Source organism: Sapajus apella, unplaced genomic scaffold, assembly GCF_009761245.1.
Source record: "Sapajus apella isolate SASKATOON/1434 unplaced genomic scaffold, GSC_monkey_1.0 scaffold16, whole genome shotgun sequence".
NCBI lineage: Eukaryota > Metazoa > Chordata > Mammalia > Primates > Cebidae > Sapajus > Sapajus apella.
Window position 1 is genome coordinate 20470348 of NW_022436956.1, and position 72089 is coordinate 20542436.

Sequence of the window (72089 nt, forward strand, 5' to 3'; positions counted from 1 at the left end):
GTTGAATCCATTTCCTAGCTGTAACAAGTTCTGTGCAGAATCTTTAAGATTTTCTAAAAATAAGATAATGTCACCTGTGAACAGAGAGAATTTACTTCTGCTTTTCCAGGTGTATGTCTTTTATCTCTTTTTTTTGTTGTTCTTGTTTTAATTGCTCTGGCTGGAAATTTCAGTACTATGTTGAATAGCAGCCAGGATGGGCATCTTTGCTTTGTTCCTGATCTTAAAGGAAAATTAGTTGTTCCTAGTTGCATATGGTGTTAATTGTGGGCTTTTCATATATGGCGTTTATTATGTTGAGATAGTTTCCCTCTATTCATAGTTTATTGAATGTTTTTATCATGAAAGGATGTTGAATTTTGTCAAATGCTCTTCCTGCATCAATTGAGATGATCATGTGGTTCTTGTTCCTCATTTTGTTAATGTGGCACATTATATTGATTGATTTTCATATGTTGAGCCATCATTGTTCAGGTATAATTGCCATTTGGTCATGGTATATGATGCTTTTAATGTGCTATGGAATTCTGTTTGCTATTATTCCTTATCTTTTAGGGTCTTTGCATCTATGCTTCTCATGGATATTGGCCTGTAATTGTCTTTTCTTGTCTTTGTCTTGGTATCAGGGTAATGCTTGCCTCATAGAATGAGTTTGGGAGAATTCCTTCCTCTTATTTTTTGGGAGAGTTTGAGGACTGGTGTTAATTCTTTAAATGTTTAATAGAATTCTCCACTGAAGCCATCTGGGCCTAGGCTTTTTATTGTTATTGTTATTATTGAAAGGTTTTTGATAACTGTTTCAATGTCCTCTCAGTTATAGGTCCATTCAAATGTTTTATTTCTTTATGATTCAGACTTCATAGGTTATATGTTTCTATGAATTTATCAATTTCTTCTAGGTTATACAATTTGTTAGTGTACAATTGTTCATAGTAGTCTCTTGTAATCTTTTTTTTATTTCTGTGGCATCCATTGTAATGTCTCGTTGCCCATATATAAATTTAATTTTTTAAGTCTTCTCTCTTTTCTTAGTCTAGCTATGAGTTTGTTACACTTTTGATCTTTTTGAAAAGCCAACTCTTAGTTTTGTTGATCTTTTCTGTGATTTATGCTTTACTTTATTTCCCTTATCTCTGCTCTAATCTTTATTATTCCCTTCCTTCTCCTGACTTTGGGCTTTGTTTGTTCTTTTTCTAGTTCCTTGAAGTGCAGTGTTAGGTTGTTAATTTGTAAACTGTTTTTTTCATGTAAGCATTTATTGCTCTGAACTTTCCTGTTAGTGCCACTCTCACTGCATCCCATATGTTTGAATGTGTTGTGTTTTTGTTTTCACCTGTCTCCAGCTATTTCCTAAATCCCCTTGTGTGTTCTTCTTTGACCCGTAGGCTGTTTAAGAGTGCAATGTTTAATTTCTAAATATTTATGGATTTTGCTATTTTCCTTCTGCTATTGATTTCTAGTTTTGTTTCATTCCATTGTGCATAAATGGGTTTTTGAAAGAGGTCTGATAATACCAACAGAGAATGTTTCTATGATTTCAAATGGCTTGCTCAAGTCTTATATATTAGCAATATAGTCAATATCTGCAATAACCTGAAGCTATCACTTTAAGCCAAAACATTATGAAACATTTAGATACCAAGACTTCTTTAAAAAACAAGCAAGAAGTAAATGGCTTAAAAGTCAGGGATTTTAGTGTAAGGTGTCAGGAAGGAGTCCAGATGGATTAAAGACTTAAACATAGGACCTAACACCATAAAAACCCTAGAAGAAAATCTAAGCAAAACCATTCAGGACACAGGCATAGGCAAGGTCTTCATGACTAAAACACCAAAAGCATTGGCAACAAAATCCAAATTAGACAAATGGGACCTAAATAAATTCCAGAGCTTCTGTACAGCAAAAGAAACAATCATTAGAGTGAACCAGCAACCAACAGAATGGGAAAAAATTTTGCAATCTACCCATCTGACAAAGGGCTAATATCCAGAATCTACAAAGAACTAAAATAGATTTACAATAAAAAAACAAACAAACCCATCCAAAAGTAAGTGAAGGATATGAACAGATACTTATCAAAAGAAGACATTTATGTGAGCAACAAACATATGAAAAAATGTTCATCATCACTGACTATGAGAGAAATGCAAATCAAAACCACATTGAGATACCACCTCACGCCAGTTAGAATGGCAATCATTAAAATATCTGGAGACAACAGATACTGGAGAGGATGTGGAGAAATAGGAACACTTTTACACTGTTGGTGGGAGTGTAAACTAGTTCAACCATTGTGGAAGACAGTGTGGTGATTCCTGAAGGACCTAGAAATAGAAATTCCATTTGGCCCAGCAATCCCATTACTGGGTATATACCCAAAGGATTGTATATCGTTCTACTCTAAAGACACATGTATAAGTATGTTCATTGTGGCACTGTTTACAATAGCAAAGACCTGGAACCAACCCAAATGCCCATCAATGATAGATTGGACAAGGAAAACGTGGCACATATACACCATGGAACACTATGCAGCCATAAAAAATGATGAGTTCGTGTCATGTCCTTTGTAGGGACATGGATGAATCTGGAAACCATAATTCTCCGTAAACTGACACAAGAACAGAAAATCAAACACCGCATGTTCTCATTCACAGGCAGGTGTTGAACAATGAGAACACAGGGACACAGGGAGGGGAGTATCACAAACTGGGGTCTGTTTGGGGGGACCAAGGGAGGGACAGCAGGGGGGTCAGGAGGTTGGGGAGGGATAACATGGGGAGCAATGCCAGATGTAGGTGACAGGGGGATGGAGGCAGCAAACCACATTGCCATGTGTGTACCTATGCAACAGTCCTGCATAATCTGCACATGTACTCGAGAACCTAAAGTACAAAAAAAAAAAACTCAGGGACTTGACACTTACCAACATTTGGTGATTTTTTTTTTACTCACCATAAAAAATTATAATGTATCATGGAATTTACTTTTAAACATACAACCAAGTATAATGACAAAACATTAAAAAATACTCTCTAGAGAAAAATGCAAGCAAATATTATGCTATCTGTACAGTACCACTAGCTCCAAGTGGCTGTTGAACCCTTGAAATGTGAATAGTGCAACTAAGAAACTAATTTTTAAATTTAATTTAAATTTAAATAGCCATATGCAACTAATGGCTATTGTGTTGTACAGAGCAATTCTAGAACAAGAGAAATAATAAACCCTCTTTCATAGGGGCTGATTTATCACATTTAAATTAAAGCATTCAATTTGTTGAGGTGAGAGATCGGGTAGAAGACACATTGCAGAGTGAGTTGTAGAGTGATATAGACAACCTTCAGTGCATGTGAAGAGTGAAGTAAGAAAACTAGTAACTATATTGTATCAGAACTAGGTTGAAGGAATTTGAGGTGGCCTTGGTGGGAAAATGATGATTCATTTAAGCAATTAACAGTGCAATGTTTGGAAGAATAATTAAATTTACTTTGAAAGTTTTCTAAAGGAGGAATTAGAATCAATAAGTAACTTGATACAAGGAAGAAATTTCTAACGTGCTAAGGAGTCTAGTGCTAAGCTGTGTGACCCAGACTTTCTACTGGTGTTACAGCATTATAATTTCACTTTCTCTAACTAAGAAACACAGTCCTAACGGGGGAGTATCCTTGATAACAATATTCCCTAATATACTCTTGAGACCTAGAGTATATTAATAGAAAGAGTGTGTATCTTTATAATGAGAGGAAGATTTAGAGACAAAATTTGTCATTTGAGGCTCTCTGGAGGGGGTCCCACATCATATTTTATGATGTCCAAGAATCAGGGTTCTGGGGTCTGTACATTAACATAATGCTAAGTTGGTTTCTCTCAATGAACCTGTGGGTTTTGGATTGCGATCCATGATTTTTACTGGAATCTAGAGAACAACTGGTTACTAAATTCCAAATAATTTTCCTAAGCAAGAAGACTGCTATTATGGTTCTACTAAGTTTTCCTGTATACATGACATTTTCTCTAAACTTGAATCATTTCTCTAAACTTGAATCTATGCATTCCTGGGCTGCACATGTTTTCAAATTATGGATGATGATCATTTGCTATTCAGTCATCATGCTCAGCATTGGAGACATGCCTTTAAATTTGATTTCCTCTTCCTAGTAGCACTATTCACAGTAGCCAAAAGGGGGCATCAACCCAAATGTCAATCAACAAATTAATGGATAAACAAAATGTGGTACATACATACAATGGAATATTATTCAGCCTTAAAAAGGAAGGAAAATTCTGACAAATGCTACAACATAGATGAACCTTAAAAACATTATGCTAAGTGAAATTAGCCAGACAGAAAAGGACAAATACTACATGTTCTGACTTATATGAGCTACCTAATATAGTCAAATTCAGGACAGAAAATACAATGGTGGTTGCTATGGGTCAAGGACAGGAGTGAATGGGGAGTTATTATTTAATTGGTTCCAAGTTTCTTTTTGAAATGTTAAAAATGTGCCAGAGGTGGATCATGATGATGGTTTCACAATACTGTAAATAACCTATTACCACTGAATTGTACACTTAAAAATTGTTTATAGCTGGGTGTAGTGGTGCACGCCAGTGATCCTAACTACATAGGAGGCTGAGTCAGGAGAATCGCTTGAACCTGGGAGGTAGAGATTGCACTGAGCTGAGATAACGCCACTGTACTCCAGTCTTGGTGACAGAGTGAGATTGTCTTGAAAACTTAAAATAAAATAAGGCACGGTGGCTCACACCTGTAATCCTAGCACTGTGGGAGGCTGAGGTGGGCAGATCACCTGAGGTCAGAAGTTCAAGACCAGCCTGGCCAACATAGTGAAACCCACCTCTACTAAAAAATACAAAAATTAGCCAGGCATGGTGGCAGGAGCTGGTAATCCCAGCTACTTGGGAGGCTGAGGCAGGAGAATCATTTGAACCTGGGAGGCAGAGGCTGCAGTGAGTCGAGATCATGTCATTGCACTCCAGTCTGGGTAACAAGATTGAAACACTATCTCAAAAATACAATATAATAAAATAATAAAAATGGCTTAAATAGTAAATTTTATGCTATATAACTATAATGAAACTTTTTCAAATTTAGTTTCCTCAAAACTTGTATTGCATTAAACTATCTTTGCTATATATGTAAGATCATCTATAGAAAGTGGCAAGTGCTATTTTTATATTTTTCCTCTAACAAATGTAGTTTAAGAACATGCCAATCTGATTCTGAATCACGTAATCAGGCGGATGGGCATTATTAGTGCAATATGCAATTGTCATGTCCCAGGCATCAATAATGCCCACATTAAGATTCACAAAAATATCCCTTATGATAAGATTCTGAATATAGCCATGAAAGTCACTAAACATCTCTGCATTTTGATGTAACTCTCTGGTGTTTTCAGTTTTAAGTATCACCTTGGTCTCTGGGCTTCGCAAGAATAGACGTTCAATGGCCTTTTGAATATTGATGGCCCTACGGATGAAAATGTTGATGGGAAAGGGTCTAAAGTGCTGGCCGAGGGTAATGACAATGGCCGTGTTTTGGTCTCCTGCTACCCGGTCAATTTCCCGCGGGATATAGTTTTCATCTTTCACTGAGAATAGCTTTTTGGTAACAAATGGATGTCCATGTTTTTTCCACTGAATCAAAATATGTCTTTCAACATCCAGAAGAACATGTGTCTTAAAGATCCCAGCTCCATGATGATCAAAATATTTTAAGGCTGATGGAAGACAAATCAATAAATCTTTTAACAAAAGGAAAATGATATAACTTTCAACTGCACACAACACGTATAAAATTCAAACCAAGATCACTTCTAACTACAATTCATTGCTGCCTATATAGGGTTGATAATTTTACCAGGTGCATTACAATCTTAACAAAATCTTGAAATTTTTATGAGAATATATGATGAGGAAGAAAAATATTAACACTTGTGAATGAAAAGATAAAAATTAAATTTTTAATAAAATCCTGAAGGCAAAAGTTTGGCAAATTAAATAAAATAATAAAATAAATATTAGAAAAAAAAAGAAAATAATTTTAATTATTATTTCAAAACCTTCAAAAGTAAAATATTATTTCAAAATATAAATTAAATACATACTTTTCACAGCTTTTGTAAGTAGTAAATCCACTGACGCAGTGTTGAATCTCCCATGAGATAAATAAGTTTTCTTTCCAAGCAGTCATTTATATTTTTTGTTTCATTGAACTTGATCTGTTTACAAAATGCTGTAATCCACATTTTTTTCAAAGTATAACCACTGGGGAAAGGAGTCTTCATTCCAATCTGGCAGTTCTTTTTTATGTTCTCGCTCTCTGGAGATACAAATTTCCAGAGTAAGTAACTTTTATTACCACAAATCATTTTGGAAACATGTTCTTCATTCTTGCCTTCGTTTTCCTCTTTTTCCTCCACCTTTCTCCTCAGCACTATTTTGCCCTCCTCTCTTCCACAAATATTTATTTAGTAAGATCACGTTAAAAGGATGAATTAAAAGTTGTCACTGAATAGTTTTCCTTGGAGTGGGGATCAGTTGACTCGTGCATTTGCAATGTCTCCCTGGGCTCCACCTTGTCCCCAGAGCCACTCTGCTGTGGAACAGCCAGCCAGAGTCAGGAGGCAATGTGTGACCGTGAAATAGCAGGACACAGTGGCCCCGACAAATATTACACCAATGACATTGGCCTCGCTGAACTGTAAATCTCATCTTCCTCAAACTACATCTCCAGGAAAAGAAGCTTGAACGTGTTTATGAAATGAGTGTCACACATTGTTTATTTTGTGTGTCCCAGAATCATCTTCTCTGGCTAATAATTTTTTTAAATCCTCAAATCTTAGTTGTGTCTAGAACTGAATGTAATATTCTCACTGTGAGTTCACTAACACAGAAAAGGGTAGGATCGTGACCTCCCTCTTCTGAACACTCCTCTATTCAAATAGCCTAAACTGTATTTACTGACTCCTTTTGAGGTTTTCCCCCAGGCAAGTTTCTGAGACCACTTTTATATTCACCACTTAATATGCACATCTTCTTTGTCATCTACCTGCATTGTTGGGGTAAGGCGTATATATTTAGGGACTTATATTTATTCATATTGAATTACATCAGATTTGTAATTGGCTTCAAAAATTACAGTCTGGTACTTATCTTCCAAGAAACTACCTGGCTTTACTAGAAATTACTGTCCAGCCAAGAGGGAAACAAAAGAGGTGTTATGAGCATTCAAGTTGCCTCAAGAGTCTAAGAACTTTCTTCAGTGTAAAAGTTGGGTGTGAATGACAGTTGCCCTAGCAGAGAAGGGATCTGTCTTCTTCATAGATTGTGAGCTTTAAATCTGGGTTCATGATTTATTTGTATTTATGTTTTCCACAGGATCTAGCAAAGTTCTTTGTACACAGTAGGTCCTCAGTAAACATTTGCTGAATGCATGAAAAGGGGTAATGAGTAAATGTTATACCTCATTGATTGTTATAATGGAAGTCCTTTGCTTTACTTTAATTTTGAAATTCACTCTATTTCCAATGTAGCAGAAACATCACATCTATGAATGAAATGGTTTTGTGTTGACAATTAAAGTTCGTGTTATTAAACTGAGAAAAAAATTCACAAAAATGTCTAGTTCATAGAACTTTACGTAAGATGGCTTGGCTAAATGAGAAATTAGAAACCACCAAAGAAATGTCCTAACTCTGAATCTGTGCAGCTCATCTGAGACATTTTCACATAGCACCAGCACCTGATCATTGGCTCTGGAGGAATAAATCTCAAATTTAAATACAAATAGCCTGTACATTTTGGGAAGGTACCACTGAAATTAATGGTTTCCCTAGCCTTTTATATCTGACTTGGGGTGAAAATTGGTTTAAATTGACATGAAAATAATTTTCAAGAATAAAATCCCTTCTCTAAAACCCAAGGAGGTTGATATAATTTGTCCCAGGAAATGAGAGATCAAATGGTTAATGTGGAATAAATATCTCTAAGTAAGCACGTCCTTAAAGTGAATAAATTGTGATCATGGCAGGCAACAACACTCCAGACTTACTGTTACATGGTACGACTTCAATGGGGGTAAAGTTCTTCATCATTTCAACTCCCATGTTGGACCTGCAAGAAATGGAAAAATAAATTAGCTTAATGTCTACCCAGATAATAAAGTAAGAATCACTGGTTTAGATGGGTTAAACCACTCTTGTCCAAATGCCTTTTCTCCATTATTTTGATATATTTAAGATATCCTGGGGAAGTAAGTGGGTCAGGATCCTGGAAAGCTCTTCCTTTGCCAATGGCAGGTAATCTAGAGATCCAAAGAAAGTCACTCACCCTCCATGTGCAATCTATCAAATCTATCTAATATCTATCTATCTATATCTCTATATATATATATATATTTATCTATATATCTATCTATATATGCTTCTTTTAATTTTACCTTCTAAATGGCTCTCTACCACAAACCATCCTCTCCACCTTTTCCATCTGTAGTAATTCAGGCCCTCATCAACGTTTTCCTAGGCCAGTGCTTCTCAAACTTCAGTGTTCATCAGAATTACCTGCAGTACTTACTACAGCTCCAACTGCTGAGACTCACCCCCAGAATTTCTGATTCAATAGTTCTGGGGCAAATTCTCAAGAATTTCGTCTTCTATAATAATAAGCTCTTGGGCAAACCCAAAGTCAGTGGTTCAGGGACATTACTTTGAGAATCCTGTTCTAGATTATCATAATACTATCATTCTGCCCTTTTGGTTTATCCCACCTAAATAGAACCTCCATGCTACCTGTTTTATTTCCCCTACATAAAATGTTTCCATGACTTTCTGCCATCAATGTGCAGGAAAACCTCCCTAACTACCACAAAAACCTCCTGTCCGATGAAGGATGAAGCTGTCTATGTCACCAGATTCATCTTCATCTACTCTTCACCTTCATGAGTTCCCAGGAGTCTATTTTTCATAGTCTGTTATCTCCCTCAGGTAGGAATCAAGTCAATATTATTCACTATAACATTTCAAGTGCCCAGCACAGTGAGCTTCACCTCAAGGTATCAGTCCCAATGACTATAGTGACTATATCTGGCCAAGCTGAATTCATTCTATCAGAATGAAATCCATCTGGGGGGAGGTATGCCCTTTCAGAGCCAGAGCCACAGAAACCTTCAAGAGGGATAGAGAAAGTACTTTCTAAGATTGAAAAGAATTTCCTGAGTCTCAGGAAATGAGTTTTTGAGTCAAGCGAGGATAATATCCCCTTCATCAAGAAGGCCAGAGAACTGAAGAACTGAGTGATCAGGGTGGCTAGATGTGATGGCTGCATGGAGTGGTGGAGTCATGGGAGACAGTACTAGGGCCCACTGACTTCAGAATAAGGCCAACTGAGAATCCAGTTCTGACTCTGCAACTCAACTGGATATGTGACTTTGGCCAACGTATTTAATATGCCTAAATTTCCTCATCTATAAAATGAGCATAATAATAGTCACTCCAGAGTCTTTTATGGAGGATTAATGTTGTAATATAAAGGAGGCATCTAAATATACGTTGACATATAGTAGGTGCTCAACAAATCATTGCAGTTATTATTATTGAGGATCCCATCAGACCTATTTTTGGCACAAGACTAAGGTTTGTCTCTAAGAAATTGGAGCCTGACCAAACCTCTATTCTCCCATACCAGTCTCAGGTAAGGCTGAGGATAACAACAGAGATCAAGACCTGGCTACCTTGTAAATTTGGTTACCAAAGAAAGTTTGATGCTACATTAAAATTAGGATTAAAACTACGTATTAATGGTATAAAGAAATTCATCTTAATGTCTCCTGTTTTTGTAATTGTGTATGTGCATTAAATTTTAAAAAGGGGTCTATAATTAATTAGACCACAATAGTAACTAACAGAATTGTGAACAATTGTGTTACCTATGTGATGTCTTCTCCTATGGTAACCCCTCATTTATTTTTTTATCATGATTATCCATAAAACTCTCAAAAAGCAAAAGACTTTTTTTTTAATTTGAAGAAATAAATATCTTAGGAAGCAACATTTCTGATTCTGCAGCCAGGGTTGGGAGAGAGAACTGAAGTGGGAAAATGTATTTCCAGTCGTCCCTCAGTATATGCGGGAGATTGGTTCCAGAACCCCCACCGCATCTATGAAAATCAGCATATGAAAAGCTCAAGTCCTGCATTCAGCCCCACAGAGCCCAAGTATGTGAAAAGTCATCTCTCCATAGATGTAGGTTTTTGCCTCCTGTGAATATTATATTTTTGAACCACATTTGGTTGAAAAATCTTTGGATATAAGTGGATTTGTGCAGTTCAAATCTGGGTTGTTCAAGGGTCGACTGTACCATGTTACAAATGAAACAGAAACTGGCTTAGTCCTTGTACTGGTGAGCAGGAAAGATGTCGAAGAACTGGGCTTGGGTCTAGGAAGGGGCCCTAGAGCTTAGCAATAGAATGGTCCATGAGACTTCTTGGATATGTAATCAGCTGTTCCTTGCATATGCACTACATCAACTGTAAGGAGACGGAAATCTCTCTTTCCATGCAGTGGGGGGAGAAGAACTTGATAGCTTGAATAGAGCAGGGGATCTGGGACGGACTTATATCTACTGGGAAATAAAGCAGGTTACTATCATGATTACCGTCATGAGCACAACACCCTTGAGAAGCATGATTAAGATCCAAAATATGTGCCTGTCTGCCAGACTAGGAACTTTGGATTTCCTGAAACACAGTCAGGAACTGTGCAAGGATGGTACCTCCAACTCGGGCTTCATTGAGGACTACCTCAAGAGGGTCCAGCTGTAGCCAACATGGAATATAGAATCAGGCACTGGTGGCCCCTGCCCTTAGACCTAAGACATGGTTCTGAGACCTTCAAGGCAGGAAGATCTTTATGTTTCTATGATCATTTTTCCTTTGCTTCATAAACATTTATTTTTAAAATCCCAGCTTCTTTTAGCTGAGCCATAGGGGATAAAGAGATTTTTCCATACCTTGATCAGGAAAATGTAAAGAAGTGAAGGTGATGTAGGAGTGAAAGGGAGAGCCTGTAGTGAGGTAGGGCCAGTTGTACCCAGCCCTCTGTGTCATCATAATGCTTACATTGGATTTGAACTCGAATTTCCAAGATATTGTGCTATCCTGGAAATATGCCCTTTTGAACACATATAAGAAAACTAAAGCATTTCTATAGCAGCAGTTCCCAAACTGTGGAACGAAAATCTCTTTAAATGATCCATAAAATAAGTGGTCTATTGTTGGGATACACTCAGGGTGGCTGGCAAAATATTAAGGAAAATATTAGGGAAATGATAAGATATAGTCTCAAACCATTTGCAAGGCTGAAAGGTTTTCATAACTTGTAATAATGGAACAGGCTGAAGGTGGCCATTAGGAATATTAGGTCATAGGGTAAAGATTAGGGATAAGAGAAGCTTCCCCAGTTAAGTCTGTTTACCCTACATTCCTTTGTCTCTACTCAACTAGCTTGTTTACTCATGTAAACTTTGTGCCCTATGGGCCTCTGGAGCGGAGGTCAACCAGGGAAATTACCCATTAATGGCATTTGCTCTGGGCCCCAGAACCAAACCTTTTATCATTCGTAAAACCACTCTTTTAACTACCCAAAGCATGTTGACTTAGAAACTGTTATTAAATCTATGCTGAATAAATGTGAGGAGAAACAGCTAGTGGGGGCTTGGGTAGCTGCAATTGCCCTCTGAAAGCAGCTGATGACCTCCCTAGCCCACTCGTTCACTGTATTCTGTGTTTGAGTATATTTATTCATCCATCATGGAGTCAGGGTTTGCAGGACAGGACCCCCCACCAGGTGTGATAAACATCTCAGGTGGTTACTCTGACATGACCATCATCATAGCCTGTAGCCAAATAAATTTGGGAAATGCTCTATGCTATAGTCTTGCTTGAAGGGATACATATTAAAGTTTCTGAGAAGTCCTGCTGCAACGAAAGTACTCTAATTATTTCTCCAGATTGTATTATTTCACTTATATTTTTATTCAACAAATAGTTATTCAGAACTTTCTCAGTGTCAGGCGTTGTGCTAGGCCTGTGAGACAAAATACTGGCCCTCGATGACTTCCTGACAGACACAGATGACTTCTAAGGCCCTGCCTACCTATCTCATCTTCTCTATTCCTCACGTCCTGCATTCCAGCCTCACTGCACTCCACCCCCACCATGGTTCCTGGAACATTCCAACATACTCTTGCCTCAGGTCCTATTCCTTCTCTTGAGAATGATATTTCCCGAAAATTCACATAGCTTACTCCCTCACTTCACTCAGGTTGCTGCTCAAAACAGGCCTTACCTGATCACCATTTTAAAACATCATCAGTCATCACATTTGAAACCCTTACTCTTATGACTTTCTAATATAAATCTGTTTATTTACTTTTTGTCCTTCTATCCCACTGGAATGTTCATTCCCAACACCTAGTGCTGTGTCTGGACTACAGAAGGTACTGACTACTTATAAATTAAAAGAATGGGCTGGGCATGAAGGCTCATGCCTAAAATCCCAGCATTTTGGGAGGCTGAGGTGGGCAGATCACCTGAGCTCAGGAGTTCAAGACTAGTCTGGTCAACATGGTGAAACCTCATCTCTACTAAAGATACAAAAATTAGCCAGGCATGGTGGCAGGTGCCTGTGATCCCAGCTACTCGAGAGGCTGAGGCAGGAGAATTGCTAGTACCCAGGAGGTGGAGATTGCAGTGAGCTGAGATCACACCACTGCATTCCAGCTTGGGTGACAGAGACTTGGTCTCAAAAACAAAAAAGTAAATGAATGGTGAAAAGTAGTTAAAACGTAATGCTCTGCGGAGCTTACAACTTAACAGAGGATATTAAATAGAAATTGGAAAATTAATAATGTAATAAGAATTACATTAGGGAAGAACAAAATGCTACGGGAAGAATATAGGACTAGTACTTCACCCAGGGATGTGGGATGTTTCCTGGAGGAAATGATATCCAAACCAAAGCCTGCGAAATGCCAAAGGTGAGAGGACGTGGTCCATTTGTGAAATAAAAGGAGTTCCATTGACCGACAGAGAGCAAGGCTGCATGAAGGTGGGACAAGAGGCTGCCAAAGGAGGAAAGTCCTTGTAAACAGATTAAAGAGCTTAAATTTCACCCTTAGAGCCATGGGATCATCTTACAGCTTTTAAGTAGGAAATAGTAAAAGACATAACTGCATTTCAAAAACATTAGCCTAGGTGCAGTGTGGAGAATGGATTTGAAGAAACAAGACTGAGGGCAGAGAAATCAGCTCTAGAGATTGTTGCAGTGATCTGAGATACAATGACAGCTTATGCAAGGAAAGAGGCAATAGCAGTAGACAGAAATGGCTGGGTTCAAGACTTAGCTGGGAGGTATAATATCTAGAACGTAATGATTCACTGGATGTAAAGGGTAAAGCTGGACTGAACAATGATATCATTCACTTTTTTTATTGCATAGCATCTATTAATACACTATAGGATTTGTATTCCATGGAACACATTATAGAAAACATAGGTCTATAAAAAATTACTGAACCTGGAAGTATTGCACACCATGGAGAACTATAGGTCTATATTAAGTGCTTATATGCCTGTCAGCAAATAGTTCTAGAGGTGACTTGTATGGGCCCCTGTGAACACACTACAAGCTGAACTGACTCAGAGGACCTAATTATAATTTAGTCAACATAATTGACATGATACAAAAACTTGATTAGGCAAAACTACTAGGCAGGGTCTCGTTGGATACCTCTTTTTATCTATTATTGTATTTGAAAGCCTCTTTACCTGTGGAAAAGGCTCCATTCTTCCTTGCTAAGATAGGAAATATTTCTTGTCCTAGTGGTCATATGGGTCAGAGCCTCACAGGGCATATGTTGAGGCCTCACACAGTAGAAGGCTTCTTGGTCTCTGTCATCCAAGTACTGGCACAGTTCAGCATTTGTGTTTAGGGTCAGGCCACATTCAGTGAAAACATTGGAGGTTCTGTTGGCAAACAGGCCAATAAAGATGACCCTATCACAGCCTTGGTTCCTTGCCCTCCAGAGAGCTGATGCCCCTTCACTGGGGTGGATGAGCAGCAGAGACAGGGAGACCTGGCCCTCCCAGAACAGACTGAAGCTGATCAGGTAGGTGCCATTGTTGAAGTCAGTCACCTTTCCTGAAGCACCTGCCATCAGAGTTGGGGAGGAGATCCTGGCCCTCAGGAAATCTCCGCCATATTGCTTCCTGCGTCCCAAGTGGTCCCTCACCTCCAGCAGGATGTCCAGCTGGTCCCCTCTGCAGTACGTGTCTCGAGGGTTGAGGATGGTGGCTGTGCTGTGTGTGGCGCTGGTGGTGGTGTTCACATGGGTGAAAGGTCTGGGTGGGATCTGCTGGTCTAGTTTCTCCATGATTTCCTTTATTCTCAGTTCAGTCTTTTTTGGTGAAACTGCTGGACACAATGGTGCTTCAGAGCGTGACAGTTTTTTGAAGATGTTCCCTTGGTTCAGGGTAATATGGTTTTCCAAGCTGAACAAGAACTGAAATATTGAAAGGTAAAATAATATATTATCAGCAAATAATAGGGCTTGCTTTTCAATATAAATTACTATGGCTTATTTTACATCTTTCAGTGTGATAAATTAAATATCAAAAATCAATACTAATTGGTTTTTGGTTATGGAATCATCATAATTGGTTTCAAATCATCAAAATTGGTTTCCATATAGTGTGACTTCCTCTCCTGCCAGGAGATGGCTTCCTTTAGGAGTCACTGGCTTAAAAATTAACTAGATATAATAAATATGTATTATTTTATGGTTCAATTTTAGAGTTTTTCCTTTTGCTATCCCCTCACTTGACTTTTCTTTTTAAAAATCATATTATCATTTTCTGTATCAACAAGGCAGACAACAGAGGATGATGTGGTACGTTTCATGTGCAGTGGGAAAGAATGTATATTCCACTGTTGTTGGAGAAAGTGTTTTATGAATGTCAATCAGATTTAGTTGAAGGGTTGTGTTCACTAGTTCTTCTATATTTTTGCTGACCATATTAGTTTCATGGGGCTGACATCACAAATCATCACAAATTTAGTGACTTAAAACAACCTAAATTTATTCTCTTATAGTTCTGGAGGACAGAAGTCTGAGATCAAGGTGTCAACAGGGTGAGTTCCTTATGGAGGCTTTGAGGAAGAATATATTCTATATGTTTCTCCTAACTTCTGGTGGTTGCCAGTAATCCTTGGTATTCCTTGGCTTGCAGATATTTTACTTCAATCTCTGCCTCCATTTTTATGTAACCTTCCCCACTGTGTTTATTTTTCCCTCTTCTTCTCTTAAAAGGATGTAGGATCCCCCTTAATCCAGGATGATCACATCTTGAGCCCCTTAACTTATTTACATCATCAAAGAGTCTTTTTCTAAATATAGTGGCACTTCCTTATCCATGGTTTTAGTTACCCACGGTCGAACATGGTCCAAAAATAGATAAGTACAGTACAATAAAATATTTTAAGAGAGAGAAAGAGACAGAGAGAGAAACTGCATTTATATAACTTTTATTACAGTATGTTGTTACAATTGTTCTATTTTAGTTATTTTTGTTCATCTCTTACTGTGGCTAATTTATAAATTAAACTTTATCATAGGTATATATGTATAAGAAAAAACAGCACTTACACCATATAGGGTTTGGTACTGTCTGCGGTTTCAGGTATGCACTGCGGTCTTGGAACATATATTCAGTAGATTTAAGGGGGACTACTGTAGGTCATGTTCAGGGGTTTCAGGTAGACTAATTTTTAGGGGGCCATCATTCAACCCACTAAACTGACTTTCTCTCTACATATTTTATCAATTACTCAGAACAATGTTAATGTTGTTGACTATGATTCTGAATTTTCCTTTCTTTTTATTTATATATGCTTTTCTTCAAATATTTTGCAGCTCTGCTATTAGATGTACATACATGTATTGGTTGTTACGTATTTTGGGTGAATCGTCACCTTTATCATTACATAATGATCTCATTTGTTCTTGGTAATTTTCCTGGTTCTGAAATCTACTTTGTCTGATATTAGTAAATTCATACAAGCATTATTTTGTTTAGGATTTGCATGGTATATCTATGTTTGTCATTTTACTTTTAATATACCTATATCTTTATATTTAAGACGGATGCTAGCTTATGGTTGATTTCTTTTCTTTTTTTTTTTTTTATATGGAGTCTCACTCTGTCACCTAGGCTGAATTGCAGTGGCATGATCAGGGTTCACTGGATCCTTGACCTCCCAGGCTTAGGTGATCCACCCATCTCAGCCTCCCAGGTAGCATGAGCCACCAGCACCTGGCTATTTTTTGTGTCTTTTGTACAATTGGGGTTTCACCATGTTGTCCAGGTGAGTCTTAAACTCCTGAGTTCAAGCAATCTGCCAGCCTCAGCCTCCCAAAGTGCTAGGATTACTGATATGAGCCACTGTGCCCAGTTTGATTTCTTCTTTTTTGTACATTCTGACAGTCACTGTTTTATCATTAATGTGTTTGGACTATTTATATTTAGTGTTCTTATTAATATGCTTTAAGTCTACCATTTTAATAATTGTTTGCTCTTTGTTCTCTCCTTTTTTTAGTCCTGATGCCACCATTTTTAAATGTCTCAGAACTCTCTGTTTTCCTTAACAAGGAGAACAAGGGGAACTATGTCACCAGAGCCTAACCAAGTTGGGTTTTACCAAAACCTGATCAACCTGGGGTAAGGAAAATACCCAAACCCAGCTGCCCTCTGGCTTTCTTATCTCACCTAAGGATTGATGTGGGTATAGGAAAACAGGAGGCTGACAAACACGAAGGTCACAGTCTTAGGGCACAAGCTCACTAAAATACTGAGACTAAATCGCAGCACTACAGAAAGCTTCCCCTCCTGCACATCTTACAACCAATTCAATAGGAATCCTGCATAGAAAAAGAGGATTATATTGAAAAGCACTGCAAGCCTCAGACTCTATTTAAAAAGAGGTCTCTAGAAACACCCCAGGATAAAGCCTGTAGGAGAAACATAAACATGGGCATTGGAGGAAATTGTAGCCTCTGACGCAATATCTACAGTAAACAGTAAACACAGTCTAACTCCTAACCACATAAACATAAAAGCTCAGCTCCAGTTTACCAACTACATCATGTCCAGATTTCAATAAAAATTACAAGGCACGCAGAAGAAAAATAAGTGCCATCTAAAGGGACAATGCAATCATCGGAACCAAACTTAGTTATAGTAGCGATTTTGAAATTATCAGGCCAGGAATTAAAATAACTATGATAGAGGCATTAATACTTAGGGCTCTAACAAAAAATATACACAACAAGAGAAAAAGATGGGTAATGTATGTAGAGACATGGCAACTCTAAGAAACAATCAAAACAAAATGCTAGAAATCAAAATCACTGTATCAGAATAAAAAACACCTCTGATGAACTCATGAACAGACTGAATGTGTCATGTAAAAAATAAGGGAGCTTGAGGGTATGTCAATAGAAACATCCCAAACTAAAAACAAGAGGAAAAGCAAGAAAAAAAGAACAGAATATCCAAGAACTGCGGGACAAATACAACAGGTATAAATATACATAATGGGAAATACCAAAAGGAGAATAAAGAGAAAGGGACAGAAAAAAATATTTGAAGAAATAATGACAAATTTTTCCAAAATTAATAGCAGATACCAACTGCTAGATCCAGGAAGCTCAGAGGGCACCAAGCAGGAAAAATACCAGTCTACATCTAGGCATGTCATATCAAATTTCAGAAAAATCAAAGACAAAGCATAAAATTATGATAGAAGCTGGACAGGAAAGAAAACTTTACCTATTGAAGAACAAGGATAAGATATTGATGTCCTCTTCTTCAAAACCTGTGAATATGTTAAGTTACATGGCAAAAGAGAACTAAGATTGAAGGTGTAAATTCTGCTTGCTAATTAGCTGACCTTGAGATGGGGAAGATTATCTTAAATTATACAGATGAGTCAAATGTAATTATAAGAGTCTTTAAAAGTAGAAGACAGAGGCAGAAAAGGAAGAACCAAAGAGACAGCAGTGTGAAAAAGATTTAGCCCAGTGTTGCTCCATGTTGTTTTGAAGATGGAGAAGTCAAGGAAAACAGATTCTCTCCTAGAGCTTCCAGAAGAAAATGCAGCCTTGCTAATACCTTGATTTTAGCCCAGTGAGATCCATTTTGGAATTCTGGCCTCCAGAAGTCTAATATAATAAATTTGCATTGTTTAAGCCACTAAATTTGTGGTAATTTGTTATAGCAGCAATAAAAAACTAATATAATAGCTGTTTTAAGTCTTTGATAATTCCAGCATCTATGTTACCTCAGGGTTTTGCCTGATTTCTATTTCTTTCTTGCAAGTTGTGGTTTTCCTGGTTCTTCATTCTCTAAACAGCTTTAAATCATATCCTAGATATTTTAACTATTATGCTATGAGATTCTGAGTCTTGTTTAAACTCTAATGATAATTTTGATTTTATTTTTAAAACAAGCATGTGATTTAGTCAGGTTAAGTCTGCAAGTTTCAGTACACGTTTTGTGGGGTTTGGTTACAGGTCTGTTCAGTTCTCAAAGACTTCACTGTATAATTTGAATCTGTTTTATGTGTGTGGAATCCAGTGGTCCCGTCTGTAATTAAATTCCCAAAGCCTTTCGTGGGCTATTTAGAGAAAGATTGACACCTGCTAAACTCAGAGTTGAGCCCAGGAGTTCATTAACCACTTTGTGGGACAGCTCTTTTAAGCTTCATCTTTTCCACAATCTCCCTAACACTTCCCCATTCTCTGAGGTGTCCATTATTGGTCCTCCAGCCAGAAATACGGGGCAGGAAGAAGGTTTCCCATCTTGAAGGAAAACTCTAATATGCTTCCCTAGGTTACCTGTAGCACCTGGGACCAGGTGGGAATATTTTTAAAAGGCTCAACAAAGGCAAAGTGTGCACCACCTGGAGTTCTAAACACTTGAAGAAAATAGTGTTTGTATAAGATTCAGTATAGAATGAGGTCTTTAAACTTCAACAGAAGTATAGTAAAGAGAAAAAACCTTTTTATTGAGATAATTGTAGATTCACATGCAATTGTCAAGAAATAGCAGAGAAATTGGAGGGATCAAGATGGCTCACTAGACACAAGTATTGTGTGCCTCCTCCATGGAGAAGAGCCAGATTAGTAAGTAGATGGTCATATTCTGAAGAAACTAACTAGTAGAGAGTGCTTGGATTCATCAGAAAAGAGACAGGAAGCATCAGAAGTAAGTAAGGAGAGGATTTAAAGTAGCTTGCCCAGCTAGGAACTGACAGAGTGAGAGCAAGGAAACAGTAAGAGAAAAATCCCCAAAGCTCTAAAATAGGCTTTAATGATCATGGCTACAGGAAAAACCATCACCTGGCCCTCATGTTTGACATATAGAGTTGCCTAAAGATGACACAGAAACGTCGCTAAAGAAAGGGAACTCACACGGAATCCCACAGGCATCCAAGCCTGGAGCAGCCTCAGCTGGAAGCCATTTTGAGAGACTAGATACCGGGTATCTGTAGGCATGGCTATAGCTGCTGCACCATTCTAAGAAGGAAGGGGGAGAATGGGTGCACTCACACAGCCCTGGAAGCGTACTTGCCACCCTGCAAAAGACTGCTGTGAGACTGAGACATAAGTGGACTGCACTCTCCACAGCTTCCTGCCGTTGTTAGTTGCCCGAGAGGGACTCCCTCCTCTTGAGCCACAAGCCCACAAGTGACACCATTTTGAGCATTTAAAGACATTGTTTGGCCGCTTGGCAGTGGTGGCCACAGCAGGCATTTTAGGCTTAGGCCAGAGATTGCAGCATTTGCTTTGGAAAGGCAGAAGGGCACCCACAGTCAGATTGAGCAGTGAGTGCAGAGAGTTCCCCGGCAGTAGGCATTGAAATTAGTCTTTTTCCTGTCACAGGCCTGGAGCAGGAGGAGAGTTTCTGAAGCCAAGGTTTCTCCTGGGTGGTGAGGCTTGTAGCCAGGGACAGCTTTGCAACCTGGAACCAGTTCCTGTGTGTCAATCCTGGTATCCCAGCCTGCTCCTATAGCCATTTGAGGGACAGTGCCCCATTAGCTCAAAGAAGTAGAAGGGAGGCAGACCCCACTTTTCCTGGAGATCTAACCCTCAGCACTATCTGTCCCTAAGGGAGGAGGAAGCACAGTTCACCAGAGCCCACCTTGGGTCAAAACAAAATGCAAGCGTGGGACCAGCCGCTAAAGGTGGCATCACCAAAGCCCAGGAATGGATGTGAAGAGGGGGTCATCTCTCACCCCACCTTTCTTCTCAGTGTACTGAGAGTGCAGAGTTAGCAGCAGCTCTTCTTATCAGGACATGGGGAGCATGGGCTGAAAGAGACACCTTCTCCAGTGTCTCCACCACCACTGAAGGTGAGCGTGTGCTGAGAGAGGGCATGTTTCATACTTCTCAAATTGTCTCTGTCCCTGCCCCTAGCTTCCATCTCCTACTCTTAAATGCCACACACTAGACTGTAGTGTAAATTACATCACCAAAGTCACATTGCTACAAAAAGCATTATCTGAGAAAGCCACTGCAACCTATCTGCAACCAAGGAACCCATTATGAGCCTATGCACCCAGAAAGCATGAAGTAACAAAGCCAATTATCATACACAATATGCATCATAGCAATACCTCCAAGAAAAAAAAAAAAAGAAAAAAATCAAGAATCCCATCCAAATGACAGCAAATTCAAAGAAAAGAAAAGAAGAAGAAGTGTCAGCTCTTTCAGAAGAGAAGGAACTAATGTGAGAACTCTGGCAATACAAAAAACTAGAGTGTTTCATCACCTCCAAAGGATGCCATTCACTCCCAAACAATGTATATTAACTAGAATGAAATATCTGAAATGACAGATATATAATTCAAAATGTGAATAGCACGGAAGCTCAACAAGATTCAAGATAAATTTGAAATTCAACACAAAGGAGCAAGAAAAATGATCCAAGGTTTGAAAGATGACATAGCAGGACTAAGAAAGAACCAAACAGGCCGGGCAGAGTGGCTCATGCCTGTAATCCCAGCACTTTGGGAGTCCGAGGTGGGTGGATCACGAGGTCAGCAGATGGAGACCATCCTAGTCAACATGGGAAAACCCTGTCTCTACTAAAAATACAAAAATTAGCTGGGGTGGTTACATGTGCCTGGGGGTAGTGGCATGTGCATGGCATAATCCCAGCTGCTCGGGAGGCTGAGGCAGGAGAATCACTTGAACCAGGGAGTTGGAGGTTGCAGTAAGCTGAGACCATGCCACTGCACTCCAGACTGGTGACAGAGTCAGACTCTGTCTCAAACAAACAACAACAAAAAGAACAAAACATAACTTCTAGAATTAAAAAAATTACCACAGGAATTTTAAAATATAGTTGGAAACCTTAACAATAGACTAGACCAAGCAGAAGAAAGAATTTTATAGATCAAAACAGTTTTTTGAATCAACCACTCAGACAAAAATAAAAAGAATTTTAAAAAATGAACAAAACCTTTGAGAAATGAGTGATTATGTAAAGTGATCAAATCTATGACACATTGAAACTTTTGAGAAAAAGAGAAAGTAAGCAACTTGGAAAACTTATTTGAATATAGGAAAACATCCCTAATCTTGCTAGAGAGGCTGACATGCAGATACAAGAAATCCAGAGAACGTCCCTGAGATACTATACAAGGCAAGCATCCCCAACGTGCACAGTCATCAGACTATCCAAGGCCAATACAAAAGTAAAAATCTTAAAGACAGCTAGAGAAAAAGGTCATATTATCTATAAAGGGAAACCCATCAGACTAACAGCAGACTTCTCAGCTGAAACCTTACAAGCCAGAAGAAATTGAGGATCCATTTTTAGCATTATTAAAGAAAAGAAATGCTAGCCTAGAATTCCATATCTCACCAAACTAAGCTTCATAAATGAAGAAGAAATAAAGTATTTTCCATACAAGTATTTGTTAAGGGAATTCATCACCACCAGACCAGCTCTACAAGAGAAACATCTTTTTTAGGAGTTCTACATATGGAAATAAAAGAATGTTACTTATTACCACAAAAGCACACATAAGTGCATAACCCACAGATCCTATAAAGCAACTTCTCAATTGAAACTACAATGCAACTAGCTAACAACACTATGGCAGGAACAAAAACTCACATATCAATATGAAGTTTGAACATAAATGGCCTAAATGTTCCACCTAAAAGACACAAGTGGCAAATTGGATTAAAAAACAAGACCCATTCTTCTACTATCTTCAGGAGATTCATCTCACATATAATAATACCTATAGGCTCATATTAAAGGGATAGAGAAAGATCTGTGACACAAATGGAAAATGAAAAAGAGCAGAGTTTGTTATTCCTATATCAGATAAAATAGACTTTAAATCAACAACAGTTTAAAAAGGACAAATAAAGGTATCATATAATGATAAATGGTTCAATTTAATAAGATGTAACTATCCTAAATATATATGCACCTACCATTGGAGCACCAATATTTATAAAACAATTACTCTAAATCTAAGAAAAACTTTGACAGCCGCGTGATAAAACTGAGGGACTTCAACACCCTACTGACAGCATTAGACATACTACTGTAGCAGAAAACTAACAAAGAAACAAAGAAATTCTGGACTTAAATTTGACACTTGACTGAATAGACCCAATAGACATGTACAAAGTATTCCACCCAACAACCACAGAATATACGTTCTTCTCATCTGCACATGAAACATATTTCAAAGACATCAAAATCATACCACGCATCTACTCAGACCACAATGGAATAAAAATAGAAATCAACACCAATAGGAACTCTCAAAATCACACGAATATATGGAAACTGAATAACTTGTTCCTGAATAATTTTTGGGTAAATAACAAAACAAAGCCAGAAATTTTAAAAAATTGAAACAAATAAAAATAGAGACAAAACGTACCCAAATTTCTAAGATGTGACAAAGGTAGTGTTACTAGGAAAGTTGATAGTGCTAAATGCCTGCATCAAGAAGATAGAAAGATCTCAAATTAATAACCTAACTTCACACCTAAAGGAACTAGAAAAACAAGAACTAGACTGAAAGCTAGGAGAAGAAAAAACTAAAATCAAAGCAGAGCTAAATGAAATTCAGACCCCCCCAAAAAATACAAAGAATCCACAAAACAAAAAGTTGGTTATTTGAAAATCTAAACAAGATCAATACACCACTAGCTAGATTAACAAAGGGAAAAAGAGAGAATATCCAAAGAAGCACAATCGGAATGACAAAGTTGACATCACAATCAATCCCACAGAAATACAAAAGATCTTCAGAGGCTACTGTGAACATTTCTATGCACACAAACTAGAAAATCTAGAGAAAATGAATACATTCCTGGAAACACACAATCTCTCAGGATTAAATCAGGAAGAACAGAAATCCTGAACAGAGCAAAAATTACTAATGAAGTTGAATCATAATAATTTTTTTAAAAAACCTATCATGCAGAAAAAGTCCTGGACTAGATGGATTCACAGCTGAATTCTACCAGATGTACAAAGAAGAGTGGTACCAATCCTACTGAAACTATTCCGAAAAATTGAGGAGAAAGAACTCTTCCCCAACTCATTCTACAAAATCATTCTGATACCAAAATCTGGCAAAGACACAACACCAACAACTAACTTACAGGCCAACATTCCTGATGAATATAGATGCAAAACTCCTTGATAAAATACTAGCAAACCAAATTTAGCAGCACATCAGAAGTTAATTTGCCACAATTAAGTGGGCTTTATTTCAGGGATGCAAGGATGGTTTAACATATGCAAATCAATAAATGTGATTCACCACATAAACAGAATTAAAAACAAAAACTCTATCATCATCTCAATAGATGCAGAAAAAGCATTCAGTAAAATTCAACACCGCTTTATGATAAAAACTTTCAACAAGCTAGACATCAAAGGAAGATACCTCAAAATAATGACAGCTATCTATGACAAACCCACAGCCAACATCATAATGAACAGGCAAAAATTGGAGGCATATTCCCTAAGAGCTGTAACAAGGATGTCCATTCTCACCACTCCAATTCAACATAACTGGAAGTCCTAACAAGAGTAATCGGACAGGAGGAAAAAATAAAAGGCATTAAAATAGGAAAACAGGAAGTCAAATTATCTCTCTTCATTGACAATTCATTATTCTATACCTAGAAAACCTTAAAGATTATGCCAAAAGACTCCTAAACCTGATAAACAGGTTTTTAGCAAAGTCTCAAGATACAAAGCTTATATACAAAAATTAGTAGCATTTTTATAAACCAATAATGTTCAAGCTGAGAAAATATCAAGAATCAAATCCTATGTACAATAGCTACAAAAAATACCTAGGAATACATCTAACCAAATAGGTGAAAGATCTCTACAAGGAGAACTACAAAACATTGATGAAAAAAATCGTGGAGAACACAAATGGAAAAACATCTCATGCTCATGGATTAGCAGAATCTATATCATTTAAACGTCCATACTGCCCAAAGTGGTATACAGATTCAATGCTATTCCAATATCAGTTTTCACAAAATTAGAAAAAAAAAAAACTACTCTACAATTCATATGGAACCAAAAGAGAGCCCAAATAGCCAAGGCATCCTAAGCAAAAAGAATACAGCTAGTGGCATCACATTACCCAACTTTAAACTTCACTGCAAGGCTACAGTAAACAAAACACCATGATACTGGTGCAAAAACAGGCATATAGACTAATGAAACAGAATTGAGGCCCCTGGAATAAAGCCACACATCTATAACCAACTAATATTTAATATAGTCAACAAAAATAAATGATGGGAAAAGGATAATGTATTCAATAAATGGTGATGGAGAAACTGGTTAACCATATGTAGAAGAAGAAACTTGGATCCCCACCTCTCACCATATACAAAATATTAACTCAAAAAAGGGTTGAAGACTTAAATGTAAAGTCTTATAGTTTACATTTACATATGAAAATAAAAATGTAAATTTTTATTTTCAAACTATAAAAATCCTAGAATAAAATCTGGGAAATATTCTTCTAGACATTGGCCTAGGCAAAGAATTTATAACTAAGTCCTCAGAAGCAAATGTAACAAAAACAAAAATTGACAATTGGGACCTAATTAAACTAAAGAGCTTCCGCACAGCAAAAGAAACTATCATCAGAGCAAACAGACAAGCTACAGAATGGTAGAAGATATTTACAATGTATTCAACAAAGGACTACTGCCAAAAATCTATAATGAGCTTAAACAAATCAACAGGAAAAACACAAATAATCCCAGTAAAAAGTGGGCAAAGGACACTAACAGATATTTCTCAAAAGAAGATATACAGGTGGCCAACAAACATAAAAAGTGCTCAACATCATGAATCATCAAAGATATGCAAACCAAAACTCCAGTGAGATACCATCTTACACCAGTCGAATGGCTACTATTAAAAAGCTGAAAAATAACAGATGTTAATAATGTTGCAGAGAAAAGGAATTTCTCACACACTGTTGGTGGGACTGTAAATTAGTTCAGGCATTGTGAAAAGCAGTTTGAATATTTCTCAAAGAACTAAAAATATAATTGACATTCAACCCCGCAATCCCATTATTAGATATATACCCAACGGAAAATAAATTACTCTACCAAAAAGTCCTTTGCGCTTGTATGTTTATTGTAGTGCTATTCACAATAGTAAAGACCTGGAATCAACCCAGTTGCATATCAATTGTGGACTGAATAAAGAAAATGTGGTACGTATACACAATGGAATACTACACAGCCATAAGAAAGAAAATCGTGTCCTTTACAGCAACATGGCTGCAGTTGGGGGCCATTATCCTAAGTGAATTAACACAGAAACAGAAAACCAAATACCGTATGTTCTCACTTATAAGTGAGAGCCAAACATTGGGTACATATGGACCCAAAGATGAGAACAATAAACAGTGGGGATTCCAAAAATGGGGAGGGAGGGTGGTGAGGGCTGAAAAACTACCTATTGAATACTATGTTGACCACTGGGCAATGGGAGCATTAGAAGCCCAAAGCACGGCATCATGCAATATACCCAAAAAAGAGACCTGCAAATGTACCCCTGAATCTAAAATTTTAAAAGCCATAGAAGTATTTAGAAAAAAATAGATTATAGAGAAATCTCATGTACCCTTTACTGAGTTTTTTTCAATGGTAACATCTTGCAAAAGTAGTAAAATATTCCAACCAGCATATTGAAACTGACAGAGTCAAGATACAGAACATTTCCTTTCCTTCATGTTGCTGTTGTATAACCACGCTTACTATTCCCTCACCTTCTCCTATTCCTTAATTAACCTCTGGCAACCACTTACCTGTTATTTATTTCTATGGTTTTGTCATGTCAAGAATATTATGTAGCAGAATTATGCAACATATGAGCCATAAATATGAGCAAGGAAAAACAAAAAGTTTTGTGCTAGACCCTTAAAATTAGGCAAAGAAGGGGAAAGTCTCTTTAAAATCATAGTAGCAGGGCCTGGATCAGCATTTAATGCTCAATTTCACGTTAGGCCCAGTTGTCTCATTATTTAATAACCTGTTTCTCTCTCTCTCTCTCTCTCTCTCTCTCTCTCTCACGCGCGCGCACACACACACACACACACACACTAGAATTGCCATAGACGAAACGCTTGCATCTCCCCAAAATTCATGTTGTAACCTAATCTCCCGTACTGCTATAGATTGAATATTTGTGATTCCCTCAAATTTATATGTTACAACTTTAAATATGATGGTATTAGGAGATGGGACTTCTGGGGAGGTGATTAGATCATGGGGATGGAACCCTCATGAATAAAGTTAATGCCATTACCAGAGAGCTCCTTTGCCTATTCCATCATATGAGTACACATGAAGAGATAGCCGTCTATGAACAAGGAAGCAGGCCCTCATTTGACACCAAATCTGTTGGTGCCTTGATCTTGGACTTTGTAGCTTCCAGAACTATAAGCAGTAAATTTGTATTGTTTGTAATCCACTCAGTCAGTGGTTTTAGAACAGTATAAAGATCAGGGTTTTATACACATATACACACACATTTCAAATACATATATTTCAAAGATTTATATATATTAAGAGATATACTTTTTTTTCAGAAGACCCTAAGATATCTTGTTCTCCATGATATATATCTGACCAACTATCACCAATGACTACATAACCCTCCTCTTCTCTGTCATTTTTTGACCAACTGGATTCTTTTACTGATTTACAGAAGATCATGAAGAACTTGGTTTCTAGTCTTAATCACTAAACGTCTTGACATCCTCCAGATAGACTTCAAAATCCATGGAGGCAGTTCCTCCTCCAATACCTAGATCTCTGCTTCTGAAGCTTCTTGGCATTAGAGGCTGATCACTTAGTGATTCAACTTCCTGTCACACTGCCAAACATGTGTAACCACACCTTTTCTTTTCTACTTTCTACTTTCTTCTATTAGCCTTTTTCCATATGAATTAAAATGTATTCAAGTGTCTCCCATATTAGAAAAAGGAAAATTTTTTTAGCTTCTGACTCCCTCTTTAATTGCTAGCATAACCTCACGTGTTCCCCACCCCCATCGATTCAGTTTCTCAAGAGTCCTCTTCCATACTGTGTACACCTTCTCTGCTACCACTCACTCCTCAGACCAGTGCTTATTTTGTTTCTTGGGGTTATATCACTAGCAACTTTTTTTCTCACTATATAGCTCATCCAAGGAAATGTCACAGACTACAATGACTTCAGCTGCCATTTGCATTCTGATGTTTCCTAAATCTATTTTTCTAAGCCAGATCTTTCCCAGCATCAGATCTATATATTGAAAATCTCCACTTGGTTGACCTAAAAGGACCTCAAACCTGGACTGTTCATATATAAATCCATCATTTATCTTCCAAAACTGTTTCTCCCATTCTGGTTAATACTTCAGTAAATGATATCACCAGTCATGCAGTTGTACAAACCTGGAAATGTAACTCCTGGTCAAACTTACCTCTTCACCTCCCGCAGTCAATCACTATTACTGTCAATTGTAGCTCAAATTCATTAACTTTTCTCCATCCTCATTGTTAGTAGCTTATTTCAGGCCACCATTACCTCTCACCCAGATCACTGAACAGTCTTTATTTTGTTATTTACCAGTTATTTATTAAGCATCTACTATGTACCAGAGACTGTTCTAGGAACTCGTGATACCAATAAATACTTATAAAAATCCTCAACTCCATAAAGGTTGCTATATACTAGGTCAAGATAGACAATAATCAATGAACATAATAAATGAGTAAATTATATAGTCTTTCAGAAAGTGAAAAGTGCTAGTGCAAAAAAAATTCAAACAAGAAATAATTGTATGGTAAATTCAGTCCTAGAGTAAAATGACTGGTTGTTGAAGATAAAGGGACGTTCAGGAAAAACAAGAAAGTTCAAGCATGTCATGAACAGTGTGAGTAAGTGACAATAAGAGGATTTATTTAAAAACTCAAAAACTCTTATATGATCAAGTTGTCTATGATTAAAGAGAAATTATAATGGTCTTTCTAGAGATTGGGTTTGATGTAGAAAACACACACAAAAGAATAGAATTTGCTAGAACAATGAAATTTTCTAAAGGGGTTGATTTATTCTTAATAAATTATAAGAGATTTAAATTGTTTTATTTTAATCCAAAGTTCAACTTTTATTGTATCTGATGGGTTTTGGGTTTTCTCTCCCCTTTTAAAAGGCATGGAATAGTGACACTACCCTTCAATTCATTTTCAGTTCATAAAAGGTTTTTTTTTTTTTTTTTTTTCTTGCTTGGGTTCTGTTTTTTGTGGTCTGACACTAACAATATTTTCTTAAAGGTCTAAAGGAAATGTCTTCTTCCAACATAATATTCTGTATACTGGAAAAGGTCTTTTATTTTGCCTTTTGGTAGCTGGCCTAACAGATTTTAAGTTTTATCAAAATAATTACTATGTCATTATTATTAAATTTGGTTTGCTCAGGAAAAACTGAGATTTAAAAAAAAAATTTAGTTAATGTGGTTACATCCTTGTATCTTCCTGTATGTACTTTTAAAGTCCTTGTGACATTGATATACAGGGCTTTGACTTCTGGATCTAAAAAGAACACCAAGTCCTGCTAAACTTAAACACTGACAGCAATTAATGCCTCATCTTCAGGCCTGGTAGAAGATACCAATCAAAATTTACTGCATTTCTGAGACACAGGGCCAGAAATTAAAGTTATTCAACTCCTCAAGGCCCAGGGTCTATCTTGAAAGAGGTGGGCATGTGAGATTGTAAGGGCCAATTTTGAAAGATAAAATAAGTTCAGTTTCTCTATAAATTAATCATTAATGTCAAAGGCACACTGATGCAAGACCAGCATGTGTGCCCTTATGTCAAATTAACAAGGCTCAAACTGAGATTTCAGTAGTTCTGGAGTATGGCTCAGGAATCTGCATTTTACCCACAGGTATACATACAGGTATTCTAGGCAGAAGGCTCCCAGACCTCTCTTTGTGAAACACTAATATTGGTAGTGAACGGGACCCGAGCATATAAATTAAAAGTTACCAGCATAGAGGAGAAGAGGATCAGAGGAAGAAATCTAGAGAACATATACTTATAGAGCGAGCTCTGAGGGTATTTTTTTTAACAGTTCATACTATTGGCTGAATGCCTTAGACTGTGGTGCTTCCTGTTTGAAGCTTGGAGATAAGGCTGCATTAGACAAAGGTTAGAGAGACGCTTTTACTTAATTTAATTTATTGCATATTTATTTATTTATTTATTTATTTTAAGATGGAGTTTCACTCTGTCACCCAGGCTGGAGTGCAGTGGCGTAATCTCAGCTCACTGCAACCTCCGCCTCCCAGGTTCAAGCAATTCTCCTGTCTCAGCCTCCTGAGAGGCTAGGAATAGAGAGAGGCATGCACCACAACAACCGGCTACTTTTTGATATTTTTGGTACAGACGGGGTTTTACCACATTAGCCAGGCTTGTCTCGAACTCCTGACCTAAGGTGATATGCCCGCCTTGGCCTCCCAAAGTGCTGGGATTACAGGCGTAAGCCACCACGCCTGACCAGAGAGACACTCTTAAAGGTATTTGGGTTCAAATGTAAAAGGAACACTAATGGCTAAACAAAGGAGTTTGTTCTGTATACTGTCATTAGTGAAAGTGTTTGATCAGGACCAGAAGATGATGAAAGCAGAGTTTTTGAAAGATTATGTTTGTACTAAATGATTTGGAAGAAAAGAAACTAGAAGCAAGGTGAGTTAAGAAAAACTTACAAAGGGAAGAGCCAAAATACACTATACTAAACTACTTAAAGAATAAGAAAATCCATGTGAAGACAGCAGAAGACTGAAACAAAGACATAATTAGTTTGAAGTCTCAAAAGCCAAGGGAGGAGGAGAGAATTTTGAGGCTGGATGGTTACAGTGCCAAGTAGTACAGAGATGGCACAAATCCATGTGCCATTTAAAAAAAAAAACAAAACAATAATAATGTATACATTGCCATTTTAAAAAGCGATAATAATATATGCATTGCCAAAGGGATTTATGCTGAACAGGGAACCCCTTCACCACATTCTCCTGCTAAAATAATATGCTTTTAACCTTTCATTCTTGCCATGATAAAGGGGATCGTTCAAATGAAGTCACTATGATGTTCTGTGAAACTCTTAAAAAGGGAACTTCCTACCTTTGTGTGGTCTTTTGAAGCCAAGTAAATAACCCAGAAAATTAATATAAATATCAACATCAGTAGTAATTTTCGAGCTGTGGCATTTGGAAACAAAGTGAGAATCCTATAAAAGAGGACAGGAGAAATAATCATATTAAATCAAATAAACACAACATGGCTCTGTACACTTTGGTTCCTCTTCAGTAATTTCTAGAACGAGGTGATGTTATCCTAGGTTTTCAAAAAGTTCCTTTATAAGTTCTATTGTCAGTCAGAAACAAAGTGTTTCCCTGAGGCAGGGAACAAAACTCTAAGGACTCCTGGTTTCTGACGCTCAGGTTAATTCTTTGGATTTAGAATCACATCACATACTGGGACTTGTTTTCTCGTTGAGATCTCAGCATGAACAACAAGGTTTTAGATTGTTTACCAGAAAAAACAGTCCCCCACTCCACCCTGCTGTGTCCTCTAGTGAGTCCTCGTCTCTAAATCTCTCTCTGATACACACACACACACACACACACACGCACATGCGCACACACCTGTGTTGTCTGGTGCCCTCTGTCCCTGGTCTTATCTGCCTCCAAGAACTTCATTATAAACCTCCCATTTACTTTTTCAGGCAGCTCGTTGCCACCTCAGGTTATCTCCTCAAGCCAAAAGAGTTGATAAACACTGCCAAAAAGAGTAAAAGTTATAGTCTTTTAAAAAGCTCAGTGTTGAGTGGTTACAATTTTAGTGTTAGTTTTTTAAACCCACGACCCCAAAAGTATGTGGCAATGAGCTAAATTATAGCAATCTTTACCAAATGTTTTTGACCAGGACCCACAGTAAAAAATAAACAAACAAACCAACCTTCCCTCCCCACAAAAATACCATGTCAAACCCCAGTACAGGACACATGAATGCATACACACACAAACACACACACACCCATACACACCCAAAAAGTCTCATAAAACAATACTTATCTACACTACATGCAATGCACTATGATTTTTTTCTAGTTACTCTTTTATTCCATTCAATTGTATTCTGTTGTAAAAGTATTTTTGTGCCCCCAAAAAACAATTTTACTATCCTTTAAAGGGTTGCCTCATATCGTTTAAAAAACACCAAATGGTCTATAGTCCTCCCCTCCCTTCCCTGTCATTAGCCTGCCAGTAAGAGTTGGAAAGTACCACACCTATAGATGAATATTTTCTCCATCATATTCTCATGTTCTCTCATAGGAATTACGGTTGTCCAGAGACTCTCCTTGATTAAAGCAGTCTTTGCATTTATTTTAGGGTTGGAGTTTCCCTATGAGCTTCATTGATCAAAAGCTGAAATGCTATTTGTGGCCGCAGCGTGCCACCTGGAATCATAAACCTCCCTTTTGATGATCTGTTCCTGCCCACCCCACACGACAGAGCCAGAAGAAAAAAGCCACGAGGAAGCTCTGAAGTTTGTTTTTAGAAACTGGACATCTAATTGCAGCCCTGGGTCACCTTCGGTTGAGGCTTTACATATTTATAGACAGAGTGCACTTCCCTTGCTTATGCCTTTGTGTGGATTAGTCACCTCCACAGTAGCAAGAAAAGTAACAGAGAAGTCAGAAAGAAGCAAAACAGAAGCCCTGAGTCCATAGTTCCTGAAGGCCTGAGAATTGATTCAGCTGGGTCCTCCCAATTTTTGGAGTGCTTTCTTTGTAAACTTTCTCTTACTGTCAACCATTTCTTTGTTTTATTTTGTTTTTTGTTTTTGCATCAGAGGCCTTGCCTGGGAGCAGTCGGCACTAGGTAGCAGGCAAGCCAGCCAGCACGAAATAAGTAGTTTTAGGGGAGTAGGCAGTACATTCTTTCAGGTCTGGGAGGGTGGTGCTGGGTGTCTGCCAGTGTTAGGATACATAGGGGCTTCCTGAGAATGGAGGCCCTCTAGTGCTGGATACATAGGTAGTTTGGGGGTGCCTCGAGCAGAGGCCTGTGCTAGGTAGTATTTTGGTCACTCCAGCGCGGGGCCGGGTGGTCTGGGGTTGGGGGTGTCTATTGGGGTCCTCAGAGGCAGAGGGAATCCAAGACGACCCAGTCTCTGTGACCACTCAGTCCAGAAAAGTTGGGAGCTGGAGTGGGTGATGGGGGTGGGTAGAGGGCAGGTTGGGGACTGGGTTTTCTGTTTTGTTTTGTTTTTTACATTTCCTTTTATTTTTTCCATTTTTGTAAATAAAACCAGTGAGTCTCTTAACCATCAAGCAGTCCAACAATGATGATTTAAACTAAATCTCAGGCCATAAGAGGAACAGCCACAGGTCTAAATCCCACTGCAACTTGAATATGTAACAAGGTAAGAGAGACTCCAAAGGAGCAAATTCTGTGGATGTGAGTATCTTGACACTACAGATATTAAGTGTTCATAGCACAATTACCAGTCAGGTGGCCTGCTACCACCATATTACATGGGCCATGCTCAGTATGCGTTGCTCTGCATGAGCATATACAGATATAGATAGATGATAGCTTTCTATATATACACACACATATCTGTGAAGTATACACATGTATATATACAGATTTATATGTATATATACAAACAAACAAATGCTATATATATACACATAGCATTTGTTTGTTTGATCTAAGCCAGTACCTCTAGCCACCATGTATCCCTCCAGGTCCATATAACAGCGTGGATACTATCAGAACTGTAATCACAGCATATTGGAGATTGGCACAGAGATTCAGTAGATAATTTTTAAAGAAATTTATTGAAAGAAAACAGATGTAGATCCTACCAATTCTTCCTCACTCCTTATAAGACATGTTCTTCTCCTCTGCCTTGTGCTTCAGTATTATGGCAGTTATAATAGAGGATCCACAATTCTTTTTTTCCAACTTTATTGAGGTAGATAGAGTTCACAAATAAAAAGTGTATATATTTACAGCATATAAAGTGTTGTTTTGATATATGTAGACATTGTGAAGTGATTACTACAATCAAACTAATTAACATATCCATCATCTCACAGTTATTTTCATTTGTGTGGTGAGAACACTTAAGATCTACTCTCTTTGCAATTTTCAAGTATGCAATAAAGCATTATTAACTATAGACATAATGCTGTACAATGGATCTCTAGAACTTACTCATCCCGTGTAAATTAAACTTTAAGTCTTCTGACCAACATCCCCTATTTGCCCCTCTCCCTGACCACCCCCCAGCAACCACCATTCTACTCTATTTGTATGAATTTGACATTTTTAGATTTCACATGTCAATGAGATAATGCAATATTTATCTTTCCATGTTCTGTGTTTGGCTCATTTCTCCCAGCATAATGTCCTCCAGGTTCACCCATGTTGTTGCAAATGATAAGATTTCCTTCTTTTCTAAGGCTGAACACCACCCAAATGTATATGTTGTATCTATGACACAATTTCTTTATCTGTTCATCTGTTGATGCACACTTACATTGTTTCCATGTCTTGGCTACTGTGAATATTGCTGCAATTAACATGGGAGTGCAGATATCTCCTTAAATACTGACTTCATTGCCTTCAGATTTATATCCAGTAATAGAATTGCTGGATCATACAGCATTTCCATTTTAAAATTTTTGAGGACTCTCCATACTGTTATCCAAAATAGCTGTACTAATTTACATTCCCATCAACAGTGTACAAGTATTCTCTTTTCTGCCCGTCCTCACCATCACTTACATTTGTCTTTTTGATAATAACCATACTAACAGGTATCAGGTAATCTCTCACTGCAGTTTTAATTTGCATTTCCCTGATGATTAGTGATGTTCATATACCTCTTGGCCATTAGAATGTCTTTTTTTTGAGAGATATCTATTCAGCTTCTTTTCCCATTTTCCAATTGGATAGTTTGTTTTCTTACTATTTGTTTGATTTCCTTATATATGTTAAATATTAATCTTTTATCAGGTGTGTGGTTTGCAGATGTTTTTTCTTATTATTTGAGTTCCTTATACAGTTTAAATAGTAACCTTTTATCAGATATGTGGTTTGCAAATGTTTTTTCCATTTCATAGGTTGTCTCTTTATTCTGTTGTCTCCTTTGTAGTGCAGAAGATTTTAAGTTTGATGTAATCGCATTTTATCTATTTTTTGTTTTGTTGCCTGTGCTTTTGGGGTCATATTAAAAAAAACTCAGTGATCATATCAATATCAAGATTTTTCCCTGAATTTTCTTCTAATGGTTTTACAGTTTCAGATTTCAGATTCTATGTTTAAGTCTTTAATCCATTTTCAGTTGGACTTTTTAATTTATATATATATATACTTTAAGTTCTGGTGTACATGTGCAGAACAGGCACATTTATTACATAGGTTTACACGTGCCTTGGTGGTTTGCTGCATCCACCCCCCATCATCTACAGTAGGTATTTCTCCTAATATTATCCCTCCCCAATCCCTCCACCCCCTGCTATCCCTCCCCTAGCTCCCCCATCCCCCAATAGACCCCAGTGTGTGATATTCCCCTTCCTGTGTCCATGTGTTCTCATTGTTCAACACCCACTTATGAGTGAGAACATGCATGTGTGGTTTTCTGTTCTTGTGTCAGTTTGCTGAGAATGATGGGTTCCAGATTCATCCATGTCCCTGCAAAGGACATCATCTCATCCTTTTTTATGGCTGTGTAGTATTCTGTGGTGTACATGTGCCATATTTTCTTAATCCAGTCTATCTTTGATGGGCATTTGGGTTTGTTCCAAGTCATTGCTATTGTGAACAGCACCACGATAAACATACGTGTGCACGTGTCTTTATAATAGAATGTTTTATAATCTTTTGGGTATATTGGGTATATACCAATAACGAGATTGCTGGGTCAAATAGTATTTCTATTTCTAGATCCTTGAAGAGTTGCCACACTGTCTTCCACCATGGTTGAACTAATGTACACTCCCATCAACAGTGTAAAAGTGTTCCTATTTCTCCACATCCTCTCCAGCATCTGTTGTCTCCAGATTTTTTAGTGATTGCAATTCTAACTGGTATGAGATGGTATCTCAATGTGGTTTTGATTTGCATTTCTCTAATGACCAGTGATGATGAGCATGTTTTCATATGTTTGTTGGCCTCATAAATGTCTTCTTTTGAGAAGTGTCTGTTCATATCCTAACAGTTTTTTGGTGGAGTCTTTAGAGTTTTCTATATATAAGATCCTGTCACTGGCAAACAGAAACCATTTTACCCTTTCATTTCTGATTTGGGTGCCTTTTATTCCTTTTTCTTGCCTAACCATTCTTGCTAGGACTTCCAGTACTATGTTGAATGCAATGGGAAGAGTGGGTATTCTCTTATTCCACATCTGAAAGGAAGAGCCTTTAGATTTTCACCATTGAGTATGATGTTAGTTACGATTTGTCGTATATAGCCTTTATTACGTTGGAGTAAATCCTTCTATATTCAATTTTTTTAGAGATTTTTTTCTCATGAAACGACATTAAATATTGTCAAATGCTTTTTCTTTATCTATTGAGATGATTATATAATTTTTGTCCTACAGTCTGTTAATGTGATGGATTACATGTTTAGATTTGTGTATGTTGAACCATCCTTGCATCCTAGGGATAAATCACACTTGATTATGGTGAATCATTCTTTCAATGTGCTATTGAATTCAGTTTGCTCGTATTTTGTTGTGGATTTTTGCATCTATGTTCATTAGGGATTATGGTCTATAACTATCTTTTCTCCTAGTGTCCTTGTCTGGCTTTGATATCAGGGCAATGCTGGTCATCTAAAATGAATTTTAAAGTATTCTCTTTACTTCAATTGTTTGTAAGAGTTTGGGAAGAGTTGGTATTATTTCTTCTTTAATGTTTGGTAGAATTCACAAGAGAAGCCACCAGGTCCTGGCTTTTTTTTGTTGGGCAGTTTTGTTCATTGTTTTCTAGGCTTGTAGTTACTTTGTGCCATTCTTTCTCTCTTGTTGCCTTCTTTTGTAATTTGATTTGTGTGTGTGCGTGTGTGTGTGGTGGTATGTTTTGATTCCTCTTTATCTTTCCTGTTATCTACTACAAGTCTTTTATTTGCGGTGACGATGAGTTTTGCATAAAACATCCTATGGCCCTAAAATCCATTTAATGTGATAACAACTTTGACTATGTACAATAGGATTCTCTTCTAATGTGGAAACTAGTCTTTGTGTAGCTAACTGAAATGATTCACCTCCAAAAACACTTGATGATAAGTATGTGTCTGAGCCATATCACAATTACTGAAGCACATTTTTCCTATTATTTTTATCTAATGATTTTTGAGGGAAAATTAAGGTTATTTGATTGGAAAATAATTTTAAACCTTTTTGTTAGTCTAAACTTCAGCATATCATTGTAGGAAATGCAACATATGCATGAATATTTAAAATAAAAGACTATCAAGGCATTTTAATTCCTTAGCAGGTTTTGTTTACTTGCTTGTTTGTTTGCTTTTAAGCAATGTCCACCAGCCCCTGGAGGCCCTTTCTCTGCCTTTGAAATTTTTAATCTCATCATTATCTCTGAGATGATTTCTAGTCTTATCTTAATACTGCACTTGTGAAGATAAGCTAATAAATGGCATTGTCAGGGTGAGAATTAATAGAATTCTGGTTTGGGGATAGTTTATAGAAGGGATATGTATTCTGAAAGATTTAGGAATTCATAAAGAGTTCCCTCATGAGAAATTTGAGGGAGGCTATCTGGGGAGACATGTGGCTTCCTATCATTGTGGGAACCTGGTTTATGGATGAGGCAATGTTCAAACCTATGTTTGTGTTTCTGAGGGCTATGGGTGTAGATATATCTGTGTGGGTGTGTGCAGGGGTGTGTTTTACGTATATTTGCTATAGAGAGAAGTGTGTGTATTGTGAATGAAGGGTAATGTTTGTTTTTCCTTTAGTAATTCTGTCCATTATAACTGAAATAAAAATTCAGTTCAAATATTGTAAATACAAGGAAAAGACCAATACCCTAAGAGAGCATTCCAAGACAATCTGATATTCTAGCTTATAAAAGCTTATCACACACATACACTAGCAATTTGAGAACCCTAAGACCTCTTTAGAAATTATTTTATAAAATAATTTCTAAATGTCATGAGTAATATTTCAGATCAATTTCTGATTGATTTCTAATTGTAATTTCATGAATAATATTTCAGATCAAAAAACCAAAGTTCTAAGTGCTTATATGATTTACGGTCATATATCCTTTTAAACAACAGGTTTAAGATAGAACAGGTCTCTTGACTATCAATCCAGTTCATTTGTTATGCCATTTTACCATTTCTGAAAAAAGAATTATCTTTTGTTTGAAGGTCCATCGATAATATTTTAAGACATGCTGACTTGAGAATACACATTTTATACTTTGATAGTAATAATCGAATTGAATTACCTTTAGGGGAAAAATTCTTTCACCCCCTAAATTAGGGGGAATTATGGATCTGCGGGACTTTTACTTTTAAAAAGTCCCTGGCATTGGCCTCAGGCTAGCAACGAACATTGTAAAAATGAAAATGCTGTTGTGTGTCCAGGAAGATGATGGTTTAAAAAGGAATGAATCTGCTATAGGGCAGCAAAAGTAGATAGCTTTCAAGAAAGCAAGATGGAGAAAAATGTGAGAGCCTTAGAGAGAGAAAGAGAGGGTCAGAGGAAAAAGGATGGCATGGCTGTCTAAAGACTCAGAGAGTCATCAGAAGTCTGGGAAAATGTGCACTAGGGCTAAATGAACCTGAAAACTGGAAAGATTTTTATAACATGCAGCATAGTGTGGAAGTAAGGGCACTAGGATCGGAAACCTGCAGATTCAACTCCTAACCCTGTCCCCTACGTCAGTCTCTTCACTTGTAAAACAAGAGTGATAATAACTGCACATAGATTTGTCATGGAGACAATGGTTTTAGTGCAAGCAAAGGTCCTAGTTGTAGGTGGTGAATAAATGGCATCTTTAATTAGCTTCAAGTAGTTACAGTAGGTAGGAAGGGACAGTTCCAAGGGGAAACTTTTTTTTTTTTTTTTTTTTTTGAGACAGAGTTTCACTCTTGTTACCCAGGCTGGAGTGCAATGGCGCAATCTCGGCTCACCGCAACCTCTGCCTCCTGGGTTCAGGCAATTCTCCTGCCTCAGCCTCCTGAGTAGCTGGGATTACAGGCACGCACCACCATGCCCAGCTAATTTTTTGTATTTTTAGTAGAGACGGGGTTTCACCATGTTGACCAGGATGGTCTCGATCTCCTGACCTCGTGATCCACCCGCCTCGGCCTCCCAAAGTGCTGGGATTACAGGCTTGAGCCACCGCGCCTGGCCCAAGGGGAAACTTTTAACCTTAGCCCTTCTCCAAGTCCCTGGATTCTGACCTTGACTTTATCTGTAGACGTTTGCCACCTACACACTGTCTTTCTAACTAACTCCAGATTACAAACTCTTTAACCTGCTGAACTGTCTTCCACCTACACTGACTCTTAGCAATCTGTTCTAGTTCTTGTTGTCCTGTCCTGCTAATATTTGATGTTAACTACGTGGGCTTCAGAGAAGTTGTTGAAATATTTTAAAAGGCACATATCTCTTTACAGGCTTTTCAAATTTGCTCCTTTTTAGAACTGATATATTAAGGACTGGCATATGGATGGTTTTCACGAAGTATGACTGAAAATGGGATTAAATCAGGTTGTGCTATGTTCACAGAATTTTAAAACTTTGGACAAGTTCAGAACATACATCATTGTTAATAGATCATCAAGATATGATGGGCTTATAACCATGACATTCTAATTAGAGAGACTGTGGGAGAGAAATTAGCATTTCAAATGACTTAAAACTGGATGAGAGAATATTTTAGAGACTATAAAACATTGTTTGAATTTATCTTAAATAGATATTACTTTCTGTATTTTGCTAAGATAATGGCATTATCATAAAGAAATGGGAAAGATGTGGCAAGGCTACTTTATATATCTATAATGAAACCCTAATAGACGTTTTGCTTGATAAATGGGAATATAACATAACAGTCCTGCTGTGTACAGATGCTCCCCAGCTTACATGGGGTTATGTTCCATTAAACCCATCATAAGTTGAAAATATCATAAGTTGAAAATGCATTTAATACATCTAACCTACCAAACAGCATAGCTTTGCCTCGCCCACTTTAAATGTGCTCTGAACACTTATGTTAGCCTCCAGTTGGGCAAAGTCATCTGGCAACCTGGTAGTACACTGCAGAGTATTGGTTGTTTACCCTTGTGATTGCATGGTGGACTGGGAGCTGAGGCTCCCTGCTGCTCCTACAGCATGTTGCTAGGGGAAAAGATCAAAATTCAAAATTGGAAGTATGGTTTCTATTGAATGCCTATCACCTTTACACCATTTTATGAGTCAAAATTCGTAAGTCAAACTCACAAGTTGAGGACTGTGTAGTTAGGTGCATACAAAATTATATATATGTAACATTAAGGAATTTGTGCTTTCAAGGAGCTCCTTTTCTTCTGTGTGTGCAAAACAGTCTGACAGTGAGTAAATGTGGGAAACGACTATCCAGGTTTTTGTAAAATCAATTTATTGAGGTACAATCTATGTACAGTAAAATTCACTCTTTTTTGTTTACAGTTCTAAGTTTTGACTAAAACATCACCATCACCACAATCAAGATAGAGAATAATTCCACTACCCAAAACTTTACTCATATACCTTTGTGTTCAGCCCTTGTCCCCAGTCCCAGACCATTATAAACCCTTCATTTGTTGTCTGCCACTATGGTTTTGCCTTTTTCAGAATGTCACATAAGCCTTTTTAGTCTGTGTTCTTTCTCTTAGCATACTGCACTTGAGATTAATATATTATTTGTGTATCTTGTTGCCACTGAATTACAGCATTTAGCAGTATGGATGCATCCCAGCTTGTTTAATTAGTCAAAGGACATTTGAATTATTTTCCAGTTTTTGGAAATTGTGAATAAAATCTCTATAAATAATCATGTATAAAGTCTTGTATGAACATAAGTTTTCATTTCTCTGGTGTGGCATTGCTGTGTGGTAAGTCTGTTTCAACATTGTAAGAAACTGTCAAACTGTTTTGAAGTTCCTCCACCATTTTTGCCCTCCATCAGCAATGTGCATAAGTTCACCTTCTAATAGGTGTGCAGTAGTATCTCGCTGTGATTTTATTTTTATTGCCCTAATGACAGATAATGTTGAGCATCTTTTTATATTTACCATCTCTGTATCTTTTTGGGTGAAATGTTTAAACTTTTGGCCATTTTTTCCTTAGGTTGCTTATTATTATTGAGTTTGGGAATAGGTAGGTAGATAGATTAGACAGATAGATAGATAGAGGATGGATAGATAGATAATGATAGATAATAGATTTTTAAGGAGATAAGTCCTTTATTATATATGTGATTTGCAAATATTTACAATATTTGAACATATTATATTTTCACAGCAATGTCTTTTAAAAAACAGAAGCTTTTAATTTTGTAGAAGTGCAGTTTATCGGGTTTTTGTCTTAGGAATTGTATTAACAGTGTCAGGTGAAAGAAGCCTTTGCATTATTCAAAATCTCAAAAATGTTCTCCTGGGTTTTCTATTAGAAGGTTAGTTGTTTAAAATTTTGCATTTAGGTTTGTGATTCATTTTCACTTAAATTGGGGCTCTGCAATCAGCAGGTGGCAAAGCCAGCCAGGCCTGTGTCCTTCGGAACAGTGCGTTCCCCCAGAGCCCAGGCCAGTCCAGAGGTGCCATCCAGGATCCAGGGATAAGAGTCAAAAATCTTAGAAGTCTATTTGGGGCTCTATTGTGCCGTGGCTGAGTGGCACTGAAACCACAAGACATAGTCCTCCCCTCTTTTCTCTTCCCCTTTCCAAAGTAAGATATACTTCATCCTGTGGTTACCATCACAGGCCCACAGGGAGTACTGTCAGACTACCACCAATGTTCCCTTAAGGCCTGAGGGCTCTTCGGTCAACCTTTGGTGAATGATGCCTGGCCTGGTACTCACCCTTCAGGGCAGTGGGTTACTGTCTGGTGCAAAGCAGGTCCAGAAATGCCATACAAGAGCCAAGTGCTGGAATCAGGGACCTCAAGGGCCTGCTTGTTGCTCGCCTTCATTGTGGCTAAGCTGGTACTTAGAGCCAGCAAGTCTCATAGGCTCACCCAAGGCCCTCAACATAGTACCTGGATATTGCTGCTGGTTATTCAAGGCCCAAGCACTCTTCAGTTAGCAGGTAATAAATGCTGCAGGACTGAGTCCTTTCCTTCAAGGCAGCGAGCTCCCTTCTGGCCCAAGGTGTGTCTAGAAATGTCATTCTGGAGCTAGGGCCTGGAATGGCAGCCTCACGACTCTGACCCATACCCCATCCTGCTGTGGCTGAGCTGGTATCCTAGATGGAAGACAAAGACCTCACCACTCTTCCTTCTCCTCCCCTCAAGCAAAGGAAGGGGTTTCTTTTGGAGCTGTGACCTGTGCAGCCTGGAATGAGGAGGCGGTGATGCCAGCACTCCCTTAGCCACCCCAGCTGGTGTCTCAGAAAGTTGTGTGCTCTCCAGTTTAGTGACTCTGGGTCATGTTCAGCACTAGCAGCAGCTCATCTAGGAGCTGCAGTCCTTGTGGCCTAGACTGTCTTTCAAGTTTAGTTACAGCCCCAGAGCACTTTAGCCTGCAGTGGGAAGGCTTGTGGGAACTCAAGTTCCAGCCACCCAGATGGGCAATTCCCCTCTGGCTAGGGCTGCTTTAAATGCTCTCTCTGTGGGTGGGTGCCAGCTGAGCTTGGTCCAGCTTTGCTTTCTACCATAACAGTGCAGCACTGAGTTCCATGCCTCACAGTTGCTATGCACTCTCTCTCTCCCCAGTGCACAGAAACACTCTCCACACTATGTCACCACTGCCGGGAGTTGAGGGTGGGTTTGTGTTGGCAATTCAAGATTGCTTTTTCCTACCTCTTCAGTGTCTCTTTCAGTGATAAGAAGTTAAAACTAGGTACTGACTTTTGATTCTTATGAAAGTGCTTTTTATGAGTCAGTAGTTGTTAAACTGGTGTCCATCTTGCTCCACCTCCCACAGGTCCTTTTACCAACATAATTTCTTGAAAACGTCTTCATTGAATAGCCTTTGCACCTTCATCAAAAACCCATTGATCATAGACATGTGGGTATATACAGAGAGGCTTTGTTTTTTTTCTGTTGACCTATGTGTCTGTCTTTTCACTGATACCATACTGTCTTAATCACTATAGTTTCCTAGCAAGTCTTGAAATTACGTACTATGTGTTTGTAAGAGGTCAAGTCACCAGTGGCCTTGGTCAACACAGTTCTACCTCTTGCTTGCCTTTCTTGGGAAGAATGTACTGATAATGCAAAATCTTGAGATAAGGAGGAAATGTCTGTAACAATCAAGGTTTTGTCCTTGTTCCACCCAAAAACAGGATGTTCTACAATGCTTGTACACAGCAACCCAAGTGGTACACAGGACACAAAATCGAAAGGAGAATACTTTTGGAGTCCGTCAGCTACTGTATGATGACAGTGCAGATAATTCCTGAGCCTTAGGGGCTTGCTCACCATGGATCCTAGGCTTCTGTTTACCTTTGCTGCCTATCTGAGTAATAAAGTTGCTTTGCCTGACTTGTGGTCCAAGTGTTCTGTCTCACTGAACCAGACCCAGGAAACTTTGCAGAGTCCTGCAATAGTGTTCTTTTTCAAAACTGATTGATTATTCTATTTTCCTTAACTTTCAACATAAATTTTAAAATCAAGTTGTTGATTTACATAAAAAGTACCCTAATAGATTTTGATTTGAATTTTATTAAATCTAAAGGTCAATTTTGAGATAACTAATATCCTAATCATATTCAGCCTGCCCATCCACAACATTGCCCATTTATTTATGTCTTCTGTGATTTCTTTCATCTTGGTTTATGGTTCACAGTATACAGATCTTGTGTATTTCATTAGAGTTATACCTAAGTATTTCATCTTTTCTGTGCTATTCTTAATCATGCTGTGTTTTTAATTTCAATTTTAAACTGATGATTGATAGAATAACAATGAAATTGTATATTAAGAGGGCAGGTCTGAAAAAAAACTTTATATTAATCTTGAACATATAATCTTGCTGACACTAAATAGTTCTGGTAGCTTTTATGTAGATTCTTTGGAATTTTCTATGTAGCTAATCATATTGGCTGTTAAGACAGTTTTATTTTCCTTTTCTCAACTGGTATGCCTTTTATTTCATTTCTTTCTAACACCTCCAGTATGGCGCTGAATAAGAAAAGCAGGAGTGAACATTATTGACGTTTTCCTTATCTGGGTCAAAGCATTCAGTCTTTCACCATTGAGCATAATATCAATACAGGTTTTCCTAGATGGCTTTATTGAGTTAAGAAAACTCCTTTCTATGTTTAGTAAGCTTTTATTATGGAGAATGCTGAATTATGTTAAATAATTTTCCTGTTTATACTGAGATTATCCTAGAGTTCTTCTTCTTTAGCCTAATGATATGGTGATTACTTTGATTCATCTTCAAATGTTGAACAAGACTTTCATTACCAAGATAAGCCTCACTTTGTCAGGATATATAATCCATCTTATCAACGGCTAAATTTAATTTGCTAATATTTTGGTGAGGATGTTTGCATCTATGTTAATTCCAGTTTTGAAATCAGGGTTTTGGAATCTGTTTTTCTCATAAAATGAATTGCAGAGTGTCCTCAGTGCTTCTATTTTCTGAAAAAAAAAAAATCTGTAGAATTGGTATTATTTATTCCTTATATTTGGTAGAATTTGCAAACAAATTATGAAAAATCCTGATGCAGATTTTTTGTTAGGAACGTAGTTTCTCCCAAAGCTATAGAACTTTTCAGGTTATCTATTTTTCTTAAGTGAACATTGGTAGTTTGTGTCTCTTAAGGAATTTTCTCATTTTCTTTGAGTTGTAGAATTTATAGTTATAAGATTGTTTGGCATTCCCTTATCAGCCTTTTAATATCTGTTATATCTGTAATAATATTCCACTGTCATTTCTAACATTGAAGCTTTGTGCCTTCTCTCCTTTTAGTCATCCTGAGCAGTAACATTGATCTTTACAAAGAATTAGCTTTCAGTTTCATGGATTTACTTTATTTTGTTTCTGTTTTCAATGTCATTGATTATGTGCTATTATCTGCTTTATTGTCTTCCTCTGCTTACTTTGGGTTTAATTTGTTTTTCTTTTTCCAGTTTCTTACAATGAAAGATGATTGATTTCAGATCTTTGTCCTTTTCTAATACATGTATTTACTGTTACAACTTTTCCTTTGAACACTGCTTTACCTGCATCCTCATATTTTGATATATTGTTTTCATATTCATTTCATTAAAAATATTTCCTAGTATTCCTGTGACTTCTTGTTTGTCCCCCAAGTTACGTAGAAGTATATTGTTTCATTTCAAAATATTTAGGGATTTTCCAAGCATTTTTTTTGTTAGATTATTTGATATTATTTCACATCTCTAGGGTAATCTATACTGTATTTTTCTCTTTTTTTGTTTAGTAGAATAATTTTCATTGGCCTATCTTCACATTCACTGATTCTTTCCTCATGCTTGTCAACTCTACTGATAAGGCCATCAAAAGCATACTGATCTTGATGACTGTTTCTGTCTGATAGTACCAACATTTGGTCATCTCTGATTCTGACTCTATTGACTGCCTTGCTCTTTACTATGGAATTTTTCTTCCTTTTCTGTACATCTCATACTTTTTTTTAATTGAAAGGCATAATGTTTAAAAATAATATAAACTAACATAAACAGTATTCATGAAAAGAAATGAGTAGCTTCCTCCTTACTGGGGAGAAGGCTGTAAGATCCTCTTTTGTTTGGGATCAGACTGGGTAGGTCTTGTGTTCCTGTTATTTTGTAGGGGTTAGGGGAAGGTCTTCTCAGAGATCCTGTCCTCTTCTCCATAGCATTAGAAAATTTCTAATGGTCTGCACCCAGGAGAGTTTCCTGCCTCTCCCCAGGACAGTTTTCTGCTCCTCCTCGAGAAGTTCACAGTTCATTACTTTTCCATTTTCCCAGCCACAGGGGTCTTCATATGTGCCTTGAAGTCACAGAGTTTACTGCCCTCTGCCACTAGCATGGCACGTTAGTGTTCTTAGGGGAAAGGATATGAGGGAGCTCTATGTCTTTTCCCTTTGATGCAGCCACCCTCCCCCTCCAAGCCTGCATTAGTGAGGTCTGGTTGCTTGCCCTGATCCATCTTTTTCATGAGTGCTCAGTGGAGGTCTAAAACAAAAAAGTACTAGGCAGGAACAAATTCTCTTTATGTGCATAGTCTCTTTATATCTGTACTCCCAGAAGTTCTATACTCTCATACCTGCCCACATTCAGCCTTTAGAAATTCATTTTTTAAATTTAGCGAAATTCTTCTTACCCATTTATATGGCAGTTTATCCTCTTCCCCTGCTCTCTTTTCAAAAGTCAGTATTTGTGTTCTTTTTGCTCTGTCTTTCCTTAGATTTTAACCTAGATGGTTGGCCTGGGACCTCCATTTCTGATAAGTTAAATGAATGTTGTTTTGTAGATTATCTGGATTTTTCTTTTTGATGATTAGAGTGATGATGCCTCTTGCAGCTAAGTCCTCCAGGGTTTATTTTAAAGGAAACAAAATTATGTTGGAAGACAAGGTCCTTAAACCAGGAAATATAACTCTAACTTAAAGAAAGCAATAAGTTAGTTTGTTCAGTAAGCTAACTGATTGGGCATTAATAGTCTATGATTAATAGTAAATAACTATATTCTATTCCTCTTCTGATTGAGAAGATGATGGTGTTAAATGAAACTGTGAAAGATTTTGCTCATAGTTTGTAAAATTGGGGCTGGAAGCTGATTTGTAAGTGAAAAGGGTATCTTTAACTAAATTAATGAAAAATACAATGGTAATTGCTAAAACAGGGGTTCCTACATCTTTTTTTCTTTGTACATGGAAGCCCTTTATGATCTATGGACTTTTTCTCAAAACGGTGTTTTTAAATGCATGAATTTAAATATAAAGGAATATAAAGAAAACCAATCATATTAAATTACAGTTTTCTAAGTATTTTTATTATGATATATAAATATACATCCTTCCTATTATACAACATTAAATAGCAATATCTAGTGTGGGCCTAATTGCTATAATTTCAAAGTAGTGGTAAGAGTAAATGGCACTTTGTAATACCTGCAACAATTGTAGCATGATATGAAATATTGTGATTTCCACAGGTAAAAATCTTGGATATCACTAATACTGCTGAGCTTTATCGCCTACATTCAAATTAGAGAAAATGCTGAACTTCATTTAGATGTTAGTGAAAAATAAAGACATAATCTTTTTCCCACTTAAGTTCACAGACTCCTCTAAATTCCATATTGAGATCTCCCAAGGGGACCCCTGGCTAAGAACCTCTGTGCTAGAAAGAGAGAACCATCAACTACAATCAGAGATAGAGGCAGGACAGTCAGAGAAGGCATCAGGAAAATTCCAGGTGGAGGTCCCAGCATCTGAAAAATTGTGCTATGAGTATAGTACAACCTGAGACCTGAAAGTAATTTGGTATTTTTAAACACTATTGCTACTAATTACCATTTTAAGGATATTCTATAATAGATATCAAGTACTGTATTAAGTATATTATAAATATCTTTCATCCAATTGATTTCATGGTTTGGCTCTCTGCTTGCCTATTGTTGCTGTAAAGGGATGCTTGTGATTTTTGCACACTGATTTCGGATCCTGAAACTTTGCTGAAGTTGCTTATCAGTACTTTACTAAGTATAGTATAAATGTTTTTCATGCAATTAACTTATCACAACATCTCTTTGAGGCAACATACTTGATCCCCATTTTAGATGAAAAAGTTGGGATCCAGGGAGCATGGTGCCTCTAGCTTTGTTCTTTATGCTTAAGATTGTCTTGCCTATAGAGGGTCTTCTTTAATTACAAATGAAATTTAAAATAGTTTCCTCTATTTCTGTAAAGAATGTCAATGGTAGTTTGATGGGAATCTATAAATTACTTTGGGCAGTATGACCATTTTCACAATACTGATTCTTCCTATCCATGAAGATGGAATGTTTTTCCATTTGTTTGTGTCCTCTCATTTCCTTGAGCAGTAGTTTGTAGTTCTCCTTGAAGCGGTCCTTCACATCCTTTATTAAGTGTATTCCTAGGTGTTTTATTCTCTTTGTAGCAATTGTGAATGGAAGTTCATTCATTATTTGGCTCTCTGCTTGCCTATTGTTGGTGTAAAGGAATGCTTGTGGCTTTTGCAGTTTGATTTTGTATCCTGAGACTTTGCTGAATTTGTTTATGAGTTCAAGGAGTTTTGGGGAGCTGAGAGAATGGAGTTAGTTCCTTCCTTCCTTCCTTCCTTTCTTTTTTGCAGAGTCTTGCTCTGTTGCCTAGCCTGGAGAGCAATGGTATGATCTCAGGCCACTGCAATCTCTGTCTCCCAGGTTCAAGCCATTCTCCTGCCTCAGCCTCCTGACCGGCTGGGACTACAGGTGTGCTCTACCACACCCGGCTAATTTTTTTTATTTTTAGTAGAGATGCGGTTTTACCATGTTGGCCAGGTTGGTCTCTAACTCCTGACCTCATGATCCACCCACCTCAGCCTCCCAAAGTGCTGGGATTACAGGCATGAGCCATCATGCCCTTCCAGGGTTTTCTAAATATAAAATTATGTCATTTGCAAACAGAAACAATTTTACTTCCTCTCTTCCTATTTAAATACTCTTTATTTCTTTCTCTTCCCTGATTGCCCTGGCCAGAACGTCCAGTACCACACAGAATAAGAGTGGTGGGAGAAGGCATCCTTGTCTTATACCGGTTTTCAAAGGGAATGGTTCCAGTTTTTGCCCATTCAATATGATATTGGCTATGGGTTTGTTATAAATAGTTCTTATTATTTTGAGATATGTTCCATCAATACCTAGTTTGTTGGGAGTTTTTTAACATGAAGGAATGTTGAATTTTACAAGGCCATAGTAACCAAAACAGCATGTTACTGGTATCAAAACAGACGTATAGACCAATGGAGCTGAATAGAGACCTCAGAAATAATACCATACATTGACAACCATCTGATCTTTGACAAACCTCACAAAATCAAGCAATGGGGAAAGGATCTCCTATTCAGTAAATGGTACTGGGAAAACTGGCTAGCCATATGCAGAAAACTGTAACTGTACCCCTCCCTTACACCTTATACAAAAATTGACTAAAGATAGATTAAACACTTAAATGTAAAACCCTTAACCATAAGTACCCTAGAAAAAAAAACTAGGCAATATAATTCAGGACATAGCCATGAGCAAAGACCTTATGGCTAAAACACCAAAAGCAATGACAACAAAAGCCAAAATTGACAAACGGGACCTAATTAAACTAAAGAGCTTCTGCACAGCAAAAGAACTATCACCAGAATGAACAGGCAGCCTACAGAATGGGAGAAAATTTCTTCTCACTAAGGTTTAATATCCAGAATTTACAAGGAACTTAAAGATATTTACAAGAAAAAACAAACAACCCCATCAAAAAGTGGGCAAAGGATAAGAACAGACACTTCTCAAAAGAAGACATTTATGCAGCCAACAAACATATGAAAAAAGCTAAACATCACTGATGATCACAGAAATGCAAATCAAAACCACATTGAAGTACCATCTCACGCCAGTCATAATGGTGATTATTAAAAAGTCAGGAAACAATAGGTGAGGCCGTGGAGGGATAGGAATGCTTTTACACTGTTGGTGGGAGTATAAATTAGTTCAACCATTGCAGAAGACAGTGTGGCGATTCCTCAAGGAACCAGAAATATCATTTGACCCAGCAATCCTGTCATGGGGTATATACCCTAAGGAATATAAATCATTCTACTTTATACTTTTTCTTTTTATAAATAATTCTACTATAAAGACACATTGCCACATATGTTTATTGTGGTACTATTTACAAGCGCAAAGACATGGAACCAACTCAAACGTCCATCAGTGATAGACTGGATAAAGAATATGTGGTACATACACCTGGAATACTACGCAGCCATAAAAAGGAATGAGATTATGTCCTTTGCCATGGATGAAGCTGGAAGCCATTATCCTCAGCAAACTAACACAGGAACAGAGGGTCAAACACCACTTGTTTTCACGTGTAAGTGGGACTTGAACATTGAGAACACGTGGACACAAAGAGGAGAACGACACACACCAGGGCCTGTTGGGGGGTGTGGGGTGAGGGGAGAGAACTTAAAGGACAGGTCAATAGGTGCAGCAAACCACCATGCCACACATATACCTATGTAGCAAACCTGCACATTCTACACATATATCACATTTTTTTAGAAGAAACAAAGAAAAAAAAAGTTGGGATCCAAAGATTTTCAACAACTTTTCTAAGATCAGGTAGCTCATATGTGGCAGAGCATGTATTTAACACAGCTCTGTTTCATTGAAAGCTCCTGGGGGGCTTTGGGTGTGTTTTTCTCTGGGTGGGAGGCAGGCATCTCACTCTGGAAATGCTCAGTGATGAAGAGCCTTGAATGTCAGGCTAAGGGGAGTAGATTGAATCCTGAAAGCCAGTATGGGGTTGACTTTCCAGCTTCATCTCCTGTTTCTTTGTACACACCTTTACCATTGGTGTATCATTGTCATCACCAAACACAACTTGATTTTCCTATCTTCATGTTTTGCATGTTTTTCCCTCTGCCTGGTAAGCCTTCCGTCCAGGCACGCCTCCTTCCCCTGGCTAACTAAAATTCATGTTTCAAGATACCATGGGAAGTTCCTCTCTAGTTCGCAAATGCAGATTGCTATTCCTTGCTTAGGAAAGCTAGAATCTTGAGCTTTCTAGAGGCAAGTAGAAAGGAAGGCAGGACAAGGGCAGTCCTAACAAGAAAAGGGAATGAAATACAGAGCACAAGTCTCCAAGAGTTAAATATTTTTAAAGCTGTCTTCTGGAGGCAGAAAGAAAGGTAGAGTCAGATGAGCAATGGAGAAAAAAAATAGATTGTTTATTGTCTATATAACAAAATCTTTGAGCTTACAGGGAAAATAAAAGTACAAAGAGCAGACAGATTGCTGCTGCTTTCTTGAACAATACTATCTGGGGCTCAGCCCTTATATAATATTTTTATAATGTTTGCTTGCATTTCCTTCTGCATCTCTAGCCTTACATCGTTAAATCTAGAATAATAAATCTTTCTTTTACAATCCTTTTCAAGATAATTTTATAACTTTGGAACATATAAAACCAGTCAGTATTGGTCTTTATGCTTCTTAGAAAACCCTGTTTTGAAAATTCATTCATTCAGCGAGTGAAAAGGCACAAGGCATTATGGAACATATAATGATGAGATCTACAGCAGTGGAACCTCCCAGATTTTACAGAGAGGTTGCAAATTTCCATCTCACAGTCATCTTTAGTTTGCTCCAGATTTTTAAGAATACTAAAACGTCAGATTTTACGTAATCATCTAGACTTCTGGCTTCACTTGAAAAAAGCGATTGGCACCACTGGGCTTGAAGTACCAAATAGAAAACGCTGTACCTGAAAGGGCTTCCTTTTATAAACTAGACACAGGCATTCCAGTGTCCCATAGGTCCCACCATTCTGCCAACCCCAGAGTCTCAAAACATAGAGCCATTCTTGACCCTGCTCTCTATATCACCCTTCAAATTCATTCAGCAAGTCAGGTCCATCTCCTCTTCTTCATTCTAACTTCAAGAATGATTTCAGGACTTTACTACGTCTTGATGACAATCACAACAAATAATAGTTAACATGTGTCGAGCAACACTCACTGTGTTAAGCATTTTACATGGACCATCTCTTTCAATCCTCACAACAGCCCTTAGAGATGGATTTCATCATAATCCTCATTTTATAGTAGAGAATTATGAGACCCTAGAAGCTTAACACATCTACCCAAGACCTCACATCCTGTGAGTGCTGGAGTCTCACTCTGGACACTGAATTCTTGACCATACAAATCCAGCCTAGGGAGTTTCAAGCTTAGGCACAAGTAGCTTTGACTCTGGTGCCTTTGAAGCCTTTCCAAAGAAAGGAACAGGATGCTTTAAGAGTATCGTTTGCCCTTCCAGATGCTCACCTTCCATAAATATATTTTCATGCACCAGACTTACTTGCTAACTCAACTGAGGTCTCAGAGTCCCTCTCAGTGTGACCCTTCTCTCCTTGCTTATCTCTCACCCATCCTGAATCTTACTAGAGCACATTGACCAGGGTGTGAAACACTCTAGGCAGTAGATTAAAAAAACAACTTGACATATTGGTGTAGGTATTAGAACAAGTAAATAGTTTTATCAGTTGGGTAATAAATCCTTCGGAGTTCTAATTGAGTTCAAAGTTCCACTTCAACCTGGGATGCAGCAAGCTGGAGTGCCACTGCGAACCTAACAGCACCCTGATAACTTGGTTTTTGTTTTTGTTTTATCGTGTTTGTTTTGCTCTTATATTATTATATATAAAATATGTGTGATATTTTATGTATATATTATTATACTAGCTCTTTGTTGCCTTGTGCTTAGGGTAAGGACTGAGATAAAGGAGGGTTTTCCCGAGTGTTCCTGCTTCCTGCTGTGCTCTCAGCCATCTGTTAGCCAGTATTACCAGGCTCCCCCTTACCAGCTGCAGCCTGCTGTTTTTACTGTTGTTACTTGGGGTAGGGCAGGAGACTGAGTCTGTTTTCCTGGTCCAGCCTCTGCTTTGGCAAGTACCTGGAACTCGGAGAGAGCCTTTCCAGAGTTCCTGCTCCTCCTTCACGTGGCAGCTACACTCTGCCTTGTATCCATGGTTGGTCCTGGGTGAAGGTCTCCTGCCCTACTCATGATGCTAGCAGATTTCTGCTTGATGTCAGCATATATCCTAGGTCCAAGATAGCTTCCTGCCCCTTCCCTAGGGATAGAGATCTTATTCTTCCACCTCCCCCGCTTGCAACAGTAGATTTTTGCTCACCTCCTGGGGAAGGAGAACAATACCTGCCCTTCCTCCATTGATGTAAGGCTCTTGCTTAAGCCCAGGGCTTTATGCCTATCCCCTAGCTGCTGCCAATTACTTCCTTCATGCCTGCATCAAATAGGAGTACCCTCTCATCCTCCTGGTCTTCTCTGAGTCTTTCTCAAAAATACCAGCGGAGGATCAGAGGAAAGAGCTTGTGGGTGATTGTGACCTCTTCTTTTCTGGTGATCCCAGATATTCCGAGTTAGCACACTAGCTCACATTTGGCCTTTAACAATTCATTTGCATTCTTGCAGGGTTCCTCTTTCCTTTTTCTATTGCTCTCTTCTCTTTTTCCTGTCTGACAAAGATGGAATCATTTGTATATCTCATCTCTCCCTGAAGGGGCTTGTTCCTCTTTGGAATTTAGGCCATTTGGTTGCTACTTGAGCTCTATGATGTATTTGAGCAACTTACACTTTTGTATATTACCTGGATTTTTTTCTCATTGTTAGGGTGGAAGCAGTGTTTTTGAAGCTTATTACAATTTATGTAGAAACAAATCTTTATTGACCTTTTAAAATATAACTTTTTTGAGGCATATTTACATATAATATAATTCATCCCTTTCAAATGTACAACTGAAGCTTCTTTCAAACTGCACACATTCACCAACCAGTCCTAGAATCCCTGCCTTAAACATTGTAACTGACAGGAGTGTCAGAGCTCTCAGCCACACATTCAAACGTGGGAAATGGTTGGTAAATACCAGTCCAGAGGCAGAAAGTCTATTCTAGAGGCTATTGTGTGAGTCACAAAAGACACCTGGATTCATCACCCTACCCCGCCTTGGACTCCTATAATCATTTCCTCCTTCCTGTTTCCCCCACCTCTAGTCTTCTTCCATCTCAACCTATTTTGTATTTCATAGGGGTGTATTTCCTTCATCATAGCTTAGAAAATTTTCAGCACCCCAAGATGATTTTACCTGGTTGCCCAGGCAACCACCAATGGACTTTCTGCCTCTATAGCTTTGCCTTTTCTGGCAATTTTAAGCAAGTGCAGTCCCAACATGTGGTCTCTTCTGTCTAGTTCCTTTCACTGAGCCCTTCCACATGCTAACATGTACTAGTAGTTTATTTCTTTTCATTGCTGAATATTATTTCCTTGTGTTCATATGCCACATTGTGTCTATTCATTTACCAGTTAAAATACATTAGATTTTCTGTAATTTTTTGCTATTAAGGATTATGCTTCTAGGAACATATATGTGCAAGTTTTTGTGTGGTTCATTAGTATTACCATGCCCTGTGATTACGGTCAATGGAAAACTACAATGTCCCAATTGAGGCAGGATTAATGGTCCGGACCCTTCAAAAGTAAAGGTTTGGGTCACCCCACCAGGTGAAAAAAACATGACAAGCTGAGGTGCTTGCTGAAGGCAAAAGGAATATGGAATAGTAGTGGAGGATAAATACCAGTTATAACCATGTGACCAGTTACATAAACAATGACTGTAATTGTCATGAGTATTTCCTTATTTTTGTATAAATATATATTTGTATACATATATACAAATAAATATTTGTATGTGTGTGTATATAAAGCAAATATTTTTGTTTTCTTTCCTCTTATCCCTTTATCATATAAGATGTATACAGTCTGTATCACAGTATTTAAGTACTGTTCACTTTATATTGTATCATTTTGACTATGGTACAGTTATAGGATATCAAGTATTTAACTTATAGAATACAGTATCAAGAAGAGTAAACATCACTCAAGGACTTTATCTCCTCTTCTGGAGAAGAGGTTAGAAAGTTTTCAGTTGTATGCAGGATGGTTGTATCATATATTAGGTGGAATGGCAACCTTGTCATTGTCTTCATTTGGAGGTTAAGTGTGATTTAAGGAAATGCATATAGGTGTTAAGTTGACAAGGGGGTAGACTTATGGTGGTTGATTTTATGTATCAACTTGACTGGGTCATGAGGTATACATATTTGATCAATCATTATTCTAGGTGTTTCTATGAGGGTGTTTTTTTGGTAGATTAACATTTAAATGAGTAGACTGAATAAAGCAAAATTGTCCTCCCCAATGTAGGTGAACCTCATCCAGTTTGTGAAAGCCTGAATAGAACAAAAAACTGACCTTCTGAGTAAGACAGAATTCTTCCTGCCTGAATGCCTTCACACTGATATGAGTTTTCAGACTAGAACCAAAACACTGGTTCTTCCTGGACCTTGAGCCTACAAGCCTTTGAACTGAGCCTACACCACTGGCTTTCCTGGTTCTCAAGCCTTCAAATTCAGACTGAAACTACAACATCACTCTCTTGGACCCATAGCTTGCTGACTTACCCTGCAGATCTTGGGACTTGTCAGCTTCTATATATCTCTTGTGCCAATTTCTTATCAAATAGACAGATAGATAGATAGATAGATAGATAGAGAGATGATACAGATGCTTCTAGAGGATTATACCCTAATAAATCTATCATAAGTTTAAAATATCATCAGTGAAAAGTGCATTTTCAATTTATGTTGTTTTCAACTTACAATGGATTTATTCAGACACAACCTCATCATAAGTCAAGAAGCGTACCAAATACATATCACTTTCACACCATTGTAAAGCCAAAAAATCATAAGCTGACCCATTATAAGGTGGGCATCATCTGTACTATTGATTCTGTTCTCTGGAAAATGCCGACTTACATGTCTTTTTCTTTTAGATTGCTTATAAGACTTCTTAACTTTGCTTCTCAGTAGTTTGACTACATTTTGCCTAGTTGGGGAAGTCTTTGTTTTTCTAGGGATTCATCAAGCTTCTTCTATCTGTGATCTGATATCCTTCGCTATTTTTGGAAAGTTTTCATTCATTGTCTCTTCAAATATATCCACTGACCCATTATCTCTCTTTTCTCCTTTTAGGCCTCTAATTAATTGTATATTAGACCAACTGATATTGTCCCATAGATCTTACACACTCTGTTCTTTTTCTTTTGTTTTCTTTTCATTTTTCTCCTTTTGGGTTTTCATTTTGGATAACTGTTATTGCCCTATCTCCAAGTTCACTGTGGTTCTTTTCTTCTTCTGGATCCAGTGTACCATAATTCATATACATTTTTTAATTTATTGGGCGTTTTTTATTTTTAGCATTTCCATCTTGGTGTTCCATCAAAGAATCATTTGGTTATTTTAAATCATTTCAATCTCTCTGCTGAAATTCTCCATCTTGTCCAGTTTTTCCACCAGATTCATTAACAGATTTGTTACAGTTATGTTAAAACCTCTAATAATTCTAACAGGGCCATTTTGGGTCTTTGTGTGACTTGAAATTTTTGACTCTGTGTCAGGCATTTTATATAAATATAGTAGATATTTAATAAAATAATATTTACTCCCCAAAACGGACATGTACCTTCCATCACGTTGCTGATATGCAGGGCTGAGTCAATTTAATCTCTAGTTGAGTTGTATCTGTGCTTTGTTACAGCTTTAGTTTGATTCAATTTGTCACTAACTTCAAAAATTTTGAGGTCAAGTTCAGGGTTTTCCCTCCAATAGAGCTTGGCTCTGAGCATACATAAGACTCCAGTAGATCCCTTTATGCTCTAGAGACCAGCCACCAGCTTTTCAAATCATAATGCCAGCCTTTTTGTGACTTGGCATTTCTGTTTGCTTTCTAGCTCACCTCCTCCAGATCACTGCACCTTGGTGGGTTTCCCTGCATCCAACTGCCTTGTCCCTAGCCTTTGGAGTGTTTCTGCCATGCTCCTGAGGAAGAAGGAGCATGTCATGCCTTGGAGAGATTTCTCACTACCTTGGACTATAGGAAGGCAGTAGGAAGGGACTAGGAGGAGTTTCTCTCAGTTCTTCCCTGTCCCTCACCTTTATCAGGTCACTGCAACAAACTCAGTGGAGGTTGTCTCAGAACAACTGGATACAACTCACTTACGATGGCCCCAGCTTCAGCAGGCCACCCCCTTTTTTAAAATAATGTTTAATTTCTGAAAGAACAGAGTAGGTGTATATATTTAGGCCACTGCCTTTTACTTGAAAAAATCCTGCGTGTCTTAAGATAAACCTCTGTTAACCTTGTTCTCAAACTTCGGTACAATGTTAGTAGGAGTGGTCAGAGCAGACAACCTTGATTTCCTCCTGATCTTAAAGAGAATGCATTCAGTCTTGCTTTATCAAGTATGAGGTTAGTACAGTTTAGTATAGACAACAATAAAATTACTGCATGTCAGAATCTGTAACATGTACTAAACAAAACTAGAAAGAAATTAACTTTTAATATATTTATTTAAAAGAGCACATTTTAATTAGATAACTCTTGAACTTAAGAAACTAAACCAGAGACAGTCCCATCAAAAAAGTCGGCAAGAAGTCAATACAACAGAAAACCAAAAAGCAACAGAGAATATGTGGGGAGTTTTTTGACACCAAATACGTGTCATTTTTCACACACCAATTAATTCTCCAATCTTCTGACACTAACTGCATGTCCAACAATTCAATTCAATTCTGACACAACAATCTGGAGTTAGCACAAACCCCACAAGTTAAGGATTCAGTCTTACAATACTGCTCAGACCTCACACACTAATTTAAAGTCCAAGGAGCCACCTGTACTTCTGACTGCCATGCTGAAAATATGGGGGTTTTCACTACATCCTGCTAAGATTTGAGAATTTGTTAGAACAACTCTCAGAACTCAGAAAGGCTCTTATTATTATTACTCTTCTTATTATTACTGTTTTATTGTAAAAGACAAAACTCAGGAACAGCCAAGTGGAAAAGACGCATAGGACAAGGTTCAAGGGGCAGAGGGGCAGACACAGAGCTTCTATGCTGTCTCAGAGAGCACCACCTTTCCAGAACATCATCGTGTTCACCAACCCAAAAGCTCTCCACACCTTATTTTTTAAAGATTTTTGTAACTCAATTTCCAGATCTTTCCCTTCCATGGAGGTCAGGAGTAGGACTAAAAGTTGCCAATCTCTAATCTAATGTTTTCAGTCTTTCTGGTGATCAGCCCTTATCTTAAGATCATCTCAGGGCTCCTCCCTGAGTCATTTCACTAGGCACAAACTCAGATGTGCTCAAAAAGGGCTCATTATAAATAGGCAAAGATAATCCTCTCATTAGGAGATTCTAAGGGTTTTTGGAGCTCTGTGTCAGGAACCAGGGGCAAAGATCCAATATATATTTTATATACCAAAGGGAGTATTAACAAAACCAAAATCTCGTTCTTAAAAAAAGTTGTCTTCTAAACACTGATTGAAAGAGACAAAATACAGAATTAGAATAAATAACTGTGTATACTACAAAATCTGAAAGAGAGATTAAGAAATTTATTAAACAGCAAGTATTAAACCTAAGAGTAATGATACATTTCCAAAAAAATAGAGAATGCCAAAATTGTCTTAAGAGGAAATAGAAAACTTAGTTATTGAGCATTAAGGAAATAAAACATGGTAAAGGCTTTGTTCCCCTTTAAATAAGCACTAGATTTAGATGGTTTTACAAGTGACAGCTATCAAACTTTTATGGAAGAACTCATTCTATCTTATATAAGTTGTTCTAGAAAATAAAGGGAAAACCCAAGATTCATTTTATAAAGCTTCACACCAAAGCTGATAAACACAGTCCAATAAAAGAAAATTACAGGCTCATTTAACTTGGGAATGTAGACATAAAAATCTTAAGTGAGACATTACCCAAATCTACAAATGTAGAAGGTGAATAATATAGTAGTGATATCCATTCAGGTAATAAGAATCAGTGTAGTTAGCAGTTTTATTTAATATTACTACTTCAACTTATGAGGGCTCATGCTTGTTTACATGGTTCATTCTGGATTTAGGGCACACTGCAAGAAGGTGTGCTTCAGGAAATCAGACCTAGCCATGGGTCACCTTTGCAGGTGTGCCATCGATGTCTCTCCTCTTTTCAGGGCACTTGGGCTGGTTTACAGCACTGATCATCTCCAACCTCGTCCTTCTAATTTGTTAACTTTTTATTGAGTATGATATCATTTGCCTTGTTTCTATGAAGTTCATTTGCTCTGCTTTTTGTTTTTCAGATAAACATTGAGAATCACATATATTCCTGCTTTGTAAACATAGTCTTAAGCATATCGTGTATACTAGCTTAAAAAGAAATTCTTTAATGAGAGAAGATAAAACTAATTATATTATAATTAATAAAGAGAAAGTATCTTGGCAGGTTGTGTTCTCAAAATAATTTTTAATTATTGAGGTAATTGGGTCTATTTTAATGGTATTTGGTGGTGTTATAGTAAAAATACTTGTTATTTTAATGCTGAGAATATGTAACATTTTCCCATTAAAATCAATAGCAACTATATTTGACATATGAGAACTCAAGTCTATAATTGAGGTTTAAAAAAATACATTTCTCTAATAAGGTTAAGTGATCTTAACTTCATGATGAAATGAGATTCACCTCAAGAATGCAAGAATGTTTTCACAGCAGAAAATATATAAATGTACTTCACTGAAATATCACCTAGGGACTCAAGGATAAAAATTAACACTTTTAAAAAATAGATATAGAAAAGAACTTGATTATTTATATTTATTTGTAATACAAACATAATATAAAAATATATATGATATTTATGAAAAAAGTTCTTGAGAAACTAGAAGTAGAATGGAGCCCTCGTATTTTTAAAAGGCTATCTGCTAAAATTCCACAGCAGTCATTGCACTTAACAGAGAAACTTTAGACATAGTTCTTCTAAGACATAAAAATGACAAAGATACCACTATTACCTCAGGTCAGCACATAAAAACGAGAAAACATATTAAGAAAAAAAGATGCTGACAAGAAGTCACAAATGGTCATTATTTGCAGATTATATCGTGTCAGCAAAATCAAGAATTTTAATCCGAAGTACTAACCAATAGATATAAATGCTGAGTCAAAGGCTATATACACATGTAATTTTACTAGATGTTGCCAAAATGTTCTCACAAAATGACTCTCACACCAGAAAGGTAGAAGAGCCCCATTACACCAAATACTTACCAAAAAGTTATAATTTTTATACTCTCAAATTTGTCTCATCTAATAAACATGACATCTGTCAGTGTAATTTGAATTTTCACTTATTTTATAACTAGAAACATTGAAAAATTTCGCATATAATATTCAAATATCTTTTTTGATTAAAAAAAGTCATTCAAATATCATTTTATATGAATTGCTTATTTATGTCTTTTCCTCATTTTTCTGTTGAGTTTTCTTTCCCCTTACCTTGAAGGAGTACTTTACTAACTTTGGACACAAATTCATTGTTGGTTTTATTAATTGGGCATAGCTTATGCCGTGCATTTTTACTTTGTTTTAGGGTATCTTTTATTGCATTGAAATTCAAAAATTTAATATAGTTAAATTTATCAACATTTTCTTCTATCATTTATGTTTCTGTTTTCGGTTTTTGTTTGTCTTTCAGAAATCCTTTTATTCTCCAGAAAATACATTCTTTTACATTTTCTCCTGACATTTTAAAGTTTGCCTTTTCACGTTCAGATTAATCTACCTGGAATTTGCAGAGGCATGCATGATGTGATATAGGAAGTCTTTTGGGGGTTGGGTTTTCTTATTATTTATTTACTTATGAGATGGAGTCTCACTCTGTCACTCAGAATGAAATGCAGTGGCATGATCTCGGCTCACTGCAGCCTCTGCCACATGGGCTCAAGCAAATCTCCTGCCTCAGACTCTGGTGTAACTGAGATTACAGGTAAACGCCATCATGCTCAGCTAATTTTTGTATTTTTAGTAAAGATAGGGTTTCACCACTTTGGCCAGGCTGGTTTAGAACTCCTGACTTCAAGTAATCCATTGCCTCAACCTCCCAAAAAGTGCTAGTATTACATGCATGAGCCACCATGCCCGACCTGACTTTTTTAAATAGTGTAAACATTTATTAAGTTGTTTATTATTTTTCATCAACATGTAATGACAATTTCTATTATTTATCAAGCTGTTTTAATAGATTGATTTCTGCACTTTTAATTCCATCTTAGTGGTCAATTTGTTTATAGCTGTGAAAATACTATATTGTCTTAATTACAATTGCTTTTTTTAAAAAAAAATTGATATCTGGAAGGGTTGGCTCCTTCATTTTCATCCTCTGCAGGTTTAGTTATGTATTTTTGGCCCTTTGCTCTTCCATATAATATTTAGAATCAGCTTACAGAGATATGATACAATTTTGGGGAGAATTACCATCTTTATGATATTAGAACTTCCAATTCATAAACATGACATAATATTCCATTGTTCATCCATACCTTCTTTCATGTCCTTCAATATTTTGTATGTCTATAAAAGTATTTTATATCTTATATTAATTTTAGATGTTTAAATGCAGTAGCAAACAGGATACTTTTCTATTACATTTTTATTAAGTAATTAATACTGCTTAGAGCTGCAACTGATAAAATTCAACACCTCTTCATGCTAAAACCTCTCAATAAACTACGTGTTGATGGAACGTATCTCAAAATAATAAGAGTTACTTATGACAAACCCACAGCCAATATCATACTGAATGGGCAAAAGCTGGAAGCATTCCCTTTGAAAACTGGCACAAGACAAGGATGCCCTCTCTTCCACTCCTATTCAACATAGTACTGGAAGTTATGGCCAGGGCAATAAGGCAAGAAAAAGAAATAAAGGATAGTCAAATAGGAAGAGAGGAAGTCAAATTGTCTGTTTTTAGATGCTATGATTGTATATTTACAAGACCCCATCATCTCAGCCCAAAATCTCCTTAAGCTGATATGCAACTTAAGCAAAGTCTCAAGATACAAAATCAATGTATAAAATTGATAAGCATTCCTAGACACCAATAATAGACAAACAGGGAGCCAAATCATGGGTGAACTCCCATTCAAAATTGCTACAAAGAGAATAAAATACCTAGGAATACAACTTACATGGGATGTGAAGGACCTCTTCAAGGAGAACTACAAACCACTGCTCAAGGAAATGAGAGGACACAAACAAATGGGAAAACATTCCATGCTCATGGATAGGAAGAATCAATACTATAAAAATGGCCACACTGCCCAAAGTAATTTGTAGAGTCAATGCTATCCCCATCAAGCTACCATTGACTTTCTTCACAGAATTAGAAAAAAAAAAAAAAAAAACTATTTTAAATTTCACATGGAACCAAAAAAGAGCCCATATAGCCAAGACAATCCTAAACAAAAAGAACAAAGCTGGAGTTATCACACTACCTGACTTCAAACTGTACTACAAGGCTACAGTAATCAAAACAGCATGGTACTGGTACCAAATCAGATCTATAGACAAATAGAACAGAACAGACCCCTCAGAAATAATACCACACATCTACAGCCGTCTGATCTTTGACAAATTTGACAAAAACAAGCAATAGGGAAAGAATTCTCTATTTAATAAATGGTGTTGGGAAAACTGGCTAGTCATATGCAGAAAACTGAAACTGGACCTCTTCCTTATACCTTATACAAAAAGTAACTCAAGAGGGATTAAAGACTTAAACATAAGACCTAAAACCACAAAAACCCGAGAAGAAAACCTAGGCAATACCATTCAGGACATAGGCATGGGCAAAGACTTCATGACTAAAACACCAAAAGCAATGGCAACAAAAGCTAAAATAGACAAATGGGATTTAATAAAACTAAAGAACTTCTTCACAACAAAAGAAACTGTCATTGGAGTGAACAGGCAACCTACAGAATGAGAGAAAAATTTTACAATCTAAATATCTGACAAAAGGCTAATATCCAGAATCTACAAAGAACTTACACAATTTTACAAGAAAAAAACAACCTCATCAAAACATGGGCAAAGGATATGAACAGATACTTCTCAAAAGAAGACATATATGAGGCCAACAAACATATGAAACAAAGCTCATCATCACTGATTATTACAGAAATGTAAATCAAAACCACAATGAGATACCATCTCCTGCCAGTTAGAATGGCAATCATTAAAAAATCAGAAAACAACAGATGCTGGAGAGGATGAGGAGAAATAGGAACACTTTTACACTGTTGGTGGGAGTGTAAATTAGTTCAACTATTGTGGAAGACAATGTGGTGATTCCCCAAGGATCTAGAACCAGAAATACCATTTGACCCAGCAAGCCCATTACTGCATAACCCATAGGATTATAAATCATTCTACTATAAAAACACATGCACATGTATGTTTATTGTAGCACTGTTTGCAATCCAAAAACTTAGAACCAACCCAAATGCCTATCAATGATAGACTGGATAAAGAAACTGTGGCACATATACATCATGGAATACTATGCAGCCATAAAAAGGGATGATTTAATGTCCTTTTCAGGGATGTGGATGAAGCTGGAAACCATCATTCTCAGCAAACTAACACAGGAACAGAAAACCAAACGCCGCATGTTCTCACTCATAAGTGGGAGTTGAACAATAAGAATACATAGACACAGGGAGGGGAACATGATATTCCAGGGCCCTTAGGAAGGTCGGGGACTAGGGGAGGGATAGCATTAGGAGAAATACCTAATGTAGATGATGAGTTGGTGGGTACAGCAAACCACCATGGCAGGTTATACTGATGTAACAAACCTGCAGGGTCTGCATATGTATCCCAGAACTTAAAGTATAATACTAATAAAAAATATCATGTGAGACAGAAATTTAACCAGTGGTTATATTGAAGAGAATTGAAAGCAGATATTCTCATAATATTATACCAAAAAAAGTATCTTTTTGCATCTGTTGAATCTCAAATGTCTTCTTTTTAAATAATCTTTATAGCTCTGGAGTTCCATGTGGTTCCCCACATGTTACAATAAAATGGATATCCATAATTTTCTTCCTGGGATAAACCTAATCTAACCATGATGGCTAGACAGACAGAATGAAATGTGCACCCTCAGGGTACAGATTGAAAACATTTTTTAATAAAAAAAATAGAGTGCAAATTTCACTCTATTTTTAACCTACATTACTTAAGTTGCATAAATGATTTTGAAATAAAAAAATATGAATTCACATTCTTTAACAATTAAATTTTAACCAGATGTAGTGACTGACAAAGAGCTGCCATATACCCTGCACTCTTCTGTTATTCACATTATATTACTATGCTACATTTATACTATGATATCAATGTATATATGTCATATATATTACTTTGGTAACATATATACTATGGCACACTGTTCCAATGAATGAGCCAATATTACCTTTAATATACTTTATTGAGATTTCCATAGTTTTTTTACCTAATGTTCCTTTTCTGTTCCAAGATCCAATATTATTTTTAGTAGTCATGTCTTCTTATGCTCTTTTGGTTCTAACAGTTTCTCAGACTTTCATCATTTTTGATGACTTAGTTTTGAGGAGTAGTGGTCAGGTATTTTAAAAACAGTATCCTTCAACTGGGAATTGTCTGGTGTTTTTCTCATTGTTAGACTGGGTTTATGGGTTTCGGGGAGGAGGACCACAGAAGTAAAGTGCCATTGTCATCACATCATATCAAGGATATATATTACTATAATTTTCACTGCTGATGTTGACCTTGATCTTCTAGCTGAGGTAGTGTTTGCCAGGCTCTCCCACTTTGGAAGTTACTCTTTCTCCTTTTCTATGCTGTAGTCTTTGGAATGAAGTAACTATGCCAGGAGTAATTACTTTTTTATTTGGGTTTTTAAATTTTCTTTTCTCATCAATTGTGTTGTTATATACCACAAAAATATGTCCTCTGTGTCAAACTTTGCAAATGTGTTGGCATAAAGTTATTCTAGTGTTCTCTCATGAGAACACCAATTGTCAGATGTGTACCCTTTTTTATTCCCAAAAAAATCTTTAAAAAATCTTCCTGGTGTCAGATGTGATACACCGATTTTTATTCCCCAAATTAATTATTTTTCCCCCATGATCAAATTTACTGGAAAGTTGCTCACTTTCAGTTTTGCTCTGTGTTAGCTTTTTATTCTGTTGATCATCTCTATTGTTTCTGCTTTACCTCCTATTAGTATCTTTTCTATTTGTGATTTCCTGACTTCCACTTTTTCCAGATTTACTGTGCTATTCTCTTTCTATTCTTGACTTGGACACCTAGCTCATTTAGTCTAATTTTCATTGCTATTTAATAGCTTCAGGTACAGTTATATATTTCCCTTTCAGTATAATTTGGTGGCATTCCCTAATGTTTGATATAAAGTACTTTCATTGTTATTCATTGTCAAATATTTTGCAATTTCATTGCAATTTACATTTAAATGATGAATTTGAAAGTTGTTGAGATTTCCTTTGTGACTCAGTATGTGGTCTATTTTTGGTTTTCATGTGCACTTGAAAATAAGATATTGACTCTCTACTTTTCATTGGTTTTTTTATCCTACCTTTCTGAGATTTTTATTAAATATAGATATTGACATTATTATTTCTTTGCTCCATATTTTTTAACTTGCCTTTCATATTCTTTCAACTCTATATTCCTTCTTGATAAGTTCTGGAAGAGTTCCCACTTGGCACTGTGAGAAAAAGACCACCATCCTCTAGACCCCAGGATGGTAAATCCACTGGCAGCTTTCACTCATCACCTGAAAAAACCAAAGGCACTCAGCGTCAGCCCTTGAGAGCAGCTGCAGGGACTGAACCCTGCAAAACCACAGAAGCAGAGCTGCCCAAGTCCTTTGGAGCCCACCCCTTGCATTAGTGTGCCCTGGATGTGAGACATGGAGTCAAAGGAGATAATTTGGGAGCTTTGAGGTTTAATGGCTGCTCTTCTGGGTTCTGAACTTCCATGAAGTCTGTAGACCCTTTCTTTCTGCCAATTTCTCCCTTTTAGAATGTGAATATTTACCCAACACCTATAGATCCATTGTATCTTGGAAGTAATTAACTTGATTTTGATTTTTTTATATATATACTTTAAGTTCTGGGGTACACGTGCAGATCTTGCAGGACTGCTGCATAGGTACGTACATGCCATGGTTGTTTGCTGCCTCCATCCCTACCTCTGGTCACCTACATCAGGCATTTCTCCCAATGTTACCACTCCCCAACCTCCCTACCCCTCGCTATTCCTCCCCTAGCCCCCACCCCCCACCCCCTAACAGACCCCAGTGTGTGATATTCCCCTCCCTGTGTCCATATGTTCTCATTGTTCAACACCCACCTATGAGTGAGAACACACAGTGTTTGGTTTTCTGTTCTTGTGTCAGTTTGCTGAGAATGGTAGTTTCCAGAACTTGATTTTGATTTTACAGGCTCATAGGTGGAAGGGACTTGCCTTGTCTCAAATGAGACTTTGGACTTTGGACTGTTGAGTTAATGCTGAAATTCACTAATATTTTGAGGGACTGTTGGGAAGGTATGATTGTATTTTGAAATGTGAGAACAATGATTGTATTTTGAAATGCGAGAGTAGATTAGTACATATTCCAAAACAATTGTAATTTATTTTGTGGCTCAAATTGTTGCAACTTTGGTGCTCTTTCAGGTTGGCTTCTGGACTATTCTGACATGTTCCTCTATTTCTTAAAAGGCATTTCCTAGCACCACAAGATACTCCAGGTTCATCCCATATCCCCTGACAAAGGGATGGAATCAACGAGCCACTTCTCCAAGAAATTCTGGCCCACTTTATTGGAGAATTAAGAAACTAAGGCCTAGGCACTAGGAGTCATTACTTTTAGGGCTTCTTCATGGACAGAGCTTGAAAATATATGACTGTGTGCATGAACCCATGTATACATACGAATGCATATTTATCCATCAAAAAACTCTGAATGCATACTGATAATTCTAATTCCAACTAAATAACACAAAGTTAATTTTAATATACCCATTACATTTTCTTGTTTATAATTTCTTTCTCCTAAAATATTTTCTATCTGTTTTTTTATAGAAAAAGTTTGTCCATCCCTGGTTTATATCATTCAGATATCAGATCACCGTTCATATATTTGAATTTAAGGATATATTGGAAGAAGTTTTCTATGTTCCATTTATTTTTTTTCCTTCTATTGGGCTAATCAAATATTTTTTATTTCATTTAATCTTCATTGTTGATTTATTATGTGTACCACTTTTTAAAAGAAATATTCAGTGGTTATACTAGGGTTACAATTTTTTAAAGTTTAATCAGAGTCTGCCTTCAAATAATATTATCCCACGTCACACATGGTGTAAAGACTTCAAGATAGTTTTTCCAACTTCCTACTTTTTATCCTTTGTGATTTTGTTGTTATACATATACACTATAAACACACAGTGTTAGAGATCAAAAGGATGGGAATCTTGGATTCAGCCCTTTTTCAAAGTTCATCAGATGACCTGCACAAATCATTTGAACTTTCTTCAGTGCTCTTGGTTCTTTAAGCCAAGTACATCCATTATGCCTACCTCATAAGAAGATTCTGGGGCAGCAGAAATGAACTTATGGAGGGAGCAACAGGGCAAGCAGCTACTCCTTCCTGTGGGCACTGGTACAGCTGTCTGGGTGCCTGCTCTTTCCAGCACTGTTTTTATCAAGAATACAAATCCCGGATGGGTTCAAACCCATGACTAGAAGCTGTCATTCTGTGAGTCTCAGATGCAATTAATATTATTGTCTTCCCTATGTTATATTTTAGGGTTTTTTGGTTCAACTCAGCAAGTTGTATTGAAACATACTATGAATGATATAATATGCACTTGAACTGGTCTTGATGAAAAGGCTCAGATGAAAACTAGAAAGTTTGACTTTCCGTTGATGCTTATCTACTTTCAATCATTCGAAATTCTGGCTTCATTTACTCTTTTTCTCATCAGTTATTTATTGTAACTTACTAGAATTAGACTCAAAAAGCTTCAGGATTCTGAAATCATATAACTTACTATGCAGAGCACTTCATTTCTCCTTCCTACCTCTGCTTGAATTAATAACTATAGTTTATAATCCAGGCTCCTCCTTAAGGTGGAGCTGACATGCCTGAAACGTCTGTGTTAACCGAAACAAGCAGAAGCTTGTAAATCCATGCTAAAGGTCAACAGGCTTCAACTTATATCTGCAATTTATGTTGGTACAGAGGAGAGGTATACCAGTATCACACCAGTGGCTTCAGAAGAAATCCTTAACACCTAACTTACCAGAGATTTTATGTGTGGGATTGAACAATCTGTAAACTAAAGGTATGAAAATATTTACAAAATTGGGAAGGCGAGGGAAAAGTGTAAAATTTATTTTTGGGTGCAGAAACATCGAATGCCCATGTATAAACTGGCAATCTGGAGCGAAAGGTGCTTCTAGGGGTGGGTAAATTTTGAGGGATTGAAATTTTTAGAAGGGCAGCATTCAAGCAATCTGATGTTAAAAGATCCACGTTAAAAGAAACTTGGAATTTCAGTGCAAAGACAGATGTTAAGATGAATCATACAGAAACATTGATAAAGCCTGAAATTTTTTAAAAGTAAGAAGTATGAGTTTTTAAATAATTCTTTTCAAGCTTGAAGGGTGCTAGAAAGCCTGCTAAAATGGAAAACATATTAACAGATCGGCATTAAGGAAACAGAAAAACGAATTTACATTCAACAGGCACTGTGATGATGTGGTTCTCAGTGCCAATATTTGCTGGAATATTTCGTGTCTTCCCTTAAGTTTAAGGGAAGAGAACAGGGAACCTGATCATTAGGTGACAAACAGTCTGGAGAATTCACCTAGACATGAGCAAGCTGCATCCTTCAGGCTCTTAGCTGCTCAGTTTCTTAGAGTTTACAGTGGGCTCCATGGAATATCTCTTCTGTAGAACGTATAAACTGATAGCTAAAAGAGAGCACCTCGGAGATACCAAGTACAACTGGGAGGCTGAAGCCTTACTTCTGGGAGTTATTTATCTGAGGCTAAAAAGTAATCATGAGCCAAAAAAATTTCAAATGTTTTCCATGTTTTCTTGCTTTTCTGTTCTGTTTTGTTGTATGTTTTTGTGCTTGTCTCTTGTAGGATCCTAATTGTCTCTTGTCTCTTGTAGGATCCTAATCATGAAAATAAGTATAATAAATTATAAGCTGCTATTGGCACTGTTGTTTATATTAGCCTCCTGGATCACTTTTACAGTTTTCTGGAACTCCTCAAAGGTAGGAAACGCTTTATTTATGTGGTTTACAAAAGCTTACTTTTACTTGTTACCTCATCTGTTCTAGGAGAGGCTAAACTACAAGACTTATAGATTATATAGGAGGGGAGTTTCAATAGCTTAGATATCAAACAACATACCTGATAATCATTAAGTAATATGTGAGAGAATAAGACTGTGTGTGTGTTCACACATACACATTCTTTCTTTGTCACATATAAATTCATTGCACCTATCTTCTTGCAATGCATAGCTCACCTTTTTACTTTCTTTAAGGGAATATCTGAAGAACAGAATATGTATATTTTTGGTTCTCATTTGATTTTTGTAATTTTTAATGTTTGTGGGTATAAAGTAGGTATATGTATTCATGGGGTACATATTTTGATACAAGCATACAATGCATGGTAATCACATCAGGGTAAATGGAGTATTGATGTCCTCAAAAGTTTATCCTTTCTTTGTGCTACAAACAATACAATTATACTCTTTTAACTATTTTTAAATTATAAAATAAATTATTAGTGATTGTACTTACCTTGTTGTACTATCAAATACTAGATTTTATTCATTCTGTCTAATCATATTTTTGTACTCATTAACTAACCCTACTTCCCCTTCATGCCCCCATCATTCTACTCTTTAACTCCATGAGTTCAATTGGTTTAATTACTAACTTCCACAAATAAGAACATCTAAAGTCTATCTTCTGTGCATGGCTTATTTCACTTAACATCATGACCTCCAGTTCCATCCTTTTTGTTGTGCAAATAACAGAATCTTGTTCTTTTTATGACTGAATACTACTCCATTGTGTATGTATACCATATTTTCTTTATGTATTTGTCTGTTGATGGACACTTAGGTTGCTTACAAATCTTGGTTATTGTGAATAGTGCTGCAATAAACATGGGAGTGCAGATAGCTCTTGGATATACTAATTTCCTTTCTCTTGGGTATATACCTAGCAGTAGGATTGCTGGATCATAAGGTAGCTCTATTTTCAGTTTTTTAAGGAATCTCAAAACTGTTTTCCATAGTGGTTTTACTAATTACATTCCCACCAGCAGTGTGCAAGGGTTCCCTTTTCTCCACATCCTTACTAGCATTTGTTACTACTTGTCTTTTGGGTAAAAGCCATTTTAACAAGAGTGAGATAATACTACATTTTAGTTTTGATTTGCATTTCTCTGATACCAATGATGTTGAGCACCTTTTCATATACCTGTTTGCCATTTGTATATCTTCTTCTGGTAAGTGTCTATTTAGATCTTTTGCCTATTTTTAAACTGGATTATTAATTTCTTTTTGCTATAGAGTTGGTTGAGTATCTTGTATATTCTGGATAGCAATCCCTTGTCAGAAGGATACTTCGCAAATATTTTCTCCCATTCTGTAGGTTGACTCTTCACTTGATTACTTCCTTTGCTGTGAAGAAGTTTTTAGTTCTATATAATCCCATTTGTCTATTTTTGCTTTTGTTCTCTGTGTATTTGAGGTCTTATTCAAAAATCCTCTGGCTACATCAGTGCCCTGAACCGTATTCCCTATGTTTTCTTCTAGTATTCTCATACTTTGGGTTGTACATGTCAGTCTTTAATTCATTTTTAACTGAGTTTTGTATATGGTGAGAGATAAGGGTCTAATTTCATTATTTTGCATGTGGTTATTCAGTTTCTCCAGCACCATTTATTTTAAACACTTTTCTTCCTCATTGTATGTTCTTAATGACTTTGTCAAAAATCCAGATGGCTGTAAATATGTGGATTTATTTTTGGGGTCTCTATTCTGTTCCATTGGTGTATGTGACTATTTTAATGCCAGTATAACACTGTTTTGTTTACTATAACTTTGTAGTGTATTTTGAAGTCAGGTAATAAATTGCCTTCAGCTTTTTTCTTTTTGCTTAGAATTGCTTTAGCTATTCTGGGTCTTCTTTGTTTCCATACACATTTTATGATCTTTTTTCTATTTTGAGAAGAATGTTATTGGTGTTTTGATAAGGTTTGCTTGAATTTGTAGACTGCTTTGGGTAGTCTGAACATTTTAACATTTATTCTTCTAACCTATGAACATGGAATATATTTCTATTGTGTGTGTGTGTGTGTGTGTGTGTGTGTGTGTGTGTGTGTGTGTTTCTCCAATTTCTTGCATCAATTTTTATAGTTTTCATCGTAAAGATCTTTCACCTCTTCAGATAAATTTATTCCTAGGGTTTTATTATAGCTACTGTAAATTAAATTGCTTTCTTGATTATTTTTCAGGTTGTTTGGTATTGGTGTATAGAAATGTTACTGATTTTTATGTGTTGATTTTGTATCCTGCAACTACACTGAGTTTTAAAAATCAGTTCTGACAGCTTTTCACCGAAGCCTTTGGGGTTTTCTAAATATACGATTATGTGGTCTGCAAACAGGGACAATTTAACTTCCTTCTTTCCAATTTGTATGCCCTTTATTTATTTCTCTGGTCTAACTGCTCTAAGACTTCCAATACTACGTCGAATAAAAGTGGTGAAAATGGTCAACACTGTCTTGTTCCAGATCTAAGAGGGCTTTCAACTTTTACACATTGAATGTAATGTTAGCAGTGGATTTGTTATGCATGGTTTTGATTGTTTTGAGGTACATTCCTTTTATACCTAATTTGTTGAGATTTTTTATCGGAAGCAAAGTTGAATCTTATCAAATACCTTTTCTATTGAGACAATTATATAATTTTTGTTCAATGAGAGGGGTCCACCTGACAAATGGAATTTCAAAAAAATTAAGGACATAATATACCCTGACCAATATCTCAGATACTCCTTGCAGCAAGGGCTGTTAGTCCAGATGTCTCCTGTTCAACCACAGATTTGTAGGCCACTGCTTTTAGGAAACAGGGATCTGGAATTCCATGTGGGGGCATGTTTGGAAAGCCCATGCGTTATTCTTTACATCATAGTACTGTGTATCAAGGTGTTACTTAGAGCATGCCATTCTACTCAGGACTTTCAATCAGTAGGAGAGGCTAGATTTTGAAAGTCCCCCCATAGGACTTCTAATCCTTTTAGATTACCCCTATTGCATTTTCTTCCCCAAGTCTCTGAGCTATTAGCAATCACAGTATGTCCGGGTGCAGTGGCACAAGCCTTTA

At 37.1% G+C, this 72089-nt stretch overlaps 2 protein-coding genes across 4 annotated transcripts in view; one reads left to right on the forward strand and one right to left on the reverse strand.

The window, feature by feature from the left end:
* Window positions 1-5038: 5038 nt before the first annotated feature.
* Window positions 5039-32672, reverse strand: NXPE2 (neurexophilin and PC-esterase domain family member 2). The gene is given in 5 exon segments (XM_032285463.1): window positions 5039-5750; window positions 6134-6352; window positions 8084-8145; window positions 13856-14589; window positions 30849-32672. Coding segments are annotated over 5 exon segments (1686 nt in total). The 5' UTR covers window positions 30984-32672; the 3' UTR covers window positions 5039-5214.
* A 35022-nt stretch (window positions 32673-67694) lies between these two features.
* Window positions 67695-72089, forward strand: part of NXPE4 (neurexophilin and PC-esterase domain family member 4) — a 27436-nt gene continuing 23041 nt past the window's right edge. Inside the window, exons 1-2 of one of the 3 annotated variants that reach the window (XM_032285466.1) lie at window positions 67695-68013; window positions 68850-68955. In XM_032285466.1, the coding sequence (XP_032141357.1) occupies window positions 68860-68955 (96 nt within the window). In that variant the 5' untranslated portion in view covers window positions 67695-68013; window positions 68850-68859. Of the gene's footprint in view, window positions 68014-68849; window positions 68956-72089 lie in introns of those variants that run through there. The other 2 variants (XM_032285465.1, XM_032285467.1) reach the window with 2 other exon arrangements.